Below are 72,089 nucleotides of genomic sequence, written 5' to 3'. Positions count from 1 at the left end.
AATGATTCGATGATCATTGCCGACAGTGCATATTCATCCATGTTTTGCAGCTTATCACTGTTAATATCTGCCTCTATACGCAAGAGACGATTAAAAATAGCCATAGTTTTTAATTTTAAGAAGGTAACTCGATCAGGAGATACCGCTGCAGGATCTCCCCCATTGGAAGAATCACCAGCCATTTTTATGCTTCTGAGTACAGAAAATGACTTGCGCGCAAAAAGTTTACGAATTGAAAAAAAAAAAATGCAAGCCGATGTTGTTTTTGGTAGCAGTACTATTCAAGTATGTATATGATTCGATTTGTAGTTATGTACGACACAGGCTGGTTATTTACTGGAAGTTACAGTTCTAACAGTTAAATGCCATGCTACAAAAAACTCCAAATATGTATGTGCACGAGAAAAATTCGCCAGAACCAAAAATGAAATAACTTTAGCACTGTTATTGCTGAACAACAAATCCGAATTAACTAATGCCTTGTATTTGCATTACCACATTCCCGCGGCTATCACGTCGGCGTCACCAAAAAATGTTGAGCTGCAAGCTTTTTTGCAGCTTATGGAATCCGATGATATGAATGTGTGCTTGTTGGGTTGCACGCTCACACTCCAAAATGCATCCAAATAACCAAAAAACGCAAACCTTTGATGTTTAACAAATCCAAATGAACAAAAACCAAATGAACCTTTTAATATTTGAACACTGCATGTATTTACAGACTTTATTATAGTTTAAATAAATGTAGATGAGATTTTGGTTTTACAAAAAATGATTAGCCGCGAGATATTATATAAACCAAAAAATTGTGCTACTAGTGTCACGAAAACAAGAAAAAACGAATAGCTCTCGCTCGCCCATATGCTTTGCTTGACAACTGTCAATACACACTCATTCGAAGGTGTGTTCACTTAGGTGTCAGCTGCTGCTCCGAACAGACATAGTGTGTGAAAAGTTAGACGATCACCAAATTTCCGATCATGAAACAATACAATTTAAGATAAAAATAAACCCTTAATTTAGAATGAGGAGCCCTATAAAAATTACGTCATGGGAGTACTATAATATTGAATCACTTACAAATCAATTGCGCATATGTGATTTTAGCAATTTTGATAGAGTTAGTTTGGATAATAAAGTTTCTATCATTAATACCAATATTTTGAGTGTTATGCAAAATCTAACTTATGAAAAAGTAGTTCAATTTAAATTAATGAATAAATAAATGGTATGACAATGAGTTAGCCAATATGAATAAATATAAATTTGAACTGTATGAACTGTCGCAAACTTCAGGAGAATTTGATGAGTACAGAAACATAAAAAAAAAAAAATACAAAGACCTTGTGAAAATTAAAAAAATAAAACATATGGAACATAAAATAACAATACTTCATATATTGTTCTACTATTTTCTTTATCTTGAAAGATTCACAAATCGATAAACTACAAAAAATGCAGAATAAAGCTTGCCCTTTATATTAAGGAAACGTTTTGATACCCCCATTAAAGATATGATACAAAGTTTGAATTGGATGAGCGTAAAACAGCAAATATTTTTCCACAGTATGAAGTTTATATACATCATAAAAACCGGAAATTTGCCTGATTATGTAAAAGCAAATATTAAATTTAACTACGAGGTTCATGACAGATATACGAGGCAGAGAAATGATTTTAAATTACCTAATTACAAAACGGAGTCTGAAAAAAATTGTCTTTTTTACAGAGGCTTAAAATGTTTCAACGAATTACCTGCAAATATTAAGAATTGTGATAATAACTTATTTAAGAAAAGATTATATGCTCACGCGAAGTCAATGAATATAAAATAAATATTAGGAGTCGAATGGATTTTTGTTAGATGTTTCAAATACAAATTCAAATTCATGTTTCAAATTCAAATACAAATTCAAGTTCAATCTCATACATAGCACATATTGTTAATTAATGCAATAATATTTTTAAGTGTTGATCTAGGCTCTAAGAGTCGTAATAAATAAAATAAATAAATAAATAAAGCCTGACTTGAATATAGGAGTGATAAATGCAGTTTTCTGTTCATCTAAGAAAACTAAAGCCAGATTCTTATTAAAAATTTGGGTCAAAGGGATAAACAAAGTGTTTGCGCAGTTTTTGAAGAGACAGGGGGCAAACAATCGTAGCCTGCCCCTTTTGATACATTCAACTCCAGTAACGCTTCAAAAACGTCTGCTTCCGTGACTGAGATTTTCCCCATATTTACTTTTTGCTGTAGTCGAAATGACTCAGAGCTGCGCTCGGTTTTTTTGAAACTCTCATAAACATGGCCACAGAACTTCGCAAATAAATTTGCATAGTCTGAAATACAAGATGACATGGACCCTTTGTATTCCATAGATTTGGGGATTCCATTCACATTACTTTTGGAATATTAGTATACCAAGAAAGACGTCGGACTGCCTTTGATACTGGACTCCAACGAGTTAATGTATTTTTTGTGCAAGAAGTGAGTTAAGGTCTCAAATTCTTTTCTCAGCTGAAGAAATTCTAGTCTGTCCCTTCGGAGCCAGTTCGTTTAAACTTTTTATGAGATTTATTCTTTCCGTATTTCAGCTTTAACAGTCTAGCGTTGTACCAGGGCAAACTAAACATTCTTTTCTTTTTATACACAGGAACGCAATGGTATAAGCGTTCAGCGATAACAGTCTTAAATATACCATACATATCTGTTAGATCTAAGTTCCTGAAGACACATTGCCAGTCAACTGAACTGAAGAGATTATTCATGCCTGCGTGATTAGCTTTGGCAAAGTTGCAGCGGAGCTCCGGTTCTGTGGGAACATTGCTAAATGTATAGAAAGAGAAATTTACCTCGATGGCTTTATGATTAACTGATTCACATGTTAAAGGCGAGTGGCATCTGACAATCTCAAACGCTAAGTCATTACTTATGAAAACTAAATTCAATGTCCTGTTCAAATCATCTTTACCATTATTAATTTGCGATAAATTCTGTGAATACAAAGAATCACGCAATAGAGATTCTATATCTTTTCTTATGCTAAATGGGGTTAAAATACAGTCTTCGCCGTCAAGAACCCATTCAACAAAACCTAGATTGAAGTCCCCCATTATAAAGGGTGCCTGAAAGGGCTGCAAGGAACCTACTAGCTAGTTTATATTGATTACGTGAGTTTCGCTTTTCTGCAGAATATAACTAATAACAAATAATAATTCATTAATTCCGTCATCGCGGATATCTTCAATATTAACAGCAATACACATTTGTTCGGTGAACGCATCAGATTGCGCGAGTATAACTTCGCAAACAGCAATCACAATCCCTCCGCCTCTTGTAACAACAGAAAGCAGAACCAGGTCCCTCTGATAAACTTCGTAATGGGCATCAAAACGCTCAGGCGAGAGAAAATCTACTGTTAACCAAGTCTCTACCATTATTTTTTTTATTTTATTTATTATTTAAAGTCGACGACAAACTTGAAATGGTCGACTGCATAATATAAAATATATATAAATATACAACTCAAAAGTTTAAATTTAAGATATATCGAGATTTCAACAATGTTATATTACAAACAAAGATATATTATTGAGCATTATTGCACTTTAATTTCAGAATATAATAATAATAAGAAACATGAGCAGAAATAAGACTTTATACCGATATCTTATACCGGAGGAATGCGTCAGATTCCGCTCAGCTTTATTTCGGAATGCAGTGGATTCCAATCTTGCTGTTGGAATGCAACAAGATTCCAATCAGCATGTCATGAAAATCCGGCAGTGCTAAGAGTAGTGTAATGAGGATACGCCATCACAAGGCATAAAAAAGTAACATGACCTGTGTTGTTGGAATGCACCGTATTCCAATCAGCTCGATGCCTGACCCATAAGATTATACTGCCGGAATGCATACAATTCCGGTCAGTGACTCATGAAAAAGCATGTTTTTAACGTTGTTGGAATGCATCAGATTCCAATCAACATAGTACTGTCTTGTTCCCTTTTAATGATACATGTTGATAAATCTTCCTCCATCCTTAAACGAGATAGTGCCTGTTTTTTTACGGAAGAAATAAATGCCGGAAAATTAATTTAAATTAGCTTGCATCTCTTAAATTAGATAGGCAAGTATTGCATTGCGTATAGTGGCAAAAGTACATTCAAGACTGATACAGCTATACAAGTCATTGTAGTGCGCGCACCAGATAAGAAGAGGATTATTTTTAGCAAAGTTTCGTCGACAAAGGGTTACATAAGAAGGAACGTAATGTCTGGATACTCTAGGGGGAACCGCTAAAAACAAGCGGCTGAGAAGGTCCACAGAATCAATTTCTCCAATAATGAGCTTATGGATGAACAACACCCCCAGTAATATTCTCCGATTTTCCAGAGTGGGTAAGTTAATAAGAAGAAGTCTACTTCTCTATGGAGGAAGGTGGAGACTTGAGTCCCAATTAAGGCCACGCAATGCGAATATCAAAAATTTCTTTTGAACTGACTCAAGACGCTTTATATGCTTTTCAGGATCAGGGGACAAACGCATGGGCAATGCTCGAGTATTGGACGAACCAGCGATGTGTAAAGAACCTTAGTGAGGTACGGATCATCGAACTCTTTAGCCCATCTTTTAACAAATCCAAGTAAACACAACGCTTTGTTGGCAATAGATGAAATATGCATGTTAAAATTCAATTTCGGATCAAAAAGAACACCTAGATCATTTGCAATAGATATACGCTCCAAAGGCGTACCATCTATTGCATAAGATCGAGCTTCTCTTCCAATTTGCGTCGTGCTCCTCTTGATTTTCCCTACAAATTGGCCGGACGGGACCTACATGTTGTATACCGACTCCGAACGGCATCTGCAAAGCAGATGAGTGTTCACTGAAAGCTTTTCATAGCAGAAATACACCCGGAGCGCTTGCCAAACACTGCCGAGGGGCGACTCCGCTTAGAAAAATTTTCTTCTAATTGAAAAATCTTATTTCTAAAATTTTGATGTTGCTTTGTCCAGGGTTTGAACCCAGGGCATACGGTGTGGTAGGCGGAGCACGCTACCATCACACCACGGTGGTCGCCATGCTTATATTTAGTGCAATTTAAAGCTAGTAAATTTGTTGTTTTTTTTTTTTTTAATTTGTTGTGCACCAACATTGGAACGAGTCCAAGTCGGCCTGAAGAAGATCCAAGGAACTCAAATCGGTAGGACAGTAAGTGTAGCAAAGTTTTACATCATCCGCATACATTATAGTATGGGAATATAATATTGTCTGTGGGTTTCAAAGAGTGAAGACTCTGAAGAACAATATTACCGCCAATAGCAGGATTCCTAATGGAATTCGGGCTATCTAAGCGATAGGGGTATTTACCGGAATGAAAACCACTGGATGAATACGTGGACTTAAAGAACTCGGAAAATAGTTCAGCAACGTCGTCATCAGTGCAAGCTTTTTTACATCCAAAGGTTAATGAGGAAGGATATCCAGAAGTTTTCCGCTTCGAATTTACGAAACTGTAAAACTTGTTTGGATTTTTTAAAAAATTGGGCTTACCACAACTCAAGTAATTTTTATAACAAAGCTGATTAAGACGGTGAAATTTAGAATGAGCTATTAGATATTTAGAGAGGTCTGCAGATGCTCCAGATTTCTTGAATCTCTTATAAAGCCTAGATTTATTGTTATTAAGTCTGATAAGTTGCCTTGAAAACCAAGGGGGCTTATTCGAATATAGGGTATAGCGAGTAGGAATGCAGGTATCAAAGAAGCCATCGCGCGTACTGTGAAATATAGAGATTGCCGAATCGACATCAGTGCAAGCATAGAGATCCGACCAATCATGGGTAGCTAACAAATCATTGAGCATAATGAAATTCGCTTTGTAGAAGCATCTAGATCGGGGACGAGACTGTACTTGAATCCTACGGGGTAGGCTGATATCAAGTGATATCTCTAGCGTAGGGTGAAGAGGGTATTCTGGAAGGGATAAAGGTGGGATTTGCGTAAGGGCAGTACCCACCGAGCCATCCACAAATACCAAGTCCAGCATTTTATTTCCACTATTTGGAACATTGTTAATCTGTAAAAGAGATGAGTCTAACAAGCAATTGAGAAACGCATGTTGAGCAGTGGGAGTTAAAAAGTTTGAATAACTTATATTAACCCAACTAACTGTTGGCAAGTTAAAGTCACCAACAACAACAAGTCGATCGTTATCTCCCAACTGCGAATGCAAATCGCAGATGGCCAAGCTATGACTAGCATAAACATCCATATCCGAACGAGGTGGTATATACGAACATGAAACAATTACGCTATAGCTACCGAATGAAAGCCTAACTGCTATGAATTCGATATGAGAGATATTGTCCAGCGAAATCATCTCAGATTAGAGGTTAGATTCAACAGCAATAAGGACCCCTCCCGCTCTAGAGATGCGATCACGCCGATAAACAGCATATTTATTTGAAAAAACCTCAGAATTGTAATTATCAGGCTTTAGCCAGGTCTCCGTAAAAGCTACAACTTGTGCAGAAAAGGTGAACCAACTAAGGAAGAATGGAACAAGTTTTGATCGTAAACCATGGACATTTTGTTAATTAATAAGAAGACGGTACAGATGAGCAATTATCTTTGTGTTGTTATTACTGTGTTCGTCATACCGTTTTTTGGCTGTAATAAAGCAGGTTCGGCTCTCGCCTTTCTTGTGAACAAGTGAACCACAGTATGCTTAGGCCAAAATGAGTAATCAAGTACCTTATCGATATATTTATCTGAAAGAGATAGATAGATATAGATAGATATAGAGATGTCTCTCTCATATTTAAAGTTAAATTTATACACATTGATGTTACTAGTGGGTGCAACACCTAGTTTAGAGCAAACGTCGCGTGACGTCAAACTTATGTTCGGCCGCTGCAATGTATAATTCGTTCGTATTTTTACGTAGGCCGCCTGAATTATGAAAGTAAACGTTAAGATAAGACTTATCGACATGCGTATTTGTCGGCAATGGGAGGGAGAGAAATCTACTGAGTTGGGAAAGTTAAATAGGGAAAACTCAACCCCCCTTGGTGCTCCTAATTACTCTCCATTATCGGGATACATGGATAACTGACGCAAGCTGCTATACAACGACCAAATCGCTTCGGAGTTTAAGCGCAAATTGATGATGATGATCTATTAACTATTCTGTGATTAGCCAACACGTGAACCTATTTTATAAGTTCAGATTTTCACCTTGATGACATCAAATTCCAAATTTCACATACAAATTCTTCCCATATTAAGATCTTTTGCTTGATATTCACTCTTAATAAAAACATTAATATCACCGGAAACGATAGATGGAAATTTTCAATCCTTCCCCAGTGATCCCGCCGACGTACATTGTTGAAAACTAAATAAAAAATGATGTAGTCAGTTAAATATGTTTAGATGTTCAGACAGGCTAGAAAACATTTTAGGTGCTTCAACATAAATCACTTATATATATATAATACAATATTTGAGTTGAAACTTCCCGCTGTTTGCAAATTAGTCATAAATCCCAAGTGATCTGTCAAAATGCGTATAGAAATACATCTAAAGCCAAATGTTGCATGGGCGTAGATGAAATCCCAGCCACAACCAGATGGGTGGATTTTGTTGCTTGACAAATTAATTCCAATGTTACTGTTTTTACACAATATTAAAGCTGGCTTGCTGTGTTTCCTATTGTAAATACAATACCAACAATAAAACTCTTGTATGACTCGATTACAGAATTTGTCATGTTTTTCAAGTATTAACCATCGCTACTTACATCTTGTCTGTTCATTAAAGTTGGCTGCATTGCTTGCATTGCCGAAGACTAAAGGCATGCTGGCTGGAATGGTATCAATCTTTATTATTTTCACATGTAGTTATGTTCATACATTATTTGATTCTTTAGTTAAACAATTGTCAAGTTACATTTCTTGTCTCGGTCATGTCGCATCGCATCGAGACGCATTCGAATACATGGGATCGCATTTCATATAATTACAACCACAATGATTCATAATTAATTGAAATAAGCGCAGGCGCACGCTTCGCGTGAGTGGGTTTGTTGGAGTTTGAGGTGAGCGATCGTTGATCAAAGTTATAATCAATGAAATGATCTGGTATATGTATGTAAGTAATTGTTGTTTGCTTTGAGACATTATTGCGAAAACATTGTTTACATCTAAAGAATTTTGAGTGTTCACTCAGTTGGGATGAAGCGTACCGCACCCTTTACGGTTGTCATTTGTTAAAACTTGAATACCAATATGTAGACTAAGGTGAGCCTATGCATGGAGTGTATTTTTCCGATACCGTGAGCAGCAGGCCTTTCTTTAATTTCAAACTTGTGTAACTTTTTAGTAAGCTAAAATATATATTTTGTGTTTCTTATATGTAAGGTGCGATAATCTTCGAAGAGGTTCTGTTCCAATTTGCGTCGTGCTCCTTTTTTTCATTTTTCTCACAAATTAACGGGGCGGGACCTACTGTTTTATGTCGACTCCGAGCGGAATCTGTAAGGCAGGTGAGTTTTCACCGACAATCTTTTTATGGCAGAAATACACACACTCTTCATTATTATCTATCATTATTTTTCGTATACATAGATACTTACATACATTGTAAAAATAGTATTTTTGAGCTATCTGGGTCATTCTTGAATCAAACACGATTCGATATATATGTATGCGTGAAGCTTCAGACAGATAGGCCAATTAGTTTAAGCTTCTTTCAACATTGCTGAGGTTAAGCTTGTACTTTTGATCACAAGCCAAGAATAACTCGTGCACATTGCAAACAAACTATATCCAGTATTTGCTATTTGCCCCTTCTTTGAAATGAGATAGGAACAAGTAAGGAAGTAAAAGTTCGGGTGATCCCATACCCAGCTGTACACTTAAAATGCTGTTGTCGTTTGTTTTGTGTGCTTAATAGTGTTACAAGGCTGCGCAATAATACATATATATATGGTTCTATTCTGAATTAGTTTTCGTTTAAAAGAAGCAAAAATGATACAGAGGCCAACACCAGCGGGTAATAATGCAGTTTTCCTTCAGATATGGGGATTTCCCTACTGTTTATTTTAAAATAAAGATATAACAGAACAATAAAAAACATTCTAGGTGTTTTATTTACTAAATATTCAAGGTTTTTGTGTTTTCCAAAATGTTATATATATAAAAAGTGGGCGTGGTCATCATCCGATTTCGCTCGTCCATATATGTAAGCTCGTGTACCAAATTTAGTGATGATATCTCAATATTTACTCAAGTTATCGTGTTAACGGACAGACGGACGGACGGACGGATACGGCTCAGTCAATTTTTTTTTCGATACTGATGATTTTGATAAATGGTAGTCTATATCTATCTCAATTCCTTTATACCTGTACAACCAACCGTTATCAAATCAAAGTTATAATACCCTGTGTACAAGTACAACGTGTATAAAAAAGCAAATGCAGAAAGGCATTAGTGCGACAAACTTGAGTTATCAGCCACCAAGAATAACTCCCGAAAATTTCGGCGACAGAGGGAAGTGTTTAAGTCCGGGGCAAACTCTTGTTAGATCGAAAACGGGGGCCTTGTAACCAATATCCAGAGAGTACTTAGATTATAGAGGGAGTACTTCCCTGCCCTACTAAATGGAGACAGCGGTTTACTGCATAGGGATGACGAACCCGATCCCGCTCGATGATGATGGAATAAATGTCCCACACCCACAATAAACAGATTAGAGAACAAACAAGACCGTGGGTGCTGATGGATTGCCTGCGGAGGTATTCAAGTACCGCGATGAGAATGTTCTAAGCGCATGCATCAGCTTCTTTGCAAAATATTGTCTGCCGAGAGCATGCCCGACGAGTGGTACATAAGCGTTCTTTGCGCAGTCTACAAGAAAGATGATACTGCAAACTGCGCCAACTATCGCGTAATCAGCCTCCTGAATATCACATATAAGGTCATGTCCAGTGCATTGAAGCCGACCTGGAATCGTCTGATTGGACCTTATCAGTGCGGCTTCAGACCTGGTAAATCTATCATCAACCATATTTTCACAATGCGCCAAAGAATCCACACACATCACCTCTTCGTCGATTTTAAAGCCGCCTTCGACAGCAAGAAAATGAGCTGCCTATAAGCCGCTATGTCTAAATTTGGTTTCCCCTCAAAACTTTTACGGCTGTGCAAAATAAATTCAGAATTGGGAAGGACTTCTCCCAGCCGTTTGAAACTAAACGAAGTTTCAGACAGGGTGATTCCCTATCACGCGATTTCTTTAATTTGATGCTGGAGCAAATTATACTAGCTGCAGAACTTGACCGCTCTGGAACAAAATTCTATAAAAGCGTGCGCCGTAAGTTCTGCTTCCTCCAAACTGCAAAAAGGAGCGGTAAAGATTGGGGAAAATAAATTGTGAATCTTAAGCATCCAGTCGTTTAGGAGTTCAAACACAAATACACGTAAAGAAGAAATATATATATTAAGATAAGGATGATACAAGAACTAAGTAGTGGACTTTTTTCATAAAATTGTAAGTGAAATGCGAAAATAAGCCACCCGAATGTACTTGTACATATATTTTACCAGATGCATTTATATACATAAATATGTAGTTACTATGATAGCAACTTAACATTATTCCATGCACCAAATTACGAATTAATGAGACACTAAAGCAAAAAGTTGAGGCACGTTATGAATGAAAATATATTAACCATTCAGTTATACATTGCATCAATTCGATTTAGCAAGACACCTTTCTGGGTTGTTCTCTTACACATATAAAATTAATTTAAAATGTCCCCCTCCCGCCAGGAGCGTAAATGTGAAATTTTATTCGATTTTGAAGGCCACTTTCAAAATCCCTGAATAAGTTAGAACTCAACTGTAGGATAGCAATCCTTCATATAGCTTAATTTGCCTTTCACCAAAACAGGGACGCTTACTTCCAAATAAATCGACTAGAGATGGCCCAGTTGTTGAAATTCAAGCACTGCAGTGGTCTCTAAGGCTAACAATAAACACCAGAGGCGTGTTCTCACTGCCCACTTCTAACAAAATGAATTTTTCAAATATAGTGAAACTCCACACTCGCCTTCAGTCTTCTTATGCCCGCCAAGACAGGTGTATGCTCAAGCTACTGTGTAGTTATTTTGCAATTTTTTTTTTATTAGATTTTGTATTTATAACCGTCTGTTTTAAAAACAAATTTTGATATTGCACTGCTATAAAAAGTATGCAGGTATGTCTGTGCTTCAGCAGAGACCTTAGAGCTCCGGTAGAGCTGGGCTAAAATGCCGGGGTAAAATGGGAGATATGTTACAAGGGCACGGGATCGAACCCGAAGGGTCTATGGTATACTGTGACGATCAATTAATAAGTAGATCATACAACCTGGCAGATCACTAAAGTGTCTTGCAGACGGAAGTGGCAACCGGAACCAAAGCAGCAGAGATACTAGAAGAAGAATGCAGTCGCGTAAAATTTTATATTGGCAACAATGGCGATAGCGACAGTCCCGCATACCAAAGCATTTAGAATTGTATTAGAGTTCAGGTAAGCACTTACAAAAATTGGAATAGGGTCCCAGTCATTTGAGCAAAGATGATGACGAAAATGAGAATGAAGTAAAAAAGCTGCGCATGATCAACTAATAGGAGAGGTGTGCACTCAAGCTAAGTGTGAAACATTTTGTCGAATCATATATTCAGGCCTAGAAGTAGATATGGAGTAGGTTCAGGAAACGTCTAGGATTTGCCAAGAACACGAGTTTATTTCAAAACGTTGGTCCTGTTTTTTAAGAGGTGTTTTTCAGTTTGGTCTTTAAGTAAACTCGTTATAACACTAGGAATAAATTCACTTTATCTGATGTCCTTATGGACCGACCAGTTCAATCTTACCTAACTTTAGTCAATCCGGAAGCCTTACTATCATTTACATACAAATGATTCTAAATAGTACGTTTTTATACTCAGCTGAGCAGAGATCACAGAGTATATTAATTTTGTTCGCATAAAGGTACCCCGTAACGGCAAAACTAATCGAGATAGATATAGACTTCTATATATCAAAATGATATGGGCGAGAAAAGAAATTCATTTATGTATGTAATGTAAATAGGCTGCAAATGACTAAAATTTTACTTTAGTGCAGGTCAAAGGACCCCTACTTTTAGCTCATCTCCTTAGCTTCTTCAAGGGCAGACTGCATTTATTAAATAATAGTATAATACACCACAAACAACAACGTTGAACATGAAACATGAAAATAGAAAATTATAGAACTTAGAACGGAAGAACTTTTTGTGTAAATATCACATTAAGATAAAGAGCTTACAATTTATGTGTATAAATATGTAATTGTAATTTACATACTGCACAATTGTCATTTATAAATAAATTAAATTGAAGTCAAAATTTAAAAAGATTTAGATACCCTTCTATTTAGGTATGCTTGTCAAATTGGACTTTGTTCCATAAGTAGAAAAAACAACAATTATCATAAACATAACAAATAAAGCAAAAATTTGGTCATTTGCAGCCTATTTACATTACATCTTAATATATAAAAAACACGTGTCACATGTTTGAGGCCAATGGACTCCTACTACTGAACCGATTTTGAATTTGTTTTGCACCCCGTGTGTAGTTAGATCTAACTTGAAATATAGGATAGGTTATATCTCAGTTTATAGTCGCAATATTATTTTAGTGTATTTTTTTTATTTGTTTATACGTAATATTAAAATGTTACGTGTACGCAGTGGCACTCATATTTTCAGGTGGTGCGGATATACTTCCGTGTAATTGCTTGGTGTTTAATTAAAGAACCTGCTTATCAATAAAAAATATTATAGCGAATGATATCAAGTATAGCACATCACCAGGCCCGCTGAGAGGGGGGGGGGGGGGGGTTCTGAGGGGGCCCACGATTTAGAGGTACTATGACATTTTTTTTTAATACAGGAGAGTCTTTGGTTGTTCCATGTGCAATTTTTAAGCCGAATTTCAAAAGCAACGAAAATCTGCATTTCGTTTTAATATTATAGTGAAGTGTTTAAAAGTAAAAATCTATACATATAAAAAGAAAGGCTAAAATGTGTGTTAGTTGAAGAGATGCGTCGGTCGATTTTGTTCAAACTTTCACACAAGTTGCGTAAACCTCACGCGATGGTTACTACAGGTACAGGGTCTCGAGATATAGGCCAAAACGTGGGCCAGTGAATACCTAGACAGTGTTTATACAATATGGATATCAAATGAAAGCTGTTGATGAGTGCTTTGGTACAGAGTAATATATTATCCAGAGACGGACTGGGACTGAGACTCGGAGTGGGACTGGGACTGGAATAAAATACATACCACCCTCTGGGACAGGCAATAAGGGATGCAGAAGAATGAGAAGGAATTGTGAGAAGAGAAAAGAGAGAAGGAGATTGAGAAAGAGATAAAATGAGACGAAGATGGAGATAGATGAAGCGAAAAAGACGGAGGGAGGAGTGAATAAAAGGATTAGGAAAAAGTGAGGAGGGGGGGGGGGGGGGGGAGGGCAGAGTCAGACGGAAAAAGTTTATTAAAATGTATGCAGATAGGCCAAATTTAGGGGAGGACAACGTCTGCCGGGTCTTCTAGTACATATATAAAAAGTATTGACCAGCTTAATCAAATCTAGAAATTCATTTAGCCATGTCTATCCGTTCGTCCGCCTGTCTGTGAACACGATAACTTAGTAAATTTTGAGGTATCTTAATCAAATTTGGTATGTAAGTTCCTGGGCACTCATCTGACGCAGAATAGAAAATTGGTAAAATTTTGCACAATGGGCGTGCCACCGCCCACTTTTAAAAGAAGGTAATTTAAAAGTTTTGCAAGCTGTAATTTGGCAGTAGTTGAAGATATCATGATGAAATTTGGCAGGAACGTTACTCCTATTACTATATGTATAAATAAATAATAAAATAATAAATGTAAGGCGCGATAATCTTCGAAGAGATCTAAGGCCGAGCTTCTCTTCCAATTTGAGTCTTGCTCCTTTTTAATTTTTCCTACAAATTGGCTGGACGGGACCTACTTGTTTTATGCCGACTCCGAACGGCATCTGCGAGGCAGATGAGTTTTCACTGAGAGCTTTTCATGGCAGAGATACACTCGAAGTGCTTGCCAAACACTACCGAGGGGCGACTCCGCTTAAAAAAATTGTCTTCTAATTGAAAAACATTATTTCTAAAATTTTGATGTTGCTTTACCCGGGGTGTGAACCCAGGGCTTTCGGTGTGGTAGGCGGAGCACGCTACAACACACCACGGTGGCACTTACTAACCGAACTTCAATTGGGCATTTTTAATCATCTTGGGGTATGATATTTAAATATTTTTTGATCAAAATTTTCAAAAAGTGCTGGCTGGGTGTGTGGCTTAGAAAACGCTCGCACACAGAATTGTAAAATGTTTTTTGTTGTAAATACATATTATGCATATGTATGTAGATGCTTTCAGCGCAAGTAAATGTATTGCATACTTCAACGCTTTATTTTATTTATTGCACGGGGTGAAAATGATGGGAAATTAAAAAATTTCGCTTATTTTTTTTTGCTTTTTTTACTTTTTTTTACTTTTTTAATAAATAAAATTTAAAAATTTGTTAATAATGTGTTTGCATGGAAAAAAAGAAGAAATGGAAAAAATGAAGAAATTTTAGAATAAAATAAAATAAATGTCAAATTGAAAACGCGTTTTGTTGATTGATAAAAAAAATTATATTAATTTTAAATTTTGTGTTTTGAATCATAAAAAAATAAGTATTGATGAAGATGGACCCAGGACACTGATGCCATATGCCATATCAAGGGGGTTTCGCCCTTTTGTAGAATTTTTTAATAAAAAATGTGCTAAAAGAGTAAAAGAGACTTACTGAACAAAAAATGGTATTTTTCAAAATTCATGTTTTTATACTCAGTTGAGCAGAGCTCACAGAGTATATTAACTTTGATTGGATAACGGTTGGTTGTACAGGTATAAAGGAATCGAGATAGATATAGACTTCCATATATCAAAATCATCAGTATCAAAAAAAAAAAAATTCGATTGAGCCATTGCCGTCCGTCCGTCCGTCCGTCCGTCTGTCCGTTAACACGATAACTTGAGTAAATTTTGAGGTATCTTGATGAAATTTAGTATGTAGGTTCCTGGGCACTCATCTCAGATCGATATTTAAAATGCACGATATCGGACAATAACCACGCCCACTTTTTCGATATCGAAAATTTCGAAAAATCGAAAAAGTGCGATAATCCATTACCAAATACGGATTAAGCGATGAAACTTGGTAGGTGAGTTGAACTTATGACGCAGAATAGAAAACTAGTAAAATTTTGGACAATGGGCGTGGCACCGCCCATTTTTAAAAGAAGATAATTTAGAAGTTTTGCAAGCTGTAATTTGGCAGTCGTTGAAGATATCATGATGAAATTTGGCAAGAACGTTACTCTTATTACTATATGTCTGCTTAATAAAAATTATCAAAATCGGAGAACGACCACGCCCACTTTAAAAAAAAAATTTTTTTTAATTCAAATTTTAAAAGAAAAGTTAATCTCTTTACAGTATATAAGTAAACTATGTCAACATTCAACTACAGTAATGATATGTTGCAACCAAATACAAAAATAAAAGAAAATTTCAAAATGGGCGTGGCTCCGCCCTTTTTCATTTAATTTGTCTAGGATACTTTTAATGCCATAAGTCGGACAAAAATTTACCAATCCTTGTGAAATTTGGTACAGGGTTAGATTCTAGGACGATAACTGTTTTTCTGTGAAAAAGGGCGAAATCGGTTGAAGCCACGCCCAGTTTTTATACACAGTCGACCGTCTGTCCTTCCGCTCGGCCGTTAACACGATAACTTGAGCAAAAATCGATATATCTTTACTAAACTCAGTTCACGTACTTATCTGAACTCACTTTGTATTGGTGTAAAAAATGGCCGATTCCGACTATGACCACGCACACTTTTTCGATATCGAAAATTACGAAAAATGAAAAAAATGCCATAATTATATACCAAATACGAAAAAAGGGATGAAACATGGTAATTGTATTGGTCTATTGACGCAAAATATAACTTTAGAAAAAAACTTGGTAAAATGGGTGTGACACCTACCATATTAAGTAGAAGAAAATGAAAAACTTTGCAGGGCGAAATCAAAAGCCCTTGGAATCTTGGAAGGGATACTGTTCGTGGTATGACATATATAAATAAATTAGCGGTACCCGACAATGATGTTCTGGATCACCCTGGTCCACATTTTGGTCGATATCTCGAAAACGCCTTCAAATATACAACTAAGGGCCACTCCCTTTTAAAACCCTCATAAATACCTTTAATTTGATACCCATATCGTACAAACACATTCTAGAGTCACCCCTGGTCCACGCTTATGGCGATATCTCGAAAACGCGTCCACATATAGAACTAAGGCCCACTCCTTTTTAAAATACTCATTAACACCTTTCATTTGATACCCATATCGTACAAACAAATTCTAGAGTCACCTCTGGTCCACCTTTATGGCGATATCTTGAAAAGGAGTCCACCTATAGAACTAAGGCCCACTCCCTTTTAAAATACTCATTAACACCTTTCATTGATACCCATATCGTACAAACAAATTCTAGAGTCACCCCTGGTCCACCGTTATGGCGATATCTTGAAAAGGCGTCCACCTATAGAACTAAGGCCCACGCCCTTTTAAAATACTCATTAGCACCTTTCATTTGATACCCATATTGTACAAACGCATTCTAGAGTCACCCCTGGTCCACGGTTATGGCGATATCCCGAAAAGGCGTCCACCCATAGAACCAATGAAGGCCCACTCCCTTTTAAAACACTTATTAACACCTTTCGTTTGATACCCATATTGCACAAACGCATTCTAGAGTCAAGGTCCACTTTTATAACGATATTCCGAAAAGGCGTCCACCTATAGAACTAAGGCCCACTCCGTTTTAAAATACTCATTAACACCTTTCATTTAATACCCATATAGTACGAACAAATTCTAGAGTCACCCCTGGTCCACCTTTATGGCGATATCTCGAAAAGGCGTCCACATATAGAACTAAGGCCCACGCCCTCTTAAAATACTCATTAACACCTTTCATTTGATACTCATATCGTACAAACAAATTCTAGAGTCACCCCTGGTCCATCTTTATGGGGATATCTCGAAAAGGCGTCCATCTATAGAACTTAGGCCCACGCCCTTTTAAAATACTCATTAACACCTTTCATTTGATACCCATATCGTACAAACAAATTCTAGAGTCACCCCTGGTCCACCTTTATGGCGATATCTCGAAAACGCGTCCACATATAGAACTAAAGCCCACGCCCTCTTAAAATACTCATTAACACCTTTCATTTGATACTCATATCGTACAAACAAATTCTAGAGTCACCCCTTGTCCATCTTTATGGGGATATCTCGAAAAGGCGTCCATCTATAGAACTTAGGCCCACGCCCTTTTAAAATACTCATTAACACCTTTCATTTGATACCCATATCGTACAAACAAATTCTATAGTCACCCCTGGTCCACCTTTATGGCGATATCTCGAAAAGGCGTCCACATATAGAACTAAGACCCACGCCCTCTTAAAATACTCATTAACACCTTTCATTTGATACTCATATCGTACAAAATAAATTCTAGAGTCACCCCTGGTCCACCATTATGGCGATATCTCGAAAAGGCGTCCACCTATAGAACTATGGCCCACTTCCTCTTAAAATACTCTTTAATACCTTCCATTTGATACACATGTCATACAAACACATTCCAGGGTTACCCTAGGTTCTTTTTACAACATGGTGATTTTCCCTTACTTTGTCTCCACAGCTCTCAACTGAGTATGTAATGTTCGGCTACACCCTAACTTAGCCATCCTTACTTGTTTGTATTGATTTTTATTAATTTCTTCCCTTCCGGTGTTTCGAATATATTTGTATGGAGGAATTCGGGAAATGGCTGATGCCAGTGGAAATTTATCTCAAAGCATTGAACATGAGGTGTAAGCTTTCAGTACGACGAAGTCGAGGCTGATGCTCAGAGAGTCATAAAAACATAAAAAATACAAAACTCTGTAGGTCCATCGTAGAACATAGGGAGTATGTGGTATTGCGGCATATTAAATGAGGTTTATTTAGATTTAAGAAATAAAAGTGCCAGCCCATTTTATTGGGCTGCATGGAACAATATGATGAAATTTCTCGCTTGAATGAGGGTAAAAATGGGAAAATTCGACTTATTTCTAATGCTCATTTCATTGCTAATGCCCAATAGAATAAGATCATCGGACATAAGGTGTATCCCTCTCTGGAAGACAACCTTATGTAAAAATATAATATCAGAGAACTTACACTTATTTAAAAGCAAATCACTGGTAACTCACGTTACATTGGAAGCAAAATTTTGCGAATCATTTGGACATCTGCAAATATAATAGCATTCCTTTTACAGCGAACTAAATGCTGGCGGCCATCGTGGTGTGATGGTAGCGTGCTCCGCCTATCACACCGTATGCCCTGGGTTCAACTCCCGGGCAAAGCAACATCAAAATTTTAGAAATAAGATTTTTCAATTAGAAGAAAATTTTTCAAAGCGGGGTAGCCCCTCGGCAGTGTCTGGCAAGCGCTCCGATTGTATTTCTGCCATGAAAAGCTCTCAGTGAAAACTCATCTGCCTTGCAGATGCCGTTCGGAGTCGGCATAAAACATGTAGATCCCGTCCGGCCAATTTGTAGGGAAAAATCAAGAGGAGCACGACGCAAATTGGAAGAGAAGCTCGGCCTTAGATCTCTTCGGAGGTTATCGCGTCTTACATTTATTTTTTTATTTTTTATAAATGCTAGTTTATAAAACATTAAGTAAATTGGTTAATAGAAAAAATGTTGGTACTCTCTCGGTCCCCACGATACAATTTTTATAAAGGATTTTGTCAGCGAATCCATAAGCATGTGACGCCAGAAGGCAGTGTCCAGTTAGTATGCCTATCGTGAGCCTTAAGTCTTCTCTCTCCAGAAATATGAGCCACTTTGTGAGTCTAATATCGTAGGCTTTGCACATGATCTTCGAAATTTTGCAGCCCCGCGCTTTTGTCCACGCTCTATGCATCTCCTGCCTTATTTTAATTTCTAGCAAACGAATTGGGATGACTATTATGTTTTCAGCGAGTGTTGCACTTTCCTTTGCCAACTCATCGGCCTTTTCAATACCTTCTATCCCTCTATGATCGGGAACCCAGTATAGATGTATGGTCCGGCCTAAGCGAAGTTTTCTAATGCTTCTTTGCATTCCAGAACACTTCTTGATGAAGTACTGTGTGATGTTATTACCTTAATCACCGCCTGACTATCAATATGAAATATGAAATATATATTGACGCGACTGCAGCTTAAGCAAGATCCTCCAGAATTTTTGCTGCTTTCTTCCCGGCTATAATTTCTGCTTGAAATATGCTGCAGTAATCTGGCAGCTTTTAGGATCTACTTACTTCTGGATCGACGCAGTAAGCAGCAGATCCGACCCCTTCCATTTCTGCACCCTGGCAATAACCGTCCGGCTCAATTGTGGCCCCAATATCTCTTTCGAAGCTCAGACACGGGACCGCTATACTGCTACGGCCATATGACCTGAGGCCTTAAGCCTTGTTGAAGTTGCTAACGCGATGTTTGTGGCCATTAGGTCTGCAGGCGGGATGTGTAGAATACATGTGTAGAATACATCCCGCCTGCATACCTAATGGCCACAATCATGCTGCTGTCGGGGTAGGTTTTAGGGCTCCCGTTAAGGTAATCATTGATACTTTGCGTATGCCCTCAAGTTTTTTGGTATAAGCACTTTTTTGTGTGGCTGCCCACATACAGCATACAATGCTGTGGAGGCTTTCTTCGCTCTCTCCACCACATGGAGTTTCCACGACAACTTAGTATCTGGTATAACTCCTAGATACTTTTTGCTTGGTTTTTCTTGAAGGGTTACCCCTCCGAGCTTGGGCTTAGTACAATTAGGGACCCTATATTTCCTAGTAAATAATACTAGATCGGGTTTTTCCGCTTTGGCGGTTAACCCCAATCCAGATGCCCAGGCATGTACATCCTGTATACACTTTATTATTTTGTTTTATTAAACACACTTTCACCAAATTTTATATTTTATAATTTATTTAATTTATAGTTTTGAACCTCGCTTTGTAAATAGAAATGAAAATAGTAGTCACAGAACTGTTTCTCTATTCTTTCAGTTGCAGCTCAGCTCATTCTCAATTTCTTCTCTCGCATGTAGTTGCCACACTTGATGGTTTCAAACAAAACGTTTAGTATAAATGTTTGACATAACATTTTAAATAGGGAACTTGTAAGTTATAGAAAAGTAAAGAATCAAATCGCAGGAAGCTAATTCACCATTGGAGTAACTATACATGTAATTCGGCAAGTATAATTCTCGTGACAATTTATGTTGAAACGATTCCAAAACAACTCAAACTTTTATGTTGTCGGACACATCAACATTAAAAAACGATGTTTTTTATTATCTTATTAGATACGTTCGCGTGAGTGAAAATTCGTAAAAACTTGAACAAAATGTTGCTAACTTTATAAAAATCCTGTTCGTTAAAACAAAACTTTTGCAACAAGAGGGCGCAATTTTGCTTTTCGCTTGGAGGAGAAGTTGCAAAATTGTACCCGATAAGTAAGTTTCTCTAAGTTATGAGCACGTTATTATTTGCGGTGATTTCAATATAGATATTCTTAGTAGTAACTCCCGTAGTAAGTCCATCATAGATAGCTTTCAATCGTGTAATTTACACATTATAAATCAATTCGCGACCCGTTTTGCTCCCAACAGTAAACCTAGTCTGCTAGACCTGGTATGTGTTAATAATGTCAATTTCGTAAATCATTTTGACCAACTTCCCATGGAAGGCATTTCTGACCATGAAATGCAGATATTAGCGTATGACTTGGAATTTAATACTAAAGAATCGGGCTTTGAACTATACTATGAACTATATATATATATCTAGGAACTACAACGGTGTTAACTTAGAAGTTCTAAATGAAGAGGCCTCTCGTCTGGATTGGAGAGGATGTGTGTATTTTTTACGTTAGATGAAAAATTGCAATATTTTTATAACATTGTTAATTACCTCTTTAATGCACATGTTCCCCTAAAAACCATAAAAGTTCAAAGCCATAAGAAGCCGTGGTTTACAGCGGAAATTTTAAATTTAATAAAAAAGCGTGGGAGAGCGTACAGGGAGTGGAAGCGATCTCAAAATGCAACCCATTGGGAAGCTTACCGCGTTTTGCGAAATCGGGTTAATCTTTGCATCCGCGATGCTAAGGTAGCTTATCTGAATGCTAAGCTTGATACTAATTTACCTCCTAGAATGATTTGGAAAAATCTTCGTTCCTTAGGAGTATCCAAAAAAGACCGTCTTGAGTGCAGCATTGACCCCAATGTTATGAACTCGTTCTTTTTACGCGGCCAATCAAATAATAGTGAAAATAATGCTATTATGTATGAAGATGATAACGATCATAGTAAAATAGCTGTAGCCGGGGTTAAAAGTCGGCCTACCTCAGGTACTTTTGATTTCACTGTGGTAACTGAGAATGATGTGCTAGGAGCTGTTATGGCTATTAAGTCTAATGTCGTGGGAATCGACGGCATTAGCTTGCGTTTTATCAAACTTATACTTCCCTTTGCCATCTCTTCTCTGACACATATATTTAATTTTTCTATAATAACCAGTGGATTTCCAAGTGAATGGAAAACGGCGAATGTTATTCCCATTCCTAAATCAAATTCTCCTGATTCCTGCAAAGACTTTAGACCAATTAGCCTACTGCCTGCTTTATCCAAAGTATACGAAAAGCTACTATCAAAGCAGATAATTGACAATATTCATGACAACCACTTGCTGTCTGAAGTCCAATCAGGTTTCAGAAAAGGGCATAGTTGTGCTACATCCATGTTGAAGATTCTGGAAGATATACGTCCAGCTTACGACAACAACGATCTTACGGTATTAGTACTTCTAGACTTCTCAAGATCTTTTGATATGGTTGATTTTAAAATACTACTTCGCAAGCTTGAAAATTACTATAATTTCAGCCCTTTTTCAATTAAGTTAATGCAAAATTATATCACTGGCCGATTCCAGCGAGTTCAGTGCGGTGATAAACTCTCTGATTTAAAGTCCATAACGTTGGGCGTTCCACAAGGATCCATTCTGGGACCAGTATTGTTTACACTTTTTATCAACCACATAGTCGCCTGTTGCCGCCACGCATCTATACACCTTTACGCTGACGATACCCAACTCTACATGTCGTGCCCGATCGGGCTCTCCGAAGACTTATTTGTTAGGCTGAATAATGATTTAAAGCGCATAAGTAACTGGGCTCGCGCAAATAAGCTACATCTTAATGCGTCAAAATCTAAGGCGATTGCAATATCGAACACAGCATACGATTTAAGCAGCCTTCCTGAAATTTTGCTAAATGGTGATAAAATAGGTTTCCAGGATGTGGTTACCAATCTAGGCTTCAGAATTAATTCTAGTCTTGCTAGTGCTAACCATATCAGCTTTGTGGTGGGTAAAATCTATAACACCCTTCGCCATCTTTACAGAACTGCCTACTTACTACCGCGAGACACTAAACTGAAGCTGGTAAAAACTCTTATAGTACCTCAAGTTTCTTACAGTGAACTTATATATGGTAACCTTGATTCGGTATCGCTTAACAAACTTCAGCTGGCCATAAATAATGCCGCCCGATTTGTTTTTTCTAAAAGAAAGTACGATCACATATCTTCGTGTGCCGTGCAAATACTCGGGAGTGACGTCTGCAATTTCTTAAAAATGAGAAATCTATGTTTCTTGCACAAACTTCTGCATTCTCAATATCCCCCTTACCTATTTAATAAGCTAACCTTGAGTCAGTCCACTCGAACATTGAATCTGTTGATACCGGCTTTTAAATACTCCACATCCTCTAGAATGTTCTTTGTCAGTACAATCCGTCTATGGAACTCACTTCCTTCCAAGACAAAAGCAATTCGTAAGGCAGGATGTTTCAAACAAGCAGTATTATATTTCCTAAACTCTTAACTTACCCTAATTTACATATCCCAAACTTTCATTCTTCAAATATTGGTCTGGAATTGTTTCTATCACACTATTATTAATTAAATACGTATAAGCTTTTTATTATTTTTAATCAAAATTTTGTGCTCATTCTTTATTAAGTTTTTTTATATGTATGTAGCTTCAATTTTTTGATGTGATGTACTACCTAAAAGACAGTGTCTTACTTGTACAAATAAGTTTCAAATAAATAAATAAATAAATAAATAAATAGGTGTCCCGGTATATGAGATACCACAGTAAATTCAAAAAAGGGGTTTTCGTTTCGTATTGATGACTGAAAAACTAGTTTCTTGTTGTTTTCCCATTTCGTGTGTTTTTTCGATTTGGTGGTTTTCTTATTTTGGTGTTTTTTAACAAGTGGCACCATGTCATAAGTACAAAGTAGAGAGCGCAGTGAGCGTAATGCGGCAGTTAAGGGCGAATTAATGGTGACTTATAACCATAAAGCCATAACCAGATAAAACAGATGATTATGGAAATCAATGTAATCGAGTTAGCGTTATGGTATGGCACCATTAATCGATTGCATTGATTTCCATAAAGTAGGTTCGATCAGATGTTTTATCTGGTTATGGTTTTATGGTTATAAGTCACCATTAATTCGCCCTTTACCCACGAATGTACGTAGAAATAAAATAATTAAAAAAAATTTTAAGTTAAACGATTTTATTGAAAACAATACTTACATTAAGTAGTATTAATACTTAAAGATAGAAAATAATTAGCTAGGTCCTAGGTACTAGTCATCACACTTCTCATCAGTCTAGGGCGTTGATCAGACAATTAAATAAAAGCGTTGGATGCGTCAAATTTCTATTGGTAGTCATATACAAGACCAACTGAACCTTAATCAGGTTATGCTACGCCTCACATTTTTAGAAATTTCACGCGCCCAACGCTTTTATTTAATTGTCTGATCAACGCCCTAGACTGATGAGGAGTTTGATGACTAGTACCTAGGACCTACCTAATTATTTTCTATCTTTAAGTATTATTACTACTTAATGTAAGTATTGTTTTCAATAAAACCGTTTAACTTAAATTTTTTTTTTTTTAGTTACTTTATTTTCAAGTTTTTTGTCTTTATTTAAATAAAAAATAAATGTAAGGCACGATAACCTCCGAAGAGATCTAAGGCCGAGCTTCTATTCCAATTTGCGTCGTGCTGCTCTTGATTTTCCCTGCAAATTGGCCGGACGGGACCTACATGTTTTATGCCGACTCCGAACGGCATCTGCAAGGCAGATGAGTTTTCACTGAGAGCTTTTCATGGCACAAATATACTCGGAGTGCTTCCCAAACACTGCCGAGGGGCGACCCCGCTTAGAAAACTTTTCTTTTAATTGAAAAACCTTATTTCTAAAATTTTGATTTTGCTTTGCCCGGGGTTCGAACCCAGGGCATACGGTGTGGTAGGCGGAGCACGCTATCATCACACCACGGTGGCCGCCCTTTATTTAATCTTTACTTAATTGCCTATTATTTCTCATTCTATTTAGTTCATTTAGTGACTCATTATTACAAGGACTCTTTCCTGATAATTTGTTACAACCTAAGTCCTCAATACATAATCCTTCCAAAGACTTTACTCGACTCTGCGGCACGTATGCTTGTCCCTATTCCAACTCCAAAATATTTTGATGTCACTTCTACCGGACAGTATGCAATATTTGTTCCAAATATGAGCCAAATCGGGCATCATAGGTCGCTTTCTATTCATGTATGAATTATGTATTCCAAATATGGATCAAATCAAATCGGACCACAAATAGGATTTTTGTGAATATCTCGATCCTTGCGCCACCTAGCGGTGATTTTTTGATAGGTCGCTTTCTATTCTTGTATGTATTATGTGTTCCAAGCATGAGTAAATCGGACCACAAATACGATTTTTGTGAATGTCTCGATCCTTGCGCCACCTAGCGGCGATTTTTTTTTTTCATAAGTCACTTTTTATTCTTGCATGTATTATGTGTTCCAAATATGAGCCAAATCGGACCACAAACACGATTTTTGTGAATATCTCGATCCATGCGCCACCTAGCGGCGATTTCTTTCACAGGTCGGCTTCTATTCTTGCATGTATTATGTGTTCCAAATACGAGCCAAATCGGACAACAAATGCGAATTTTGCGAATATCTCGATCCTTGCGCCACCTAGCGGCGATTTTTTTTTCTTTTCTTATTATTGCATTGTCATAGGGTTCTGAACTACATTCCAAGTTTCAAGCTTATCGGGAAGTTACTTAAATTTTAATTACAAGATTCGTTCACAACGGCCGTGCAGCCTGTCAACTCAAGCTAAATAAAACCGTTAAAACACGTGTCAGCTGACACGACCTAACTTATGAGTGTGCAATGTAAACGAAAACTCACCAACGTTAAACGCACGTACGTAGCCCGGAACGTAGAAATCAAAACAATTTTGATTTTTTCCGTAAGAAGGGTCAGCTGATCGCTCTCTCACAAGACAGAGTTGCCTATTAATATTTTGTGTGCTATGTTTGGACCAATTGCAGTTATTATACAAAAAGGCCTAATGATTGTTTCAAATTTTGTTGAAACATCCTAAAATTATTATATAAAATTGAAGGTTACAAATAAATGAACTAGAAATTCTAATTCAGTATTTGTTTCTGCCATTTGCACCATGAAAAATTGTAGTTCCAAAAGTTGGTGTTTGCATAAGTCTGGTCAATAAACTGGTCAATGGCAGCAGTGCTTTGCTGTAAAGAATACACACACAAATATGTTATGTATATGTACTTAGACGCACACATTGATTCCTACAGGCTTGAGGTTTCGGTCAAACGTGTTTCGTACGACAAACGTCCGTACGTACGGCACACGCCGGTGGGTAACTGCCGCTTAAAATTCTCTTTGAAATTTGCTCATGTATTGACTGTTGAGATCAGTTGTTTTAACAAAAAAATCAGTTAGATTGATTAGGAATCTTTCAATTTTACAGAATTTTGTTAACTTAAGAGCGACCATTTCTGTTCTGTTAAAATTTTTGAAATGAAAGATTTGTTGATTTTACTAACAGCATTTCGTTCAGTGTACATGGTGATTTTCCCTTATTTGACAACGGATGAAAGAAAATCGTTCCAAAAAATATCACCCCTTGGTCTACAATTTCGGACTCTTATCGGACTCATAATCAAGAGCGCTTCGAAAAATTTCAGGGGTGATTTAAGAAAAATTATAAAGAAATGAGTTCAAATTTAACCAAATTTTCATATTTAAAAAAAATATTCCATCAATATCGAAAGAAAATTGATTGAGATGTCCGTCCGTTTGTCCGTCCGCAAATATTGAGATATCTTCACCAAATTTGGTACACGAGCTTATCTGGCCCCAGAATAGATAGGTATTGAAAATGAGCGAAATAGGATGATAACCACGCCCACTTTTTATATATATAACATTTTGGAAAACACAAAAAACCCGATTATTTAGTAACTAATACACCTAGAATGTTGAAATTTGACGTGTGGACTGATATTGAGACTCTTGATAAAAATTTGAAAAATTTTTTTTCAATTTTCCTAGCACCGCCCACTTGTGATAAAATCAATTTTACAAATATTATTAATCATAAATAAAAAATCGTTAAACCTATCGTAACAAAATTCGGCGGAGAGGTTGCCTTTACTATAAGGAAGGCTTCGAAGAAAAATTTACGAAATCGGTTAAGGACCACTCCCTCTTTTATATAAAAATTTTTTGAAAGGTTCGTGGACGAATAAAATTAGCTATATATTTGCAAAAAAAAGTGTTATATATCAATGGTATTTTATTTCCCAAGTGGATTTATAGCAATAAATATGAAAAACTTAAAATTAAAAAAAAAAAAAATGGGCGTGCCACCGCCCTTTTTATGACTAAGCAATTTTCTTGTTTCGGGAGCCATAACTGGAAGGAAAATTAACGGATCGTAATAAAATTGGATACACAAATTTTCCCTATAGCAGGAAATATTTCTAGAAAAATGGAAGAGATCGGTTAAAGAACACGCCCACTTTTATATAAAAGCTTTCTAAAAGGGTTGTAGAAAAGCGAAAAAGAGCTTTGTATCAATGGAATTTTACTTTATAAATTGAATTATAACATTAAATTGAAAATTTTGGAAAATGGGTGTGGCACCGCCCCTTTTTTGTCTAAGCAATTTTTAATGCTTCGGGAGCCATAACTCGAAGAAAAATTTACATATCGTAACAAAATTAGGTACACATATTTTCCTTATAGAGTGAAATATTTCTGGTAAAAATGGATAAGATTGTTTAAGGACCATGCCCACTTTTATATAAATGACTTAAAGGGTCGTAGGCAAAACTAATAAGTTAAATTTTAGAGAAAAATGGTTTTGTACCAATCGTGTTGTGTCCCATTATAACAAGAAACGGGAAAAATTCATATCTTGAAAAATGGATGTGGCACTGCCCCTTTCTTACAAAGCATTTCCCAACATTTCTGGAGCCATAACTCGACGAAAAATTTGATGTTTAACAGGAAATGTTTTCAGTAAAAACGGACTAAATCGGTTAAATCGCCTTCTTTTATATAATATATTTTGTAAAAGTGCGTACATGCAGGTAATAAGCTATTTCTAGTAAAAGTTAATAACCCTGCCCTTTTTTTGTATTAACGCTTTTTAGTACAATGGCACTTGTGTGTTTATATTTATTGTCCTGTTATATCTGTATTTTAAAATAAACAGTATGGAAATCCCCATATCTGAAGGAAAACTGCATTATTACTCGCTCAAGGTCATTGGTGTTAGCCTCTGCATCCTTTTTGCTTCTTTTAAACGAAAATTAGTTCAGAATGGAAACATATGTGACCCGGTTTATGAAAAGGTGGCTTATGGCTCAAAAAAAAATTTCCACTTTTTTCTGGTTTCGATAGTTTTTGAGACGCTCCTTCACGTGGTGAAAACTAGAAAGTCCTAACTTGCTTAAAAGTGTACTAAAAATGTAGAGAAAGAAGAGCACAAATGAAAGGCGATGAAGCCTTCGGCTCCTTCGATGCCACTTTGGTGGCTGGTGAAGCATCCTCAGATTTTTTTATAGCATTTTTCTCGATGGCAATGGAGTTAAATATCGGTCAGAAACTGGTTTGTGCTTTGCCTTTTGGGCATGACTGTTCATAATGCAAAAGAAAAACCACTAACAAACTGAAGAAATGCATTCTTTATCTTTAACAGCTGTTTCTAGCAATTACTTTTTTGAGTCACAAGCCACCTTGTCATAGGCCGGGTCACATATGTATATGTATTATTGCGCAGCCTTGTAACACTATTAAGCACACAAAACAAACAAGAACAGCATTACAAGTGTACAGCTGGGTATGTAATGTTCGGTTTCACCCGAACTTAGACTTCCTTACTTGTTAATATTACCATCTGTATGTATCCATGAAAAAGACAATTTTGTCTCCAAAGCTCTCAGCTGAGTACGTAATGTTCGGTTACATCCGAACTTATCCTTCCTTACTTGTTTATAACTGAAAATGTATCCAACGAAAATTTCGTTCTATATTCATCTAACGCGTATTTGGGAATATTCGGGTAGCCCCGTTTTTATACTCACAGAGTATTTTAACTTTGATTGAATAACGGTTGGTTGTACAGGTATAAAGGAATCGAGATAGATATATACTTCCATATATCAAAATCATCATTATCGAAAAAAAATTTGATTGAGCCATGTCCGTCCGTTCGTCCGCCCGTCCGCCGTTAACACGATAACTTAAGTAAATTTTGAGGTATCTTGATGAAATTTGGTATGTGGGTTCCTGGGCACTCATCCCAGATCGCTATTTAAAATGAACGATATCGGACTTTAACCACGCCCACTTTTTCGATATCGAAAATTTCGAAAAATCGAAAATTTCGAAAAATCGAAAAAGGTGAGATAATTCATTACCAAAGACGGATAAAGCGATGAAACTTGGTAGGTGAGTTAAACTTATGACGCAGAATAGAAAATTAGTAAAATTTTTGACAATGGGCGTGGTACCGTCCACTTTTAAAAGAAGTTAATTTAGAAGTTTTGCAAGCTGTAATTTGGTAGTCGTTGAAGATATCATGATGAAATTTGGAAGGAACGTTACTCCTATTACTATATGTACTAGTATCGCCTGCGCTAACAATTATTTTAGAACAATTTTTTAAAGATTTTGGTACAAACCAATATAGGGAATTGGTAAGTAGTTCTCTCACCGTTTGGCGTTTACAAATATATACATATGTAGAGATGAAACATTTGAGCAACGGAACAATTGAGAATTTGGAGCTATGTACTCAGGGGAGTTTGTGAACATAATGCGTCCTCCAGATGGCAATTTCGATAGTTGCACAGATTTTCGAATTTACAAAAAACTTTTTCTATTAATTATAAACAAATAGAGTAATATTTGTTAACAAAAATAGGCCTATGCACTGCGGCTGATCAATACGAATCGATTCATATAACTTTTATATGATTTTACGTATCCTAAGTATGCGAAAAAGCCTGTCAATTGATTGTATGGAAATTTTGTTAGCGTATTAATATATAGATAGTAGAGTAATATACGGCCTATGCAATATTTTGACCTAAAATCAAAACGTTTTTGGGTCGTTTTTTTCGTTTAATATACAACGTGAAATTTTCCGATTCAATCAAGTTGCATTTAAATAATAATAAACTAAGTTGAAATAAAAGATAATATAATAAAATAAAATAAGAAATATCAAAATAAATTAGCATAAAAGAAAATATACAAATTTTAATGTAATATCTTTGTAGCAAATTTAATATACAACGTGATAAAAGATAATATAATAAAATAAAATAAGAAATATGAAGAAAAATTCGCATAAAAGACAATATACAAATTTTAATGTAATATCTTTGTAGCAAATTTATTTATTTTTTTTCACTATAAGACGTGCTATATCTAAAATGAGCATAAAATCTGGAAATGCATTTGGAACAAATTTGCAATTAATTGTTATAAATAAATAAATTTAGTGAGTTTGAACAAAAGTTGACTCATTATTTCTGATTTCATTTTTTTTAAAGCACCTAAAATGAAAAACAAAGAATCTGTTAAATAAAGACCTATGCTTTTACGTGTATGTAAAATTTATCCAAAAAAAAAGGCGGGTTAAGTTATTACTCCTCTTTAAAGTTGTTTTGTGCGCTAACAATTATTTTAGAACAATTTTTAAAGATTTTGGTACAAACCAATATAGGTAATTGGTAACAGTGGGAAACAATATTTTATTTCAACAGAAAATGAGCGAAGCAGTAGTTCTCTCACCGTTTGGCGTTTACAAATATATTCGTATGTAGAGATGAAACATTTGAGCAACGGAACAATTGAGAATTTGGAGCTATATACTCAGGGGAGTTTGTGAACATAATGCGTCCTACAGATGGCAATTTCGATAGTTGCACAGATTTTCGAATTTACAAAAAACTTTTCTATTAATTATAAACAAATAGAGTAATATTTGTTAACAAAAATATGCCTATGCACTGCGGCTGATCAATACGAATCGATTCATATAACTTTTATATGATTTTACGTATGCTAAGTATGCGAAACAGCCTGTCAATTGATTGTATGGAAATTTTGTTAGCGTATTAATATATAGATAGTGGGTAATATACTGCCTATGCAAGACGGCCGCTATGATGCCGGTTGCCGCTCTGACCTAAAATCAATAAAGTTTTTGGGACGTTTTTTTGTTTCGTAATTAGCATAAAAGGCAATATAAAAAATGTAATGTTATATTTTTGTAACTTTTTTTTTGTTCAGTATAAGACATACTTTATCTAAAATGAGGATTAAATCTGCAAATGCAACAACATTTTCGAGCAAATTTGCCATTAATTGTTATAAATAAATTAGTTAGTTTCAACAAAAGTTAACTCATTATTTGTGATTTCATGTTTTTTTGAAAACAACTAAAATAAAAAAAAAGAATCTGTTAAATAAAGACTTATGTATTTACGTGTAGGTAAAATTTGCCACAAAAAATGGGCCGGTCAAAAATTAATTCTATTTAAGATTTTTGGTACGCTATAAATTATTTTGGAACAATTTTTTAGGATTTTGGTAGAGGCTATTATAGGTAAGCGGCAACAATGGGAAACCATATTTGTATGCAGGTGAAACATTTGTGCCTTCGAATTTAGCGGGGATACATAAAATTTGAAATTTACATTAAACACTTAGATAATTGTTCCCAAAGTTGGCGCGCTTGTGCATAAAGGTTTAGGTCTTTGAAATTCGCATTAGAAAACTTAGATAATTGTTCCCAGAGATGGCGCGGTTGTGCACGATAATGAATTACGATATTTGTATGAATTGTTCGAATTTACAAACAATTTTTTCTATCAATTATAAACAAATAGAGTAATATTTGTTAACAAAAATAGGCCTATGCACTGCGGCTGATCAATACGAATTGATTTATATAACTTTTATATGATTTTACGTTTCTAAGTATGCGAAATAGCCTGTCAATTGATTGTATGGAAATTTTGTTAGCGTATTAATATATAGATAGTGGGTAATATACTGCTTATGCAAGACGGCCGCTATGATGCCGGTTGCCGCTCTGACCTAAAATCAAAAAAGTTTTTGGGGCGTTTTTTTTTGTTTCGTAATTAGCATAAAAGGCAATATAAAAAATGTAATGTTATATTTTTTTACCTTTTTTTTTTTGTTCAGTATAAGACGGACTTTATCTAAAATGAAGATTAAATCTGCAAATGCAACAACATTTTCGAGCAAATTTGCCATTAATTGTTATAAATAAATTAGTTTCAACAAAAGTTAACTCATTATTTGTGATTTCATGTTTTTTTGAACCTTTAGAAAACTTAGATAATTGTTCCCAAAGATGGAGCGCTTGTGCACGATAATGAATTACGATATTTGTATTAGTTGTTCGAATTTACAAACAACTTTTTCTATCAATTATAAACAAATAGAGTAATATTTGTTAACAAAAATAGGCCTATGCACTGCGGCTGATCAGTACGAATTGATTTATATAACTTTTATATGATTTTACGTATGCTAAGTATGCGAAATAGCCTGTCAATTGATTGTATGGAAATTTTGTTAGCGTATTAATATATAGATAGTGGGTAATATACTGCCTATGCAAGACGGCTGCTATGATGCCGGTTGCCGCTCTGACCTAAAATCAAAAAAGTTTTTGGGGCGTTTTTTTGTTTCGTAATTAGCATAAAAGGCAATATAAAAAATGTAATGTTATATTTTTTTACCTTTTTTTTTTGTTCAGTATAAGACGGACTTATCTAAAATAAAGAATAAATCTGCAAATGCAACAACATTTTCGAGCAAATTTGCCATTAATTGTTATAAATAAATTAGTTAGTTTCAACAAAAGTTAACTCATTATTTGTGATTTCATGTTTTTTTGAAAACAACTAAAATAAAAAACAAAGAATCTGTTAAATAAAGACTTATGTATTTAGGTAAAATTTGCCACAAAAAATGGGCCGGTTAAAAATTAATTCTATCTAAGATTTTTGGTGCGCTATAAATTATTTTGGAACAATTTTTTAGGATTTTGGTAGAGGTTATTATAGGTAAGCGGCATAAAGGTTTAGGTCTTTGAAATTCGCATTAGAAAACTTAGATAATTGTTCCCAAAGATGGCGCGCTTGTGCACGATAATGAATCACGATATTTGTATGAATTGTTCGAATTTACAAAAAACTTGTTCTATTAATTATAAACAAATAGAGTAATATTTGTTAACAAAAATAGGCCTATGCACTGCGGCTGATCAATACGAATCGATTCATATAACTTTTATATGATTTTACGTATGCTAAGTATGCGAAACAGCTTGTCAATTGATTGTATGGACATTTTGTTAGCGTATTAATATATAGATAGAGGGTCATATACTGCCTATGCAAGACTGCCGCTATGATGCCGGTTGCCGCTCTGACCTAAAATCAAAAAAGTCTTTGGGACGTTTTTTTGTTTCGTAATTAGCATAAAAGGCAATATAAAAAATGTAATGTTATATTTTTGTACCTTTTTTTTTTGTTAACTATAAGACATTCTTTATCTAAAATGAGGATTAAATCTGCAAATGCAACAACATTTTCGAGCAAATTTGCCATTAATTGTTATAAATAAATTAGTTAGTTTCAAGAAAAGTTAACTCATTATTTGTGATTTCATGTTTTTCTGAAAACAACTAAAATAAAAAACAAAGAATCTGTTAAATAAAGACTTATGTATTTACGGGTGGGTAAAATTTGCCACAAAAAATGGGCGGGTCAAAAATTAATTCTATTTAAGGTTTTTGGTACGCTATAAATTATTTTGGAACAATTTTTTAGGATTTTGGTAGAGGCTATTATAGGTAAGCGGCAGCAATGGGAAACCTTATTTGTATGCAGGTGAAACATTTGTGCCTTCGAATTTAGCGGGGATACATAAAATTTGAAATTCACATTAAACACTTAGATAATTGTTCCCAAAGACGGCGCGCTTGTGCATAAAGGTTTAGGTCTATGAAATTTGTATTAGAAAACTTAGATAATTGTTCCCAAAGATGGCGCGCTTGTGCATGATAATGAATTACAATATTTGTATGAATTGTTCGATTTTACAAAAAACTTTTTCTATTAATTATAAACAAATAGATTCATATAACTTTTATATGATTTTACGTATGCTAAGTATGCGAAACAGCCTGTCAATTGATTGTATGGAATTTTTGTTAGCGTATTAATATATAGATAGTAGAGTAATATACGGCCTATGCAATATTTCGACCTAAAATCGAAAACGTTTTTGGGTCGTTTTTTTCGTTTAATATACAACGTGAAATTTTCCGATTCAATCAAGTTGCATTTAAATAATTATAAACTAAGTTGAAATAAAAGATAATATAATAAAATAAAATAAGAAATATCAAAATAAATTAGCATAAAAGAAAATATACAAATTTTAATGTAATATCTTTGTAGCAAATTTAATATACATCGTGATAAAAGATAATATAATAAAATAAAGTAAGAAATATCAAAAAAAAAATTCGCATAAAAGACAATATACAAATTTTAATGTAATATCTTTGTAGCAAATTTAATATACATCGTGATAAAAGATAATATAATAAAATAAAGTAAGTAATATCAAAAAAAAAAATTCGCATAAAAGACAATATACAAATTTTAATGTAATATCTTTGTAGCAAATTTATTTATTTTTTGTTCATTATAAGACGTGCTATATCTAAAATGAGCATAAAATCTGGAAATGCAAAAAACATTTGGGTCAAATTTGCAATTAATTGTTATAAATAAATAAATTTAGTGAGTTTGAATAAAAGTTGACTCATTATTTCTGATTTCATTTTTTTTAAAGCACCTAAAATGAAAAACAAAGAATCTGTTAAATAAAGACCTATGCTTTTACGTGTAAGTAAAATTTGTCCAAAAAAACAGGCCGGTTAAGTTATTACTCCTCTTTAAAGTTGTTTTGTGCGCTAACAATTATTTTAGAACAATTTTTAAAGATTTTGGTACAAACCAATATAGGTAATTGGTAACAGTGGGAAACAATATTTTATTTCAACAGAAAATGAGCGAAGCAGTAGTTCTCTCACCGTTTGGCGTTTACAAATATATACATATGTAGAGATGAAACATTTGAGCAACGGAACAATTGAGAATTTGGAGCTATGTACTCAGGGGAGTTTGTGAACATAATGCGTCCTACAGATGGCAATTTCGATAGTTGCACAGATTTTCGAATTTACAAAAAACTTTTTCTATTAAATATAAACAAATAGAGTAATATTTGTTAACAAAAATAGACCTATGACCTGCGGCTGATCAATACGAATCGATTCATATACATTTTATATGATTTTACGTATGCTAAGTATGCGAAACAGCCTGTCAATTGATTGTATGGAAATTTTCTTAGCGTATTAATATATAGATAGTAGAGTAATATACGGCCTATGCAATATTTCGACCTAAAATCGAAAACGTTTTTGGGTATTTTTTTTTCGTTTAATATACAACGTGAAATTTTCCTATTCAATCAAGTTGCATTTAAATAATAATAAACTAAGTTGAAATAAAAGACAATATAATAAAATAAAATAAGAAATATCAAAATAAATTAGCATAAAAGAAAATATACAAATTTTAATGTAATATCTTTGTAGCAAATTTAATATACAACGTGATAAAAGATAATATAATAAAATAAAATAAGAAAAATAAAAAAAAAATTCGCATAAAAGATAATATACAAATTTTAATGTAATATCTTTGTAGCAAATTTATTTATTTTTTGTTCACTATAAGACGTGCTATATCTAAAATGAGCATAAAATCTGGAAATGCATTTGGATCAAATTTGCAATTAGTTGTTATAAATAAATAAATCTAGTGAGTTTGAACAAAAGTTGACTCATTATTTCTGATTTCATTTTTTTAAAGCACCTAAAATGAAAAACAAAGAATCTGTTAAATAAAGACCTATGGTTTTACGTGTAAGTAAAATTTATCCAAAAAAATAGGCCGGTTAAGTTACTACTTCCCTTTAAAGTTTTTTTGTGCGCTAACAATTATTTTAGAACAATTTTTAAAGATTTTGGTACAACCAAATAGGTAATTGGTAACAATGGGAAACAATATTTTATTTCAACAGAAAATGAGCGAAGCAGTACTTCTCTCACCGTTTGGCGTTTACAAATATATTCATATGTAGAGATGAAACATTTGAGCAACGGAACAATTGAGAATTTGGAGCTATGTACTCAGGGGAGTTTGTGAACATAATGCGTCCTACAGATGGCAATTTCGATAGTTGCACAGATTTTCGAATTTACAAAAAACTTTTTCTATTAATTATAAACAAATAGAGTAATATTTCTTAACAAAAATATGCCTATGCACTGCGGCTGATCAATACGAATCGATTCATATAACTTTTATATGATTTTACGTATGCTAAGTATGCGAAACAGCCTGTCAATTGATTGTATGAAAATTTTGTTAGCGTATTAATATATAGATGCTTAATAAAAATTAACAAAATCGGAGAACGACCACGCCCACTTAAAAAAAAATTTTTTTTTAAAATCAAATTAAAAAAAAAAAAGTTTATATTTTTGCAGTATATAAGTAAATTATGTCAACATTCAACTCCAGTAATGACATGGTGCAACAAAATACAAAAATAAAAGAAAATTTCAAAATGGGCGTGGCTGCGCCCTTTTTCATTTAATTCGTCTAGAATACTTTTAATGCCATAAGTCGAACAAACATTTACCAATCCTTGTGAAATTTGGTAGGGGCATAGATTTTATGACGATAACTGTTTTGTGTGAAAATGGGCGAAATCGGTTGGAGCCACGCACAGTTTTTATACACAGTCAACCGTTTGTCCTTCCGCTCGGCCGTTAACACGATAACTTGAACTCATTATCTGAACTTATTTTGTATTGGTATAAAAAATGGCCGAAATCCGACTATGACCACGCCCACTTTTTCGATATCGAAAATTTCGAAAAATGAAAAAAATGGCATTATTCTATACCAAATAGGAAAAAAGGGATGAAACATGGTAATTGGATTGGTGTATTGACGCAAAATATAACTTTAGGAAAAAACTTTGAAAAATGGGTGTGACACCTACCATATTAAGTAGAAGAAAATGAAAAAGTTCAGCAGGGCAAAATCAAAAGCCCTTGGAATCTTGGCAGGAATACTGTTCGTGGTATTATATATATAAATAAATTAGCGGTACCCAACAGATGATGGTATGGGTCACCTTGGTCCACATTTTGGTCGATATCTCGAAAACGCCTCCACATATACAACTACCACCACTCCCTTTTAAAACCCTCATTAATACCTTTAATTTGATACCCATATCGTACAAACAAATTCTAGAGTCACCCCTGGTCCACTTTTATGGCGATATCTCGAAAAGGCGTCCACCTATAGAACTAAGGCCCACTCCCTTTCAAAATACTCATTAACACCTTTCATTTGATACCCATATCGTACAAACAAATTCTAGCGTCACCCCTGGTCCACCTTTATAGCGATATCTCGAAAAGCCGTCCACCTATAGAACTAAGGCCCACGCCCTTTTAAAAAACTCATTAACACCTTTCATTTGATACACATATCGTACAAACAAATTCCAGAGTCACCCCTGGTCCACCTTTATAGCGATATCTCGAAAAGCGTCCACCTATAGAACTAAGGCCCACTCCCTTTTAAAATACTCATTAACACCTTTCATTTGATACCCATATCGTACAAACAAATTCTAGTGTCATCCCCGGTCCACCTTTATGGCGATATCTCGAAAAGCGTCCACCTATAGAACTAAGGCCCACCCCATTTTAAAATACTCATTAACACCTTTCATTTGATACCCATATCGTACAAACAAATTCTAGAGTCACCCCTGGTCCACCTTTATGGCGATATCTCGAAAAGGTGTCCACCTATAGAACTAAGGCCCACTCCATTTTAAAATACTCATTAACACCTTTCATTTGATACCCATATCGTACAAACAAATTCTAGAGTCACCCCTGGTCCACCTTTATGGCGATATCTCGAAAAGGTGTCCACCTATAGAACTAAGGCCCACTCCATTTTAAAATACTCATTAACACCTTTCATTTGATACCCATATCGTACAAACAAATTCTAGAGTCACCCTGGTCCACCTTTATGGCGATATCTCGAAAAGGTGTCCACCTATAGAACTAAAGCCCACTCCCTTTTAAAATACTCATTAACAACTTTCATTTGATACCCATATCGTACAAACAAATTCTAGAGTCACCCCTGGTCCCTAAATGGCGTCCATCTATAGAACTATGGCCCACTCTCTCTTAAAATACTCTTTAATACCTTACATTTGATACACATGTCATACAAAAACATTCCAGGGTTACCCTAGGTTCATTTTCCTACATAGTGATTTTCCCTTATTTTGTCTCCATAGCTCTCAACTGAGTATGTAATGTTCGGTTACACCCGAACTTAGCCTTCCTTACTTGTTTCATTTAGCAAATAAATATTCGTCGCTGTACTCACAAAAACAGTTATGGGTTTTTCAGTAACTTTTCTGGGGATCAAAAAAACTTATTTCTGGTGTCCCTTTGGAAAAATTTGTAAATGTTGCATTTTTGAAATATTTTATGGAAAGTATGTTATTGATCTGTGAAGGAAAAAATTATGTTTTTAAGCCATTACGACGAGATAAATATTTGCGCCGTTTTATAGCTCATAGCTGCTTTCAGACGAGATTCGAATTTGCTTTTGGCGGTAGGGAAATGAATGAAATGTTTGCCGTATTTCCTCATAATGCTTACGAAGATGACCAGTTAAACCCCTGGTAGATATGGCCTATCAATCAGATGACTGTTGGGATGCCCAGGTTTCTGAGTATTCAACAGAAATTGTTTGTTTAGCATTTCGTTTCTCTCCCTAATGGGGAGTACTCTGACCTCATTGTGTACGTGGTGTTATGGGGACATAAGAAGACAGCCCGTAGCGGTTTTGAGGGCAGTATTTTGGCAGGCCTGTATTTTCTTCCAGTGAGTAACCTTTAGGCTTGGCGACCATATCAGGGACGCGTAACTAGAAATTAGCCGGTCAATTGCTTTGTAAGCAGTAATGAGCCCTTCTTTGTCTTTACCCCAAGTACTGCCTGCAAGAGATTTGAAGATTTTATTACGACCCTGGATTTACGGTAAAATTGCGATTGCATGCTCTCCAAAATATATATCCTGATCGAACTTCACATCCAAATAGATTATATTGCACTGAGTGGTGGGTGATAAACGCGAGACCGCCTCCATTTCCGCTCTCGCGATCTTTTCTGTGGACGTTATGTCCAGAGCAGGTCTGCAGAGCATATCTTACTGTGTGTTTGGTCTCTTGGATCACAGCAAGCGGATTTTATGCCGCTTCATGAAATCAACTATCTCCGTGATTTTCCCAGTGAACCCATTACAGTTTAACTGCAGAATTCTGAAGTACAACGGGGGAGACGTCGTCACTCTGGGAGTAAGTGATAGGTGACTACGTCTGAGTTGAGGGAGGCCAGGACGCAATTGATGTTGTGGCCCAGGGACTGGACGCCCCTGGGTAAGCATTTGGGTAACCGGTGAAGTTGGGTTTGCGGCTTGGCAGCATGGCGCGATGAAACCCGCCGGGGGTTTGCCGTCGCTGAGACCAGAATATCTAGAAAGTGGCACCGTCCAAGGTAGGAGCTGCATTGGCCATATGTCGCAAACATATATATTCTGTGCTGGGAAATGGGGCAAAAGGTAGTAGGGACTAAGAGTCTGTTTCCCTGACCTACTCGAATGCTAGTGTCGGGCAGAGGGGGAGACGAAGACGGGGACGGGGGGCTGATGCTCGGTATTGCTACCGACTCACCTACGGAAATTGTAGTTATGAGTAGGAGTGGCCGTATGAGCTAGTAGCGCCGTGGGGCGTGAGCAGCAGCGGGTACTTGTTGTGGCTTGCTGAGCAGTGGGGTTGCTAGAGGATAGTGGGGCGCTAAGGCGCAGACTACGGGACGCTCTTGGGCATGAACAGCAACAAGAGATTTATAAAAGAGACGAGGCCATCGGATTTTGGGGTCTAGCCCAGAACATCCTGTCCTATGCATCCATCCTTTTCACGTGACACACTGACAAGAGTGTGACCGTCCTAAAAAGATATGTTCCGGCAAACTCAGCAAAACCATTTCTCTGGACCGGGGTCAGGTGCAGGTCCCGGATTGGGTTCGATACCCTCCCGGAGCAGGAGAATATGGCGCAGTCCCGCTGCAAGGATATGCTGGGAGGATGACAATTTCTGGGAGGGACGCAACAAATTAAATAGGGTTACACTGAAATGACAGCAAGTAAGTACATAACCGTTTTTCAGAGTTGTTCTAGTACTGTGAGCACATAACTGTTTTCGATCACCTCTAAACCAAATAGATATACAAAAACGGCATATGCAGAAATGTGGGCTCTATATAGTGATAATAAAATATGCAATAAAAAAAACTTGAAAAAAACACATAACTTCTTTCGTTAGCGCAGCGACGATATGTACATATTTTAGCAGCAGTGCAACGTTTTCAAACGTCAATATGTATCTAACGAACATTTCATTGGGTTCTTATAAATTGATAATATTTTCGCACTTTGTCCACGTGCGAATCGTTTTCGCCCGTCCAAGGGAGGCTTTTAATTGACTGGTTATGGAAACAGGCCTTAATATCCAAAGTTAAGAGATTCATGTCCGCTGTGTAGAGGTTTTTTGTCCAATTTTAAAGCATACAACTGTCAACCTAACGGAGAGCGATTTGTTCTAAAAATTTTACATCAAGCACTAGAAAAACATGTATACATATGTTTCATACGTACGAAAGTACTATCCCTGCATTGATGAACAGGAATTTATTCTAACTATGTAATAACAATAACATTTATTTGATGAAAGACAGGGCAACTTGAAGCTATTTACTTGGATTATATGGACCGTTAGGTTAGGTTAGGTTAGGTTCAAGTGGCTGCCGTCCACATCGGAGCGGCACACTTAGGCCCATTGTGAAACAACACGGATTTGTTCCTACTCTCCTAATCAAACCACTTCGTTGAGTTGGTGAAGCTAACTAAGCGTCGTGTATTGACCTCAGCTATATCAGTCAGATCTACGAGAAACAGCTTGCCCATAAAACGTTGCCTTCTTCTACCGAGCGCTGCAAATTCACAGAGTATACGCCTAACAGTTTCAGGCTCCTCTTTGTTGCCGCAGCTTCAACAATAATCATTAAATGGAGCGCCAATCCTTTCCGCATGCGGTCCAATACGATCATGACCAGTGAGAACACCTACAACTAAGGAAAGATCCTTCTTACGGAGGGTGAGAAGCTCTCGCGATCTGTTCTCATTCCATTTCGGCCATGTGAGTTTTGCCGTGTGGCATCTATCATTATGCTTCCACCTGACTCCCGCCTCCATCAGTAGAGCCTCCTCTATCTTGAGCTTTGCAGGTGTAGAGCGGCATGCCCAACCTCTTCCAGGATGGTGAAAGTGGAAGGGAGGTACTCTTTCTTGCAAGCTCATCCGCCATCTCATTACCTGGTATGCCCTTATGTCCCGGAACCCATACCAGATGCAAAGTAATCTGTTCAGCCATCACGTTAAGTGATTTGCGACAGCCTAGTACAGATTCAGAATTAGTTGTGACAAAGTCAAGGGCTTTCAGTTCTGCTTGACTGTCTGAGAAAATTCAAATGTGCTTCTGAGACTGCCTTCTACCTAAGGCAGACCACAGCGTCTTGTATGGCCGCAAGCTCGGCCTGAAATACGCTACAGTGATCAGGAAGGCGAAACGATCTTTGTATCTCCAATCGTTCCGAATAGACACCACCTCCGACCGTGTTATCCAGTTTAGATCCATCTGTATAGATCTGAATGCTATTAGTTGGCCAATCAGGGTCATTCACCCACTGTTCCCTCTCAGGGATTAATATCTCGTATTCCTTGTTAAATTTGGAATGTGGTTTTCCGAAATCTGTCCATTCTGGTATGCAAAATCTGTCGAGAACTTCAGTATGGTTGCAGTGAGATCATTTGGTCAGTTTCCTCAGCCTAATAGCTGCACATGGTGCATATTTTATACCTACAATATCTATGGGTAGTAGGTTCAGTATTACATTCATAGCCTCCGTTGTCGTTGTGTGGATGGCTCCGCTTATGCATAGTAGTGCAAATCTTTGCATCTTTTGCAGAGCAAGAACCGTCGAGGATTATTCAGGGCGGGCCACCATACCGCCACCCCGTATAGCAATATTGGCCTAACTGTGGCCGTGTATATCCAATGTACTATCATAGGGGACATACCCCATTTCCGTCCAATTGCCCCTTTACATGTGTAGAGGGCAACCGTGGCCTTACGGACACGTTCCGTATTGTGTTGTGTTCAGTTCAATTTCTTATTAAGTATTAGCCCTAGATAGTGGCGGACTCACTCAATTTAAGCACTGTGTTTGCCGGCACTGGAGTTGAGAGAGGTGGTATCTTATACCTCCTCGTAAAGAGCACCAGTTCCGCCCAGACCATTATCAACGGCCCATGCTTCGACCCTTCTTAATTCCACCTGCATCATATCGCAGAGAGTTTGTGGAAACATCCCACTTATCACCAAGGCAAGGTCGACCGCATATGCTATAACTTTACAGCCCCTCTCTTCCTCCATGTCCCTTAGCAGCTGATTCACCCCCAAGACCCACAGCAGAGGGGATAGGACTTCACCTTGGGTAGTTCCCCTACTGACGAACCTGCTCACCGATACCCCTGCAAGTTCTGCCTGTTGGTGCACAAGACCCACCAGCTGAGATTCGATGCCCAGAACAGTCAGTACCTTAATGATTGAGTCGGGTTTGATGTTATTGAACGCTCCTTCTATGTCTAGGAAGGCTGCCAGGCAGTATTCCGTGAAGGAGAACGATCTCTCTATGCACGGTGTAATTTCGTGCAATGCAGTTTCCGTTGATTTACCCTTCATATAGGCGTGTTGTGCTTCAGAGAGTTGGTCATTCACTGCCTCCCTGATATATGTTTCCATCAGCCTCTCCATCACCTTTAGTTGAAACGAAGATAGACTGATTGGTCTGAAGTCCTTAGGCTTCGCGTGGCACGCTTTGCCTGCCTTGGGACTAAATACCACTTTAGATATTTTCTTTAAGTATTTTCCAGAAGACTTAAAATGCGCCACCGTGATACCGCTTTTCAAAAAGGGTAACAAAAAAGACAAAAATAACTATAGGCCCATATCAGTACTGTCGTCAGTATCAAAAGTTTTTGAAAAAGCAGTGAAAAGTAGGATTTTATTTTATTTAAGTAAAATAAATTTTTTTAGTCCAATGCAATTTGGATTTAGGTCTGGACTGTCAACTGAAGACGCTCTTCTTGACTTTTGTTCTTCTATTTACAAAGCAATTGACGAAAGGAAAAGCTGTGCTAGTCTTTTTGTAGATATAACAAAAGCGTTTGATATGGTAGATCACAGTATTTTAATGAATAAGCTCAGTTCGGCTGGTTTTCGTGGTAACTTTCTTAGTTGGCTTGAGTCATACTTAACGAGCAGAGTTCAGAGAGTTAAAGTTAATAATATTCTAAGCGAACCCAGATCTATAAACTTAGGTGTGCCACAGGGTTCGGTTCTTGGGCCAATTTTGTTTTTAACTTACATAAATTCGGTATTCTCATTGCCATTAATTGGTAAAATTACAGCATTTTTTCAAGACCTAGCCACCGCATATGGTTCAGAAAATTCTTTTAATCTTAATGCTGATATTAACCACGATGTCTTTTTGTTAACAACAAGTCTCGGATAAATACACTCTCTATTGATGACGACCATGGCAAACGTTTGAAGGACAATGAATTGAGGGCATGCACCTGGAACGTCCGCTCCCTGAATGGGATTGGTGCAGATGCCCGGCTGGTTGATGTACTCGTCAAAGCAAAATCTGACATCACCGGCATCCAAGAAATGCGTTGGATGAAGCAAGGAAGAAAGAAGATCAAAAATTGTGACATATATTGGAGTGGCCATGCGAATAAGCGCAGTTTCGGCGTCGGATTCGTGGTGGGAGAGAGACTTTGTCGCCAAGTGCTGGCGTTCACGCCTGTGGACGAGCGTCTCCCCGCTATCCGAATAAAAGCAAAATTTTTCAATATATCATTCATCTGCGCCCATGCGCCGACAGAGGAGAAAGACGATGAGGTGAAAGACACTTTTTATGAACAATTAGAACCCACATACGAGCGCTGCCCCCGTCATGATATAAAAGTCGTGATTGGCGACTTTAACGCCAGGGTGGGCAAAGAAGGTGTCTTTGGCCCTACAGTCGGAAAGTTCAGCCTACACAATGAAACTTCTCCTAACGGACTGAGGCTGATTGACTTTGCCGGTGCTCGAAACATGGTCATATCCAGCTCGAGGTTCATGCATAAAAAGATACATCAAGTTACATGGCTGTCTCCTGATCGAAATACTGGCAATCAGATCGATCACGTTGTGATAGACGGACGGCATGCCTCCAGTGTTTTAGATGTGCGCACGATCCGATGACCTAACATCGACTCGGACTATTATCTCGTTGCAGCCAAAATACGCACCCGCCTCAACGCGGCTAAAACCAAGGAACAAAAAACACAAGGAAAGCTAGACATCGAAAAGCTTCAATCACAACAGAGAGAGAGCACAACTCATCCTGAAGGAATACAGGAGCAGTAGGAGCATATCTCCAAAGCACTTCGTACTGCCGCCGCGGAAAAAATTGGTTACCGGCGGCCACGAAAAAACAACTGGTACGATGAAGAATGCCGCGTTGCAACCGAAAGAAAAGACGCTGCCTACAGGGCTACGTTAAAAGCGAGCGCGACAAGAGGAGTGTGTGAACGCTATCGTGAGTTGAAAAGGGAAGCGAGACGCCTTTTCAGGAAGAAAAAAGCAGAAGCAGAAAGGCGTGAGTGCGAGGAGCTTGAGTTGCTAGCCACCAGGAATAACGCCCGAAAATTCTACCAAAAAATACGGCGACAGACGGAAGGTTTTAAGACCGGGGCAAACTCCTATAGGAATGAAAACGGTGACCTTGTAACTGATGTCCAGAGAGTGCTTAGATTATGGAGGGAATACTTCTCTGCTCTCTTAAATGGAGGCATCAATTCACCGCGCAGATATGAAGAACCCGATTCCGCAATCGATGATGATGGAATATATGTCCCCCCGCTCGATTATGACGAAGTTAGAATAGCAATAACCAGATTGAAAAACAACAAGGCCGTGGGCGCTGATGGATTGCCTGCGGAGCTATTCAAGTTCGGCGGCGAGGAGTTGGTAAGGCGCATGCAGCAGCTTCTTAGCAAAATATGGGCGGACGAAAGCATGCCCGACGGTTGTAATCTAAGTGTTCTTTGCCCAGTCCACAAGAAGGGGGATACTGCAAAATGCACCAACTATCGTGGAATCAGCCTTCTTAATATCGCATATACGGTCCATTCAAGTGTATTGTGCGAAAGATTGAAGCCCACCGTGAACCGGCTGATTGGACCGTATCAGTGCGGCTGCAGACCTGGTAAATCTACCATCGACCAGATTTTCACAATGCGCCAAATCTTGGAAAAAACCCGTGAAAAGAGAATCGACACACATCACCTCTTCGTCGACTTTAAAGCCGCCTTCGACAACACGAAAAGGAGCTGCCTATATGCCGCTATGTCTGAATTTGGTTTCCCCGAAAAACTTATACGGCTGTGCAAAATGACGTTGCGCAACACCATTAGCTCAGTCAGAATTGGGAAGGACCTCTCCGAGCCGTTCGAAACTAAACGAGGTTTCAGACAGGGTGATCGTGCGATTTCTTTAACTTGATGCTGGAGAAAATTCTACTAACTGCAGAACTTAACCGCACTGGAACAATATACTATAAAAGCGTGCAATTACTGGCATATGCTGATGACATTGATATCATCGGCCTAAACACCCGCGCTGTTAGCTCTGCTTACTCCAAACTGGAAAAAGAAGCGGTAAAGATGGGTTTGATGGTGAATGAGGACAAAACGAAGTACCTGCTGTCATCGAGCAAAAAGTCAGCGCATATGCGCCTTGGCAACCACGCTACTGTTGACAGCCATAATTTCGAAATAGTAAAAGACTTCGTTTATTTGGGAACCAGCATCAACAAACACTAGCAACAACATCAGCACTGAAATCCAGCGAAGAATCAATCTTGCCAATAAATGCTACATTGGACTAGGTAGGCAATTGAAAAGTAAAGTCCTCTCTCGGCGAACGAAAATCATACTCTACAAGTCACTTATCGTACCCGTCCTGCTATATGGGGCAGAAGCATGGACCATGACAACAGCAGATGAAGCGGCTTTGGGAGTGTTCGAGAGAAAAGTTCTTCGAAAGATTTATGGACCTCTACGCGTTGGCGATGGCGAGTACTGAAGAAGATTTAATGATGAGCTGTACGAGCTATACGCAGACATCAACATAGTCCAGCGAATTAAAACGCAGCGGCTGCGCTGGCTAGGCCATGTTATGCGAATAAAAGATGATGCTCCGGCCAGGAAAGTGTTTCTATCGGAACCCGCCTATGGAAGCAGAGGTAAAGGGCGGCCCCCACTCCGTTGGAAGGACCAGGTGGAAAACGATTTAAACTCCCTTGGTGTGACCAATCGGCGCCGGTTGGCGGAGCGAAGGAGCGACTGGCGCGCCTTGTTGGACGGCCATAACCGTTTAGACGGTTAAGCGCCAATTAAGTAAGTAAGTCTTTTTGTTAATAACTTGGTTCGCAACCCATAAACTCGTGGTAAGCAGTAAAACAAAGTTTATATATTTTAACTTAAGTGGAAGGGAACCAGCAAGGAACGATATTATCTTTCACGCTTCCAATTGCAAGAGACACAAATTGTGCCCTAATAATTGTTCTCAACATAGCACTACACTCAGTTTTAAGGAGGCAATAAACTGTGTCAGTAAATGCTTTAAGATCGAAATTGTCTCAAATTTCAAATATTTAGGAGTTATAATTGACCAAAATTTAAGTTGGTCATCGCATATATCTGCTATGAAGGTTTATATGCTGTCAGCCGTACGCTCTTTTTATAATTTAAAAAGATTGTGCTCAAATAGGGTTTTGGCTATGGTTTATTATGGACTATTTCACTCAAAATTACAATATGGTGTTAATTGTTAGGGTGGCGCCTACAAAAATGTCTTATCAGAAGAATGTGCAACGTTGGTCGTTTAACGCATTCTATAGATCTTTTCAAAACACTGAGTATTCTTCCCATGAGACATTTATACTATTATAAAGTTCTAAAAATTTTTTTATAAGGAGCGGGTATGCACAAAGTCCGATATACAACATTCACAATCTAAGAAGGGCATTGCTGCCTCTAGTAAGAGTTCCTAGATTTCGCACCACTTTTTTCTAACTTCTACACCGTTGTCTCGTGTAAACTATACAATAAACTACCTGCTGGGATACAGCTTATTGGAAGGCTACCAGCGTTTCTGAAGGAAGTGAAGAAACGGCTTCTTGGTTTCAGTCATGAGGAGATAGAAATTCTGCTGCGTCCTATCTCATAATTCTTTGATGTTTATTCAGATCTGATGTACCTTTATAGTAAAAAAAAAATATATAACTTTATATCTCTAATTATTGTTTGTATTTATAATAGTTGTATCAGTGAATCTTTCTACTCATGCTTATCGTATATATTGTACCTTTTTATTATAATGCGCCCCACAAGCATTTTAAAAAAGAGAATACCGAATGGAAGAAATGGCATTTCCACTGCTCATAATATGAGTATTTAATGTCATTATCTATTTTCTTATTTAATTATTAACTTAGATTGTAATACTGTATAATTATAAATGTTTATAAGAAAATAAAGAAAGCAAACAAACAAACAAACAAACGTGGTTTAGTCCCACGACACCTCCTACTATAGCGTATAGCCAGTTAGTGCTGCATTCCAGTGATTGTTGCAGTTGTATAGGTGTAACTCCGTCCGGCCCTGGAGTTTTGAATGGTTAAAAAGATTGGATGGCCCAAGATATCGTATCTCTTGTAATTAGTTTGTGCAGTATAGGTTTTACTGTTGCTTGTGTCAAGCTTTGTGTCTCCCTGGTTCGTTCCTAGTTGCACCTGGAAAGTGTGTATTCAGCAGTAGATCCAGGGTTTCCTCCCCAGTTTCAGTCCACGAACCATCAGGCCATTGCAAACATCCTGGGGCCGTATTCGCCGATCTGGAAAGTACCTCCCTGAGTCTCCACCCCTCAGACACTATTTCCATGCTGCTACAGGAATCTTCCCAAGAGGGCTTTCCTTAGCTCAAACTTATAATTTCTGAAATGTTCTTTGTATACTTCCCATTGCTGCTCATAGCCAGAGGCTTTAGCTGCATTGAAAGCGGTCCTACTTAACCTGCGAAGATTTTCGATTTATGAATTGTTACCCCTTTGAATTCTCTTGAGACAGACTTTATCTAGTGCCTTGCGGTATGCCCCCGTGAAGTTATTTACCTCTCTTTCCAGTTCTGGTATGCTACCTGGCATTTAAGGTACGCTCTCAAGTGGCAATATCTTAACTAGTTCCCTATTGTATTCTTGCCAGTTTGTATTCTTAATATTTCTGGTGGCAGCGCTCTGTTTTTTCACTAAGTATAAGTCAAATTGGATCCTTGTTGTGTCTTCTTCACTAAATTGAGGAAGAAACAAAACATTAAGTTTGGTACTAACAAGTATACACGATCTAGTCTTTCCCGAGGTGCCACAACTTACCAATGTGTAGCCGGTGGACTTGAGTCCGCAAATGTTTTGTCCTACCACCCACGGCTCCTGGATAAGGAAAATATCAGCTGCCCCTTTGGATGCCAGTCGGAGCAGCAGTGCAGTGGAGGCTGCTTTACTGTGGTGCAGGTTTATCTGAAGGACTCGCACCAACATCGCACACTATCGCTCCCTCCTTGAGCGTGGAGTTAACTGCATATTCCAGCATTAGCTCCTCCTCCGTGTATTGCAGGTGTAACCCTCCTATACCTATGGATGAGGTAGTCGAGGTTTAGCCGTCCAACGCATCCGGTTCAACCCCATCTGCCTTCATATCTACGTCCTCGTCGCTCTCTTCTTCTGGCTCCACCTCGGCTGCCAAATTTCTAGCGGCGTTGACGTCATTACTATAGACTTTTATAGTGACGGTGTCTAGGCCATAGTTAATCTCGCCTCCGGTTTTCTTCAATACGGATTTCTGACTACAGTCAGACTTCTGAATTTTCACCTCGTATAACAGCTGTTATGCTAAATTTCTCAAAAAAAGAATTCAGCCCTTCAAATAAGGGAAAAAAGCGGACCACGACAACATTTTTACTTTTTCAAATTGCTGAACGCGTTAACAAAAGAAAAAAATTTCGAAATGTAGAATTTCGAACTTCCAAAAACGGATATCTATTTTTTGGAGGGTAACTTTGCAAATCCTCTTATTTGCCCTTTTTCTAAATTCGTATCACTAAACTGTTGAATAAATAACTCCAATATTGAATAATGGAAAAATGGCCTTTATTAAAGTATTTCACAATAACACTTATACTTTGCAACTAGCTGGCTTAATAACCAAACTGATAGCTCAAATTGACTTTCAAAATAATACTGCTATGGCTCGCTAAATAGCGTCTTAATCGAAACTGCTTGATAGCTCAAATCAAACTGAATTCCAGCGCCTCTACATTTGCTGCCTTTTATACTCTCTGATTTCAACGTTCGCATCTTCTAGGCGCTTCCATTTCCAGAATCTACTAGATGCCATCAGCTCTCAAACTTCTCAGCTGTAACTACAATTGCACGATTTTATAGCTGCTCTCATTGCATACTTTCAGGAGTATCTCAGATATATGCATGTGTTTGAGCATTGATTCTCCGCTGCTCGTATTCGTACATGGTACATATGTCTAGACGCAATTATTGTTTCGTTTATGTAGATAAATAATGATTGATCTATGGATGTGCATGATATCACTGTTTATCATCGGCTTAGTGATAGCAGCACCCCTTAGTTTTGCTAATATTCGTAACACTGCCCTCCACCTTAGTCTGAACGTCCCGATTAGAAAAATCTGCCAATCTAAACGTTGCCAGCCTTTCCAAATGGACCACTTTCATTTTGGTTCGTGGTTTACCGATGGTTTGTATGCGGTACACAACATCGTTGATCCGTTTTACAACTTTTATGGGCCTTCCCAATTACACTGCAATTTCGGGGACAAACCTTTTTTACGTTGTGGGTTGTATAACAGCACCAAATCTCCTTCCTGGAAACCTTCCGAATTAATTTCCTTATCGTATCTGGCTTTCATCTTGTCACTATAATCTTTGTTCGTTGCCTTATCAGATCATGTATTTCTCTTAGCTCTTCTTCCAAATCACTAGTGGATTTCCTGACATTTCTCTCCGCATTGGCATCTATCCCAAACTTCAAATCAGCTGGCAGTAAGGTCATTGCCAAAAATTACTTTTGCAGGGGTTTGGCCTGTTGTCTCATGCACTGCTGATCGGTACGCCATCAAGAATAATGGTATGCAGGTATCCCACTCTTTATGGTACTTGTCTATTACTTTCCTTAAGTGCTCCTCCAATGTTCTATTGAATCGTTCTACCATACCATCGGATTGAGGATGCAATGCAGTTGTCCGTGTTTTTCGAATGCCCAATGATTTACACATTTCCTGGAACACAGCTGATTCGAAATTCCTGCCTTGGTCAGAATGTAACTCCATTGGTACACCATACCTTGCAACCCAATTGTTTATAAACACTTCTGCTACCGTTTCCGCTTCTTGATTTGGGATTGGGTATACATCTGGCCATTTGCTGAAATAATCCATAACTGCTGCAAACCTCGCAGTTCGCAAGCCACTCAGTGACCGACTGACGGCAACCAACCCAATAGAATCTCTGTTTAATCTTCTCGAGCGTCTTCGTGATTCCGAGATGACCTCCGCTTGGACCATTATGCAGCTCGCTGAGCACGTCAGGAATCCTCTTTCTGGGAACAACTATCAGTTTCTTCTTGCATTTACCATCCTCACTCTCCCATACTCGATGAAGGCAACCGGATATCAATTCTAAACTGTTCCACTGTGCCCAATATGACTTCACAATGGGACTCTCTGCTGACATCTCTTCTCTGTTTGGCCTTTCGTTTCGTTCGAGCCCTTGCATAACACGTTATAGATCTGTATCTTCTAGCTGACACTTTCCTAGCTGTTCCTTGTCCCATTCATCTGTGCATGTTATAGTCATTAGCCGGACATCTATAATTTCTTCTTTAGCCTCGGCTTTTGAACAGTGCTTGCATTCCAAACTACATGGTCTTCGTGACATTGCATCAGCATTTCCATGGGTACTGCCTTTTCGATGCTCAATGGAAAAGTCATAGCTTTGTAGTCGCTCGATCCACCGTGCCAATTGTCCTTCCGGATAACGGAACTGCAGAAGCCATTTTGAAGCTGCGTGATATGTCCTGACACGGAATCGCTGGCCGTAGAGGTATTTGTGAAAATGTTTAATGCACTCTACCAATGCCAACAGCTCTCTCCGCGTAACGTAGTAGTTCCTAGCTGGCTTTTCAATCGAACAGCTGTAATATGCAACTACCTTCTCCTGTCCATCGACCAGTTGTGATAAAACGCCTCCTATAGCATATCCGCTCGCATCTGTATCTAGAATAAACGTTGCTACTGGAATCGGATATGCCAACATTGGGGCAGTGCCCAAACGCTCTTTCAATGTTTGGAAAGCTACTTCTTGCTCCTTCTTCTATTCAAAAGCTTTATTTTTCTTGTTAGCTCGAGGAGACTATGGGCTACGCTGGCAAAATTTATTACAAATCGGCGGTAATATGTGCACAGCCCAAGGAAACTTCTCAATTCATGCACATTCTGTGGTCTTGGCCAATCCTTTACTGCCTCTATCTTTTCATTCGCTGTACGGATACCTTCTGTCGTTACCTTGTGACCCAAATAATTTACTTCCTTTTTAAATAGCGCACACTTTTTGGGACTTAAATTCAGACCAGCGCCAGCTATTCTCTGGAAAACTTCATGTAAGTTTTTAAGATGTTCATCAAAGTTCTTACCCAATACGATGATGTCGTCCAGGTACACCGAGCATGTTTTCCAATGTAGTCCTTTCAATACCTGATCCATGAGTCTGTCGGAAGTAGCTGGTGTATTACATAATCCAGAGGGCATTACTGTAAATTGCCAAAGACCATTTCCGACGCTGAAGGCTGTTTTCTCTTTGTCTTCCTCCTTCACCTCCACTTGCCAGTAGCCGCTTTTCAAGTGCAGTGTGGAAAACCATTGCGTACCAGAGAGCGAGTCCAGAGTGTCGTCAATTCTTGGCAATGGGCAGCTATCCTTTTCCGTAACGTCATTCAACTTCCGGTAGTCCACGCAAAACCTCATTTTTCCATCCTTCTTCTTTACAAGTACTACCGGTGAGCTCCAGGGACTAGCTGATGGTTCGATGACGCCGCTGTCGCTCATTTCTTGTATAATTTGACTAACCACTTCCCGCTTCGCCAGTGGAACACTACGTGGAGCTTGACGTATCGGCTTCGCGTCTCCAGTGTCAATTTGATGTTTCACAACATTGGTGCGGCCTGGTTTGGAACCATCCTGGTCTAATATGTTTGCGTACTTTAGGAGCGGTTGCTTCGCCTTACTCTGATAATCTTCCTCTAGTCCATGCGTACATGCCGTGATGTCAGTTGAAAGATCAGTATTACTATATGAAACGTGTTCCTGGAGCTGTTCACAGTTAGTAATTACTTCAGCCTCTTGGCGTCTTCCCAAAATAGCTCCTTTGGTCAGTTTGAGTGGTGATTTGAACTCACTGAGTACTCTTACCGGAATACGTCCATCTTGTTTTGTCATAGCCAGGGTTTTTCCTACAAGTATGTTCGGTGCTGATTTGTTTGCTGCTTCGACAACCCACAATTTGTTTGTCCCACAATCTCCATCAACCTTTGCCCAGATTACTGCTTCGGATTTTGATGGTATTTGCTGACTCTCTTCCACCAGCACTCGTTTACTGCTTTAGCCTCTCTCGTAGCCGAAATTAAGTGGTACATCCATGTTCTTATATCGCATCGTCTTGCTTTGAATGTCGATCTTGATGCCCTGGTCGATTAAGAAGTCCACTCCAATTATAATTTCATCAACAATCTCTGCCGCTTTAAAATTGTGTACTACCGTGACGTTCCCAATTGCGACTTCACATGATACTTCTCCTAGAACCGTGCTGTCTTCTCCAGTGGCTGTATGCAATCTTGCTCCATGCAATGGTCTTATCTTATTGTTGACTAAATCCGTTCGAATAATGGAATGGGATGCACCCGTATCTACAGTCAGTAAACGTTCCTTTCCATCCACATATTCTCCGACAGTAAGATTGCTTGACCTTCTTCCAATTTGTGAGATAGAGATTATGGGGCATTCAATTGAGGGGGCCAGCTGTCGCCCCTTGCGGCTGACTCGCTTTAGTTTAACGATTCAGTGGATTTTGAGATTTGCTCCTCTCCTTCAACTCTGCGTTTACGGCCACCCACATTGCCGGAACTGTTAGGATTGGTACTGCAATAACGTGCAATGTGCTCTGGCTTTCCACATTTAAAGCATTTGACGGCACCATCGTTTTTCTGCTGCGTTCCTTTTAATGCTTCCAAAATTGTGTCTACCCAGTCTGGCCTTTCCACTTCCACGCGATGAGCTTTGTATGCGGGCTTACTTAAAAGTGACGCTGTTTCTTGAGTCAGTGCGTGGGATACTGTTTCAGCAAATGTTAGCTTTGGATTCGCATATGTAGCCCGCTTCGTTTCCACAACTCGTATGCCATTTATGAAGCTCTGGATTTTTACCCTTTCAGTGTATTCCACGGGTGCGTCCGCATTTGCCAGATGAGCCAATCTTTCAATATCTGAAGCAAACTCCTGCAATGTCACATTTGCTTTTTGGTAGCAGTTTTACAACTCAATTTGGAATATCTGTTTTCTATGCTCGCTACCATAACGTCGTTCTACAGCAGCCATCAATGCTTCATAACTGTTCCGTTCGTACTCTTGGATCGTCTGTAAGATTTCCGCTGCAGGCCCTTTCAATGCCACGAACAGTGCAGCAACTTTATCTCCCGCATTCCAGTTGTTCACTGCTGCGGTCTTCTCAAACTGTAGCTTGAAGACCTGGAAAAGAACAGAACCGTCAAATTATGGTGTTTTTACCTTTGGATTGCTTGCTGAAACAGCTGGGCTGTTTAGTTGTAACTGTTCCATACGACCTTTTAACGCTTCTATTTCGGCATCAATTTTGTCCTCGAGTTGTATTATTTTAGCATCCTGCTCTTCCAGTTTCACAAAGAGCTGCGATGATACCTGTTCCGAAATTTGTGCCGACATTTCAGATATACCTGCCTCTTGCGCTTCCAGTTGAGATGCCAAATATATCTTCTGTTCTTCCAATTGTGATGTTATACGGTTTTTCTGCGATTCCAGTTGGGATACCATATACGTCTTCTGTTCTTCCAGTTGTGAAGAAATTTGTGTTTCCTGTGCATCATTCTTCGATGTTATTCGTGTCTCTTGGGATTCCATCTGTGATGACATATACGTTTTCTGTTCTTCCAGTTTTAATGACATGTTGGTGGATATTTGTAATGACATTTCGGATATTTGTGCCGATATTGCAACCAATATCATTTTCAAGTCTGTGTTCGCCATTGTCTGCGGTGATCCATTTTTCTCCTCCAATTTTGTTGTCTCATCGCCATCAAAATGAAAGACATACTCGTCCACATAAATTCCTTCTGCTTCCATTGCCTCTCGTAGCCGTGCCTGAAGTTCAAGTTTAACGCCGCTTGTATTCAATCCACGGCTCTCCAACTCCTTCTTCAGTTGCTGGATCTTCAATTCACTAAACTTTGCCATGTCCTTGTTGTCCTCTGGAATTTATTCAACAATTCCTCTTCTGACACCAATTGTAACAAATTTACTTGCAAATCCTCTTATTTGGTCCTTTGCTAAGTTCGTATCGCTAAACTGTTGAATAAATAACTCCAATATTGAATAATGGAGAAATGGCCTTAATTAAAGTACTTCACAATAACACTTATACTTTGCAACTAGCTGGCTTAATAACCAAACTGATAGCTTAAACTGACTTTCAAAATAATAATGCTATGGCTCGCTAGATAGCGTCTTAATCGAAACTGATTGATAGCTCAAATCAAACTGAATTCCAGCCCCTCTACATTTGTTGCCTTTTATACTCTCTGATTTCAACGTTCGCAGGCGCTTCCATTTTCAGAATCTACTAGATGCCATCAGCTCTCAAACTTCTCAGCTGTAACTACAATTGCAAGATTGCATAGCTGCTCTCATTGCATACTTTCAGGAGTATCTCAGATATATGCATGTGTTTGTGCATTGATTCTCCGCTGCTCGTATACGTACATGGTACATATGTGTATACGCAAATATTGTTTCGTTTATATAGATACATAATGATTGATCTATGGATGTGCATGATATCACTGCTTAGCATCGGCTTAGTGATTCCAGCACCCCTTAGTTTTGCTAATATTCGTAACAATATGTAATACCACGGACAGTATTCCTGCCAAGATTCCAAGGACTTTTGATTTCGCCCTGCAGAACTTTTCATTTTATTCTACTTAATATGGTAGGTGTCGCAACCATTTTACAAAGTTTTTTTCTAAAGTTATATTTCGCGTCAATGAACCAATCTAATTACCATGTTTCATCCCTTTTTTCGTATTTGGTATAGAATTATGGCATTTTTTCATTTTTCGTAATTTTCGATATCGGAAAAGTGGGAGTGGTCATAGTCGGATTTCGGCCATTTTTTATACCAATATAAAGTGAGTTCAGATAAGTACGTGGACTGAGTTTAGTGAAGATATATCGATTTTTGCTCAATTTATCGTGTTAACGGCCGAGCGGAAGGACAGACGGTCAACTGTGTATAAAAACTTGGCGTGGCTTTAACCGATTTCGCCCTTTTTCACAGAAAATAATTATCGTCCTAGAATCTAAGCCCCAACCAAATTTCACAAGAATTGGTACATTTTTGTTCGACTTATGGCATTAAAAGTATCCTATACAAATTAAATGAAAAAGGGCGGAGCCACGCCCATTTTGAAATTTTCTTTTATTTTTGTATTTTATTGCACAATATCATTACTGGAGTCGAATGTTGACATAATTTACTTGTATACTCTAAAGATATTAAATTTTTTGTTAAAATTTGACTTAAAAAATTTTTTTTTTTAAAGTGGGCGTAGTCGTTCTCCGATTTTGCTAATTTTTATTAAGCATATATATAGTAATAGGGGTAACGTTCCTGCCAAATTTCATCATTATATCTTCACCGACTGCCAAATTACAGCTTGCAAAACTTTGAAATTACCTTCTTTTAAAAGTGGGCGGTGCCACTCCCATTGTCCAAAATTTTACTAATTTTCTATTCAGCGTCATAAGTTCAACTCACCTACCAAGTTTCATCGCTTTTTCTGTCTTTGGTAATAAATTATCGCACTTTTTGGGTTTTTCGAAATTTTCGATATCGAAAAAGTGGGCGTGGTTATAGTCCAATATCGTTCATTTTAAATAGCGATCTGAGATGAGTGCCCAGGAACCTATATACCAAATTTCGTCAAGATACCTCACAATTTACTCAAGTTATCGTGTTAACGGACAGACGGGCGGACGGATGGACGGACATGGCTCAATCAAATTTTTTTCGATACTGATGATTTTGATATCTGGATGTCTATATCTATCTCGATTCCTTTATACCTGTACAACCAACCGTTATCCAATCAAAGTTAATATACTCTGTGAGCTCTGCTCAACTGAATATAAAAATCAAACAGTCCTAAACTATGTATGTATATACGGGCAGACAAAATTCAAAAAAGTGTATTTTTACAAACATACGCCCATTGATACAACCTGTATATTTCATGCATGCCTAAAACATTTTCCACTCGAATCTTGCATATTTTTTCATGCATTTAGTATAAATACCTGTTGTATACATACAATTTATTTCAGTTGGGCATGAATCAATAAACAAGTAGGTAAGGGTGTCTTAGGGTGTCAGAGTATATTAACTTTGTACGCATAACGACATAATTCTATACAAGATATGAAAAAAGAGATGAAACATGGTAATTGGATTGGTTTATTGACGCAATATATAACTTTAGAAAAAACTTTGTAAAATGGGTGTGGCACCTACCATATTAAGTAGAAGAAAATAAAAAAGTTATGCAGGGCGAAATCAAAAGCCCTTGGAATCTTGGCAGGAATACTGTTCGTGGTATTGCATATATAAATAAATTAGCGGTACCCAAGAGATGATGTTCTGGGTCACCCTGGTTCACATTTTGGTCGATATCTCGAAAACGCCTTCACATATACAACTAAGGGCCATTCCCTTTTAGAACCCTCAGTAATACCTTTAATTTGATACCCATAACATACAAACACATTCTAAAGTCACCCCTGGTCCACCTTTATGGTGATATCTCGAAAAGGCATCCACTTATAGAACTAAGCCCCCTTACTTTTTAAATAATAATTAACACCTTTCATTTGATACCCATATCGTACAAACGCATTCTAGTCACCCCTGGTCCACCTTTATGGCGATATCTTGAAAAGGCGTCCACCTATAGAACTAAGGCCAACTCCCTTTTAAAATCCTCATTAACACCATTCATTTGATACCCATATCGTACAAACACATTCTAGAGTCACCCCTGGTCCGCCTTTATGGCGATATCTCGAAAAGGCGTCCACCTATAGAACTAAGGCCCATTCCCTTTCAAAATACTCATTAACACCTTTCATTTGATACCCATATCGTACAAACACATTCTAGAGCCACCTCTGGTCCACCTTTATGGCGATATCTCGAAAAGGCGTCCACCTATAGAACTAAGGCCCATTCCCTTTCAAAATACTCATTAGCACCTTTCATTTGATACCCATATCGTACAAACACATTCTAGAGTCACCTCTGGTCCACCATTATGGCGATATCTCGAAAAAGCGTCCACCTATAGAACAAAGGCCCACTCCCTTTTAAAATACACATTAACACCTTTCATTTGATACCCATATCGTACAAACACGTTCTAGAGTCACCCCTGGTCCACCTTTATGGCGATATCCCGAAATGGCGTCCACTTATAGAACTATGGCCCACTCCCTTTTAAAATGCCCTTTAATACCTTCCATTTGATACCCATGTCATACAAACACATTCCAGGGTTACCCTAGGTTCATTTTCCTAAATGGTGATTTTCCTTTATTTTGCCTCCAAAGCTCTCAGCTGAGTATGCAATGGTCGGTTACACCCGAACTTAGCCTTCCTTACTTGTTTTAATTATTTTATTTTCAAGTTTTTAGTCTTTATTTAATTGCCTATTATTTCTCATTCTATTTCGTTCATTTAGTAACTCATTATTACATGGAATCTTTCCTGACAATTTGTTACAATCTAAGTCCTCAATACATAATCCCTCCAAAGACTTTACTCGCCTCTGCGCCACGTATGCTTGTCCCTCCTCCAACTCCAAAATATTTTGATGTCACCTCTACCGGACTGTATGTAATATGTGTTCCAAATATGGAGCAAATCGGACCACAAATACGATTTTTTTGAATATCTCGATCTTTGCTCCACCTAGCGGCGATTTTTTTTTCATAGGTCGCCTTCTATTCTTGTATGTATTATATGTTCCAAATATGAGCCAAATCGGACACAAATACGATTTTTGTGAATATCTCGATCCCTGCGCCATCTAGCGGCGATTTTTTTCATAGGTCGCTTTCTATTCTTGTATGTATTATATGTTTCCAATTTGAGCCAAATCGGACCACAAATACGATTTTTGTGAATATCTCTATCCTTGAGCCACCTAGCGGCGATTTTTTTCATAGGTCGCTTTCTATTCTTGTTACTATTAAGTGTTCCAAATATGAGCCAAATTGGACCTGCGCCACCTAGCGATGATTTTTTTCTTATTATTGCATTTTCATCGGGTTCTGAACTATATTCTAAATTTCAAGCTTGTAGCTTATCGGAAAGTTACTTAAATTTCAATTACAAAATTCGTTCACAACGGCCGTGCATGCGTCAAGCTAAATAAAGCCGTTTAAAAATACAACAACATCTTCAAACGTTTTTGAAGTCAATGCAGAGATTTTCAAAAGATTCGAGCTGGTTAAATACAGTTTTTAAGTCAACCTTGCGAAGTTGATCAACTAAAATTTTTGGCATTGTAGCATTATGAATGCCGAAAATATCCCGTTAAGTATTGAATTGACACAAATTATATATACTTTTTTGAAATAGTGATTATTTTTTTACCGGAGTATTATTCAAAAAGAAGTAATGTGTCGAATTCGATTTCTTTTTTTGTGACCCCTCGTACAAATTGAATGACGTATAGATCGATGAATGGAGGATCGATGCTAACAAAAAACTTTCTTTCGATTTAGACTACTGATTTTTTCGCATGACTTAAGTAGGGTATCATACAAAATCGATCGATAGGCACTACCACCGACCAGGTCTATATTGGCTACCGAAAAAAACCGAGTTTTTTCGTGAAAACTCGCATAAACACACAAAAAAAACAATTTTATTCTTTAACAATGAACACATAGAAAATTTAAACAAATTTGAAAAGTAAAAATGTAAATAATTTCAAATTGCCAACAGTATAACCGCGACTTATAAAAAGATGATCACAATCTCGATTTAGTATACTGATTTTTTATATTTCAATATCAAAAAGTGATTGTGAGTACTCGAAATAACCATGTATAAAACATACATTTTTTTTTCATATAAATCTAATTATATACAAACAGTGCCGTTCCTGAATGGTTTCCTAAAGGCAAGCCCAAACCGTAAACCACCCAGCGGAAGTACTCGTGTTCATTTATTGCTTCGCGTTAATTTGTCACTAGGCGTTTGTTTGCTTTACTTTGATGATTGCTTTGTTTTCTGTAAACAAATTTTAAAGGTCCAATTTTTGCGGTAGCCACCATGGTGTGTAGGTAACACGCTCGCCTAAGTTACCGAAGGCCCTGCGTTCACCTCTTGGCAATATTTTTGCAAAGACTCTGAATGTAGTCTGCCATGAAAATTTTCTCAGTGATTCTCATTTTAATATCAAATGTATGTTTAACAAATTATGTTAAGCAAATATTTGAATTGTGCTAACATTAGCTGCCTTTAAAACTACGTCTGAAGACTTCTTATAGTTTTCCAATTTTGAAAAAGATAAAAAACAAATGTCTGCATCGCCATCAATTACAAAATTAAGCTTGTTATCCTTATCGAAAAGAAATAGACGGCGAGACAATTGATCTTGACATATTTCTTGTCCCCGCTGAAGCAATACTGCTGTTCTAATAAAGTGTGTGGGTATCTACATTTGAACTGAAACTAAGATATTAAACATAAAGTTGTTGCATATGTAAATATTAAAGATATAGAAAAATTTTTCTGTTAATGCAAAACCAATATTAAAACTTTGATTCCTATAAGCCAGATACTACTCATGCTCAAAGTAAAATTTAGTACAAACCCTGTTCAGCAGCAATATCTAAAATTTTGTATGTAGATTACCCAAATTGATCACACCAAGGGAATTTAAATCGTTATCCACCTAATCCTTTCAGCGGTTTCTCTCCTTCCATAGACTGGTTCCGATAACAATACTTTTTTGGCCGGGAGCATCAAATTTCATTGACATAAATAACATGGCTTAGCCAGCGTAGCCAATGTGTTTTAATTCGCTGGACTATTTAGATGTCTGCTTATAGCTCGTAAGCTCATCATTAAATCTTCTTGGGTACTTGTCATCGTCAACGCATAGAGATCCGTAAAATCTTTCGAAGAACTTTTCTCTCGAACACTCCCAGGGCCGCCTCATCTGATGTTGTTATGGTCCATGCTTCTGCAGCATATAGCAGGCCGGGTAGGATAAATGACTTGTAGAGCATGATTTCCGTTTGCCGAGAAAGGACTTTACTATTCACTGCCTACTTTGTCCATAGTAGCATTTAGTATGAAGAGTGATTGTTGGCTGCATTTCAAAGCTAATATTGTTGTTTTGTGCTAATGTTGTTTCCCAAATAAACGAGTTTTTTTACTATTTCGAAATTCGTCAGTCACCAGTATGGTGCAAACAGAACTTGCGACAGGGGTGTTTAGGCCGATGATAACAACATGATAAGCATGTGATAGTAATTGTATGCTTTTATAGAATAAAATTGTTCCAGAGCGTTAAGTTCTGTGGCCTGTATTATTTTCTCCTGCATTAAATGAAACAAATTGGTCGACACGGGGCACCCTTTCTGCAAAATCGTTAGGTTTCGAACGGCTCGGAGAGGTCCTTCCTAATTCTTACTGAGCTTATGATGTTGCTCAACTGCATAACATTAGTGGGGAAACCAATTTCGAAGTGTCGAAGGCGACTTTAAAATCGGCAAAGGAGTGATGTGCGTCAAATCTTTTTTCGCCGGTTTTACCATGATTTAACACATTGTGAAAATTTGTTCAATGGTAGATTTACCTGGTCTGAAGCTTCACCAATCAGCAGATTCACGATGGGCTTCAAACTTTCACACAAAATGCTTGACAGGTCTTCATATGTGATACTTAGACGACTGATTCCGCGACAGTTGGAGCATCTTGCAGGATCCCTCTTCTTATAATCTAGGCAGAGAACGTTTAGATTCAAATGCTCAGGCATGAACTTTTTTGACCATAGCTTGCATATAATCTGCTGCATGCACTTTACCAGCTCCTCGCCGCCAATGAGCCCAGAGGCCTTGAAGTTTTCTCAACTGGTTATTGCAATTCTGACGTCGCCATAGTAAAGTGGGAGAACATTAGCTCCATCATCATCCGTTGCGGGCTCGGGCTCATGAACTTTGCTGTACGGTACATTGCTGTCTCCAGAGAATTGTTCCCTCCATAATCTTAGTATTTATGGAAATCGATTAGCAGGTCTAGGCTTTCCTTCCTTTATGAGTGTTCAATGGACTTAAAACCTTCCATCTGTCCCCGAATTTTTTAGTAAACTTTCGTGTATTATTCCTGAAGGCTTCCAGCTTAAACTCCTCGCTTTCACACCTTTCTGCCTCTGCTTTATAAAGGCGTCTCGCTTTTCTTTTCAACTCGGGGTATCGTTCACACACTATTTTTGTTGCGTTTGTTTTCAACATATGTAGCTCTGTAAGCACCGTCTTTCTTACCAGTTGTTTTTCTTCGGTCACCGGTAACGAATTTTTTTCCCCGGCGGAGCTACGGAGTACTTCAGATATGTGCCCCATTGCTTATGCATTTCGCCTGGAGCAGGTGTGAGAGTTGGGTTCCGAAATCATTCGCAGTCTTCTGATATTGTAGCCTTTCGACGTCTATATTTCCTTGTGTTTTTTGTTTCTTGCTTTTAGCTGGGTATTTGCGGTTTTGGTTGCAACAGTGGTCTGAGTCTATGTTAGGCCCCCGAATCGTGCGCACATTTCAAACACTGGAGGCATACCGTCCGTCTACCACAACGTGGTTGATCTGATTGCGAGTGTTTTGGTTGGGGGAAAGCTGTGTAGCCTGATGGATCGTTTTATGCATGCTGGATGAGACCATGTTTTGAGGACCGACGAAGTCGATCAGGTTCAGTCCATTAGGAGATATACTTTGCCACTTTATTCACGCACCCTGGCGTTAAAGTCAGCAAGCAAGATTTTCATATCATAGGAAGTACAAGCCAATGAATGATATGTGGAATAATTTCGCATTTATGTGGAGAGCGGCTAGACGTTCGTCCACGTGAGTACCGAAGTCTCTCTTCCACTACGACTCCGACTCCAAAACTACTCTCATTTTTATGAAATGGCAAATTTTTTGATGGACGACAGACAAGTTTGTTTTTGACTTCAAGAGGACATCTTCCACAATCCCATTAAGGTAAACGACATTCCAGTCTTATACCTTCAAATCATAGTTTGCTATGGTTGTCATCAGTAAGAGGTTGTTTTTTATCAGTGAGCTCCTCTTTATTTTCATTGGAGTGTGGTTTTACGTGGCGGATCTCAATCCCAAGGTACAACCCCTTCAGCTGGGAGGAAAGTACTACTTGCACATTTGTATGGCGAGCCACTTGATCCAAAAACGACGGCGGTCCTGGTGAAATCCTCCCAGCTTTCCATTAAATTGGTTGCCTTGTCATATTAGCTCAACAGTAAAGGGATGTTCAGTGGCCACCCAGAGGATACGTGGCCGAAGGCGACCGGAAGTAATTTGCTGTTTAAATCACATGTCAAAGAATCGCCCGGCCATTCGCTGGTGAATGGCATCAGAGCTTTCCCTGACCTGCTTGGACTTCTACATACGGCATCACCCATCCTTTCGGTCCATATAATAAAATGTAGCATATTTCAGGTATCTTTTGCTAGTAAATCAGTAGTTGTATTCATGCGCATTTGCCGAATGCAGATGCATATTTTCTATATCACGGTATTCTATTGAAGCACCTCCTATTTTGAAAGTCCACGAATCAAATACAGAGTATGTATTGAGCTAAAAGGAAAAGGAATAAGAAAATAATAACTGAAAAAACATGGCGTCAAATTTAACTAGCATTTTTCACAGACTCCCTCTGAAAACGTAGGATAAACCTCAATCCATACTTGTGCATACATGTATAGGTAGTATTTTATTTATATGTACATATGTATGTATTTGCTGAGTTCGTAGTAAATAAAAGAAATTGCATATTATTTACTTCAGTGTTATCATCGTCGCCCAACTTTTTTGCAAATGTCCTTGCTTTATTTTTACTAAGCACTGCACTTTCAATTTGTCCATGGAATATTGCTTTTCTGTGCATTTGTCAAATAAATTTGATTTCTTCTTTGGCTTTTATTTCTTACCACTATACACTCATTATTACTCTTTCCTCTTGAGTAACTTCAGATAGTTGCGATGGAATTATTTAAAATTTTTTATTCGAACTGTTGCACCATCAGTTGCTTGCTCGCTGCCAAGTTCATAAACTCGTACTTTTTTTTAAATATTAATTTTTTTATTCCATTAAAACACGTCTTTGAATTTTAATTGGATTTTACAAAGTTTATCAAAATGCATTTCCCTTGCTGGTTTCACTCCTGATAGATAAGCCTCATAATAAGGTGAATATAGTTCCTCATAAGCCTTATATTTACTTACGCAACAAACAAGCCTTAGTCATAAGGAAATAAAAATAAACAAGTAAGGAAGTCTAAGTTCGGGTGAAACCGAACACTACATACCCAGCTGTACACTTGAAATGCTGTCGTTATTTCTTTTGTGAGCTTAATAGTGTTACAGGGCTTCGCAATAATAGAAATACATATAGTTCTATTCTGAACTAATTTTTCTTCGAGTTATGGCTCCCGAAATACAGAAAATTGCTTAGTCATATAAGGGCCGAAGCCACGCCCATTTTTTTAAATTTGACGGTGTTCCTATTTATTGTTATAAATCCACTTGGGAAACGAAATACCATTTTTTGCAAAGATATAACTTATTTTATTCGTCCACGACCCTTTTAAAAGTCTTTTATATAAAAGTGGGCGTGGTCCTTAACCGATTTCGTAAATATTTCTTCAAAACATTCCTTATAGTAAAGGCAACCTCTCTGCCGAACTTTGTTACGGTAGATTTAACGATTTTTGATTTATGATTAATAATATTTGCAAAATTGATTTTATCAAAAGTGGGCGGTGCCACGCCCATTTTAAACATTTTTTTTTTAATTTTTATTAAGTCTCAATATCAGTCCACACGTAAAATTTCAACATTCTAGGAGTATTATTTACTAAATAATCAGGTCTTTTGTGTTTTTCAAAATGTTATATATATAAAAAGTGGGCGTGGCTATCATCCGATTTCGCTCATTTTGAATACCAATCTATTCTGGGTCCAGATAAGCTCGTGTACCAAATTTGTATAAGATATATCAATATTTACTCAAGTTATAGTGTTAAGGAACGGGCGGACGGACAGACGGACGGACATGATTCAATCAACATTTTTTCGATACTAATGATTTTGATATATATATATCTATCTCGATTCCTTTATACCTGTACAACCAACCGTTATTCAATCAAAGTTGATATACTCTGTTTGCAAAGCACGCTGAGTATAAAAATGTACATTACAAAACTCACATTTACTGAATATATAGCAGATTCACACTTTCTGAGCTGGCTGACCCCTGCCAAAGAGTGCCCATTTTAAAAAAAATTTTTAAATTTAGTAATTGGCAATGTAAATAAACTTTTAAAATATGGGATTGTAACGATGAATAATGGAATTTAAATCTAGGCGGTGTTTTATTATAAATCCTATTAAGCCTAATTTTTATAAGCAATAAAACTTAAAAATAAAGTTTAAATATGGCTTATTATTCTTCTACGTGATCCACAAATCTAAAAATCAGGTAATTGTACTGAATGAATTGATGTTTTAACGCCCTTTTAAGGCTGATTTAATTGGTATTACAAGCTTTAAAGGTCATAATACAGCAAGTAGTACCATATTATACGATTTTTTTTAATAGCTCTTTAAGCTTTATAATAAGGTTGTTATATTCTACGAAACCTCTTCTAAAAATTCCTTATGTAAGCCTTATGAAATGTGCGTTATAAGTCTTATATAACATTTTATCTTTCAGATAAACCTTAGGCTGAAAAAACTTCAGAGTATTTTAAGTAATAAACCATACAACTTAAACTCATTATAAACGTTTTAATCATACGAAATAAGCCACAAGGTCCATATTTTTTGGTGTTAAGAACATAAAAAAGAAGGCATATGCATATACATGCGTATCTAATCTTACCATATTGAGATATTCATTCTTAAATTTAAAAAAATGTATTAACAAACTTATTTAAAACAAGTAAGGGAGTCAAAGCTCGGATATAGTATCAGTTGTATGACACTAACGGCCTTATTTCGAACAAAACCGGCAAATTTCTTACAGCAGTACTATGGAACCGATAATCTGTACCAGTTCATGTAACCGCTATTCTGACCTAAGCGGCTATACTGTCAAAAAACAATGATACGTAATTGAAAATAATAGCTTTAACCGCAGCCACGTTAGCTATGCAGCATTTAGTTTAATAATCCCGCATAGCACAAGATCTAAAAGTGTATTAGAGTGTAAGCAATCCCTGGAAAGAATCAAATTAAAGCGAAGCAAACATCTATGTTGGGCTCCAGGACATATGGCAATAGACCGAAATAAAAAGGCGGATGAGTTAGCTGAAAAGGGTGCATCCCTTGCACCGTAGACGTATCAATAAGATTGGACGACATTAAGAAAAGGCGAGAGTTTTATATCATCGCCCAAGCGGGAAAAGCGGGGACCCAAGCTCGGAGCTGCAAAGTGTCTTACAACCTTAGACTAACAAACGTAATTTCAAATAAGGTCTAGGTAGTGATAGCAGATGTAGGAAGTGCGGTTTGGAGGAGGAAACGCTTGATCACATATCGTTGTTGGGTCAACAGAGCTTCGCCCCATTGAATGGGCACCACCACTTACAAATTGTCATTGAAGTCTTCTAACCGGAGTCCAAGGAAATTTCTAGTTTCAACAGAAGCAGCCCATAGGAAGATTGGTGTTAGAGGCGTATGTTCTACATTACAATTGAAAAGATGGGGGGATACATCGCATGCGGGAAGTACATTACGTATGCCGGGGTTGATTCTGGACAAGTAAGAGTTAAACCTGTTTCAGTATCCAGAACGAAGTTGAGCTAGGGTGAATCGTATCCCCCTTGGTTGTGTGTTTTCTTCTACTGCAAGAGTAGGATATTGCATATTGATAACAGGGTTCACCGAGCGCGTCCTGGAAAAGGCGTTTACCGATTCTGTGTGAATTTTGCCTAGGGCCTCCTTGCTTGTCTGGATGGATCATCATAGTACGAGACAGAGTGATAGAGTACTAAGCACTATCACGTACTGTGCTCGTGCCATGCGCTCGCCCGGATAAGCCTACATCCGTTATGCCGAGATGTGAGCTTCTATCGTACTGTTCATTTAATTTAAATTTTTTGACACCAATGCCCATATAGCGATTGTAACCTTAGCGCCAATTCGTCGATGTTTTTCCTTAATCGCAAACATCTTCAAGGTTCTTGTTCCATCCTCCCACGAACTTAAGGAGTTATATTACGTACCTTAGCTGAAAAGGAAATTGCTTTCTTAAACTTTTGCGTGATTGAAATGTTTCATAACCGGCACTATCAGTACAGAATATATTACAGAAGTGCAGTTTTTTTGTAGCCACTATAAGGTGAGTTCCTTGTACAAGGTATGCGATGTATATACATATATACTCTCCCAGTAAACAGAGGAATTTGCCGCATTGAAGCTTGTGAAAAAAAAAGTTTGTATCTTTTTGCCTCCCCTCCTTTTCTCCATGTTCGATCCCTGTCTTTCCTTCCTTTGTTTTTCCTTTCAATTTCTCTATTTTTCTTTCCTCTACTCGCAGTTTTGTTCCTAAACCTCCTGCTATTTTTCTTCGACGCCTTCCCTTCTCTTGCTTCCTCTTCTTCCCTTTTTCCCGGCGCACTTTCTCCATTCTTATCACAATTTCCTACTTCCACTTACTTCCTCTCCATCAGCCCTCTCTCTATTTTTCTTTATCTCCCCTTTCTATTTTTCCCCTCTCCAATTACCACTCCTATCCCTTCTTTTCCTTCTCGCTCTTCTTCTTAATCACCGCCTTTTATAAAAACCCTTACCAACACATCCAATTTGAGACCCATATTGTGAAAACACATTCTAAGACTACACTGGAGCATACAATGTACTTACCAACCATCTTCGATCTTGTTTTATAAATTTACCAACACATTTTGCACTTGTTTTGATATTTAAGATTTACCTATTCGAAAAGCTTCCTAAATAATAAATTTCAAACAAATCGCTGCAATCCTCATGCCGGAAAAAAGGGTCTAAATTTTAAGCTTGTCTAATAGGAACCCCACTACTAAATTTTAAGCGAACCATAATTAAGAGTTTTTTGAATAGGTTGGCCACTGGTTCATTTCCTGGGAAGAATAGTTTCTCCACCATAAAAGTGGTCATGGAAGACATCCTTTTCAAATTTGAAGTAATTTGCACCATCAGTTTTATTTTTTTCTTTGAACAGGCAAGTCCATGGTCCAATTTCCGGAAAGAAAAGTTTCTCAAATATTGAGCTAGGCAAATCTCAACCAAATCGCAACATCAATACGATTTATTACAGTAGATCGGCCCTCCGTCCACTTCCCGGAGTGAAAAGTTTCTCAATTATTAGATAGGTCAAGGAGGTACACCGGCACCGAATTTCAAGGAAATCGCACCACAAATAAGATTATTTGGAAGAGGTCGAATTGGACCAGGACTTCCCGGCTCTTTTCGAAAATTTTGAAAAATTGAAATAAGGTGTTCGTATTTCAACACATGCACGTTTGGTTATTATATCTGCTTTATTTACTCTTTTCCAAAATTGTACATCTGTACAAAAAATGGGTATAGTTAACTTCAGAGTTCTCCCTTTAAAAAAGCCATGGGGGATGGGTGTCAATGAACACATTGCCGAATTTCTATTAGATATCTCAAAATTTTCACAAGTTATCGTGTTTACGGATGGACATGGTCTAATTAATTTTTTTCCAGCCTGATTATATTAAGTCACGCTGATATATGAAGTCTGCAATTATCTTGATTAGTTTTTGGAAAGTTGCAAGCTACTGCTATGCGGTCAAAATGAATATACTCCATGAGATTTGCTTAGCTGAGTATAATAATGTTATCTGGATTAAAGAAGAGGGCGAATTTCAATGATGTAATGTAATGTAAAATATCACCAAAAACAATGGTATCAATTATTCTAATAAGTAATACTACCGTTTATCTTCAAACTATACCTACCTTAGTGTATGTAGATCGGCACAGCCTGATATAATGATAGCTAAGGGTCAGTGGTCACCCTCATGCAATGTTACGATATTTTAACTGTAATTGTGGTTGAAGTCAATAATATTGACCGCAAATTAAATTAATAGGCTGACAGGAATATTTAGTGCAGATGGGTAGTCTGAACACATGTTATAGATGAAGCGATGGAAGCGGGGAGTGTTGAATGCAGCAGACCAAATCGGAAACCAATTGTGTAGAACAATATAAAAACGAAGGGTGATTTAACACTTAGCATAGACACTTCTCTAATTGTTGTGCCAGGAATGCAAAGGTGTTGATGTATGTAATTAATTAGGCAAATTTGGTGCATATTCACTAAACCGCTTCAGGTGTTATAGGTTTGGCATTGTGTCGCAGCTAACATGTAACCACATTTATTGCGCACAATTATAAATTAAATCAAGAATATCTAGTAAAATGTATGTAGATGCATTTGGCGAATATGTTCGACCACCCTAAACCTAAAGTTGTTAAGCACTTAGTTGAATAGATGAATATGCATCTAATACTACACACATGTATGTACATATAAACTTCCATACATTTATACCCAATTAATAAACTTAAACACATTACCAAACTTCGCTGATTTTCAATAAAAGTAAAAGAGAGGATTCATAGAAGAAAATATGGCAGACTGGTAAATGGCCATTTCCGCCTCACTAACTTCTGATCTATGCTCCTCGTTTGTATGCACATATTTATGGCTTTCGGCAATTACTCTGGTGATTTTTACCCTAATAAATGTTGGTTACTTGCCGGGCATGCAACAGTACATACATACCCAAATTTACTGTCGATTTTATCTTTTCTTTTCAATTTTCAAATTCCAACATGTGACACAATGTTTTACAATTCATGTAGCGAAGCACTTTTCAAATGGTTGAATCTACGATGTTATTTTATTGTTTTAAGGGGCGTAACCGACAAAAACAATAAAATTTTTATGCAGTTTTCATTTGTTGCAAAATTTTTCACACATTAGTCCCAAATACTTAATATACATATGTATACGTTATGTGTGGTATTTGTTCTATGGGTGTAGTTGGTGTTGTTACACTGACCATTGGCCATCATTTATCCCTTCAATTTGTACTCGTTTAGTTTCAATTTTGTTCAGATTGCGTTAATTGCTTTTAAAATTGCCAACGATTATGCTGGGCACATGTGCAAGCAAAAATATCGCACTGCGGCGAATCACAGCATGGCAATTGACTTATGTACAGAGTAATGGTCGCTTTGGTTTTAATTGTAGCCGCAATATGCTCTTTTCAATTGGTGCAATTATTTATGGATATGAAAATTTTGCACGACAAAAATTCAATTGGCATTTATCGTATCTGTACTAAAATAATTAAAAACAAGTAAGGAAGGCTAGGTTCGGGTGTAACCGAACATTACATATTCAGCTGAGAGCTTTGGAGACAAAATAAGGGAAAATAACCATGTAGGAAAATGAACCCAGGGAAACCCTGGAATGTGTTTATATGGCATGGGCATCAAATGGAAGGTATTAAAGAGTTCTTTAAAAGGCAGTGGGCCATAGTTCTATAGGTGGACGCTTTTCGAAAAATCGCAATAAAGGTGAACCAAGGGTGACTCTAGAATGTGTTTGTACGATATGGCTATGAAATGAAAGGTGCTAATAAGTACTTTAAAAGGGAGTGGGACTTAGTTCTATAGGAAAGGGAGTGGGTCTTCTATAGGTAGACGCCTTTTCGAGATATCGCCATAAAGGTGGACCAGGGGTGACTCTAGAATGTGTTTGTACGATATGGGTATCAAATTAAAGGTATTAGTGAGTATTTAAAAGGGAGTAGCCCTAAGTTCTATATGTGAAGGCGTTTTCGAGACATCGACAAAAATGTGGACCAGGGTGACCCAGAACATTATCTGGCGGGTACCGCTAATTTTTTTATATACGTAATACCACGAACAGTATTCGTGTCATGAGTCCGAGGGCTTTTGATTTCGCCCTGCAGAACTTTTTCATTTTCTTCTACTTAATATGGCAGGTGTCACACCCATTTTACAAAGTTTTTCTAAAGTTATATTTTGCGTCAAAAAACCAATCCAATCAACATTTTTCATCCCTTTTTTCATATTTTTTGTAGAATTGTGGAATTTTTTTCATTTTTCGAAATTTTCGATATCGAAAAGTGGGCGTGGTCATAGTCGGATTTCGTCCATTTTTATTACCACGAGAAAGTGAGTTCAGATAAGTACATGCACTAAGTTTAGTAAAGATAGATTTTTGCCCAAGTTATCGTGTTAACGGCCGAGCGGAAGGACAGACGGTCGACTGTGTATAAAAACTGGACGTGGCTTTAACAGATTTCACCCATTTTAACAGAAAACAGTTATCGTCATAGAGGCGATGCCCTTACCAAATTTCACAAGGATTGGTATACTTAGTCACGCCCCCTTTGATATTTTCTTTTATTTTTGTATTTTGTTACACCATATCATTACTGGAGATGAATGTTGACATAATTTACTTATATACTGTAAGGATATTAAATTTTTTGTTAAAATTTGACTTTAAATTTTTTTTTAAATGTGGGCGTTTTCGTTATCCGATTTTGCAAATTTTTATTTAGCACACATCTATACATATATATACAAATCAAATTCTGTGTGTATGTTCGCTATGGAAACGTATTTCCCACACTTCAATCATCACCAAATTTTCGTTATAGCTTCCTTCGACCAACGGGAAGTTTTTAGGCTAAAAATAATTTCGATATATAAAAGGCGTGTGGCACCTCCCATACAAATAAAATCTTTGGCACTGCATAACTTTGAAGGTATACATGCCAGAAGAAAATGTGGAATTAGAAAAAGGGGGCGTGGCACCTGCCATACAAATGGAATATATCATACTGCATATCTCTGGATGTAGTAATGGTAAGATAATGAAAATTGGTAAGGAGCTATATGACGTTTAGTCCTAACACCTCCAGCAAAATGTGGAATTGGGAATAAAGGGCGTGGCACCTTCCCTACAAATGGGATTTTTCAGAACTGTGGCTGCCGTACAAACTTAGGTTATTTTAACATCTAAAGTTTGACTGCATTTTTGAGTTTGGC

The sequence above is a fragment of the Eurosta solidaginis genome, chromosome 5 (genome assembly GCF_040869045.1).
Source record: "Eurosta solidaginis isolate ZX-2024a chromosome 5, ASM4086904v1, whole genome shotgun sequence".
NCBI lineage: Eukaryota > Metazoa > Arthropoda > Insecta > Diptera > Tephritidae > Eurosta > Eurosta solidaginis.
Note: the sequence above shows the minus strand (reverse complement) of the source record.